Raw genomic sequence first — 60,212 nt, 5'->3', positions numbered from 1 at the left:
CCCGGTTCTCATCCCCAAAACACAACCATGTCTGAGAATATGTTTTGAAACATAACCTTGTCCGAGGATGTACTCTATAATAAAATACCCGCCTTCTTCGAAAGCCATTTACTGTACCTAGTAACTGAATCTAAACGGATAAGCCGTTGCCATCTGTATGACATGACTCACATGATATGACAATAAGTCTAGAGTTTCGTAAGTCAATGGTAAAAGACTAAATCAAGCTGGTATCATGATTTTCCTTATATGCTGGAACAGGCAAAAATCAATTACATTATCCCATAATATTCAAACGGACATTTTGTTTTCTTGGTAGCTTGGGTGTACAGAAATGAAGGTGATTTATATCATTATGTCTAAAATGACACTTATCGATAAATAGTGTAAAATATGTTACAAAATATTACAGGAAGTCATACACCTTTCACTTAGCAACAAAGCAATATCTTAAATCTAGTATTATTTTGTCTGCTGTCCGTGAACTGTGACCTGTACACGCATGTTGCATGAGCGACGAGTGTGTATGTTAAGGCTAAAGGCAGTGAAGGCTGGTTAATCTGCTGTCAGGACATTGTGCCCTGGCAAGGAGTGAGCTGTCCTGTGTTTTGGCTGTGGTCATCAGCTCTATGGGAAGATGGTGGTGTTGTTGGAAGTAGTGTACTTTTTCACCTTGATTCAGGAGTGCAAACGTCTCAGCTTCTGTACCTACCTCCTGATAGATCATGGCAAAACTAACACCAAAATAACACCAAAATAACGTCAAACTTTACAGAAACAAATGAACTGTGTCATTCACTTGGTCACTACACTCATTTCAGAACACAAAGATTTGGAAACACAGTTTAACTGCTTTATTCAATAAATATGGGATGGGTATGACGAAGAAACATTACTTAATGTTCTTTCCACATGCTTGGTGAAGTATTTCAATGCCATGTAGCTCACGTAGACGTTCTAAATGTCTGAAAGAAAAAGACAAATAAAATACATCATCATGACTTATTTATTTCATTAATGTTTTACGCCCTGCTCAAGAATGTTTCACGTGTACGACAGTGGCCAGCATTATGGTGGGAAGAGTGAGTGAGTGCTTTGGGTTTAACGTCATACTTTTTTTCAGTCATCCGACGATAAAGGAGTTTTAAAGTATGAACGTGTAATGTGCCTCCTTGTTAGGGGACGAATTTCCATCACTCTTTTATCTACTGATACAACCTACCAAAGGCTAGTAAGTCGCCCCACCTGAGCCATTATAATGATTAGGTCAACCTGCCGTTGCACTATCCCTCTAATGCTGAACGTCAAGAGAAGAAGCTACAACTGCCTTTTTTAAAGTCTCAGGTGTGAGCTGACCCAGGACTGACCCTGGATCTACCGTCCCCGGACGCGAACGCTCTACCAACTGAGCCATGGTGGGAAGAAACCTGGCAGAGCCTGGGGGAAACCCACAACCCTCCGCAGGTTGCTGACAGACATTTCCACTAATGGCCGGAGAGGAAGCCAACATGAGTTGTACATAAACTAACATCGACCACTTTTGGTGAGATACTCCTGGTTCATTGCGTCGCGCTTGCATGCTAACCACTTAGGACAGGGAGGCCCCATTTTTATTATCGTATATGAGAAAGGGTACAAACCATCAATAGCTGACGTGGACCTGAAGTTACATAGAGATAAACAGTCTAAGCACCAACAATGATCAATGAACTTGGAGCTATAATGTGAGGGCTGTATGGCCACTGAAGGAGAAGCTCTCGGACGGTGCTACTTTCTATGTATAGAATCATTTTGGCGAAAACTTTCAAGCAGTGTACACAATACATGTATATGTAGCAAGTCTTGAGTCCAAGCCAGAGTATATAAAAGTACTGTACGGAGTTTCAGGCCATACTCAAGAATATACAACCATGACCATCATTATAGTGGGAGAAAACAGGGCAGAGCCAGGGGGAATATTGTACTTAATTAAACAGGAGTACAGTTTCATAACCAGGAACAAATATACACCTACCTTTTGTCTCCCTGGGCCAGTTTAGCCAGTAATATGCCACAGTTCTGCTGAACATCTGCAATCTTTCCATCTCTGGCCAGAACCAGCAAGTCCTTCACGATGGTGGTGTCCGCCAAGGAGGCACACATTCCCCTTATCTCTATGCAGTAACCCAGGCATAGTGCAGCATTCCCCACCATACTCTCATCCACAGACTTCAGCAACTTGACCAAGAAGGGTATTCCTGTTAAAACCATACCGTAAAAGCTGGTCTTATTAAGCCTTCATTAAATTTCTTGTACAAGCACAGGGCTCTGATGCGTATAATCATATCTACAGAAATGGTATAGAAAATTGTCCAAAGGACTAGCCCTACACATCTATTGTGGCCAGACCACTCAAATATTATATTCTAATCGTGTAAATCGCAGGCACTGTTGGGTCTGAACAGCCCAGTATATGTGGGTGCGTTTTTGGATATTCCTCATTTTCAAAGTTGGGTCTGGCCCCTTGTGGGCTCTTATATCCTCACACGTGAATCACTCCCTTCTTTTGTTGCTGATCCTCACCTCTGTACCGAATGTTCGGATCTACCAAGTAAGCCCTTTATCAAATGTCCTATAAAAATGAGAATATGCTGAAACTGAAAGCATCTCTGGATGCACTTATTGATGTATCCTAAGCACACAACATCCACTGAATGACTGTTGCCTGTTGCCTTGTGATTAAACCAGTGTAGCCTGGTTAGAAATGCTTTGTGCATTTCCTTCACTATAAACTGCAATTCAATTTATAGAGTAGGCATATATGCATTCTGGTTTTACCTTCTATCAGATACTGACCTTTAGGTATTAATTCTAAAAAATGTGTCAGTGGCCCATCCCACAAAGCTTACCATTATTGTCCACTATGTGCTGGCGAACCTTTGGACTGACTTTTGCACTAACTGTAAGACTTTTCAAAGCTGGTTTCACCAGGCTGGAATTTTCAGACTGAAACACATGAACAAAAAAAAAATGGTACAATCAATTTTTATATTGTGCATGTTCTGCTCAATAAACTGTTTTGAATCAGAACCAAATTAACAAATACCTAATACAAAAATTGACGTTGTAACATTTCCAAGATACTTCATCAACAAGACTCATGTAAACTTCTAACCAGACCCTGATTTCAAAAACTCTGCTCATCTTGTGGAGAAGACAATGTAAAAACCATTATTTAAACCACTTTAGAACTTACATAAGAATTAGATCATGGATAACAACTTCTTCACTTGATGGTGTTGACATTTCAAGTCGGATGAGTGAAACCTGGTCAGGTTGAGCACACAGTATTAGAATCCACAATGAAATGTTATCACCCCAAAAAATGAAAAGGTTATTATCTGCATGCATAAATGGTGAGCTATTTTTTTTAAGGTGATCATATATTTATTTATTTACATATTTGATGGATGTTTTACGCCATACTCCAGACTATTTCACTTACAAAATGGCAGCCAGCATTATGGCGGGAGGTTAGTGCCAGACCTACGTATGTCCAGAGAGGACATAATCATATGCAACAAGTGGAAAACTCTTGGGTATGGCATTAAACAACAGTGAAAAAAATTAACAGTGGTAACATTCTGCATGTGTCTTATGGACCTACAATCAGAACTTTTAACATAATCTGACAAGTGTCATTTTAAGTATACATGTACATACCTGTATAGAGGTGAGCAAGAGGTGAAGATGTGAGTGCTTGGTGAGCCAGTCCACGGCCTCTGGTGAGTGAGGTAGGGCCAGACTGAGCACACATACACACCTCTCTACCACCTGATGTGAGCAGGGTGGTGTGGTAAGGGTCAAGCAGCTCACACAGCAGCTGTAGGCATGGTCACCAAGTTGAGGACTGACCTCAGAACTCATGTTGACCAAAAGGGCCAGAATAGCTTGGAGGATCTCACTAATCAGGGGCTGAGTCTTACGATCTGAAAAATGGTCCTGTACAAAAGAAAAAGCATTCTGGCTGTCTTTTAATCTTGGAGACATTCCTGCCAAAACAATTTTCAGGATGAACCATATGAGAGGTCATGCAAAATCCAACAATTTAGAAAGAATCCTATGATGTTAGAGACATTTCAGCCATACCAACATTTAGTCTTATGTCTTAAAGACATTCCTGGGAAACCTATATTTAGGCTTTCATTCTACAAACCAACATTTTGACTCTTGGGATTTGGTTTATTTATTTATTGGTGTTTTACACCTTACTCCCTCTTGGGATTTGAGACATTCATGAAAAAACAACTCTAAGACATAGCATTCATAACTGTTGAGGTGTTACTGCAAAACCAACAATGGGGTGGAACAAGTGAATGGAAAAAAAACAACAACCATTTTTTCACATATGTATAAAGAGATGTGAGGCTTACCAGAGCAGAAATACAAGTTTTCCAAAGAGAATCTTTTCTCATCAGTTTCTTACGAATGATGCCATCCCCTGCCAAATTGACCACCATGTGAATACTGGAGGGTAACACAGCTAAGGTAGAGCCACAAGTCTTCTCCTAAAATAAGAGATCCAGTATTAATATAAAACAAAAATACATTTCAACAACTAGGCAAGACTTTTTCTTTTGCTTGCACAGATAAAGGTTAGGAAAGTGTGGATTTTTCTCCTTGCCGAGATTAAGGTTAAGAAAGTGTGGATTCTTCTCCTTGCAGAGATAAAGGTTAGAAAAGTGTGGATTCTTCTCCTTGCAGAGATAAAGGTTAGGAAGGTGTGGATTCTTCTCCTTGCAGAGATAAAGGTTAGGAAAGTGTGGATTGTTCTCCTTGCAGAGATAAAAGTTAGGAAAGTGTGGATTCTTCTCCTTGCAGACATAAAGGTTAGGAAAGTGTGGATTGTTCTCCTTGCAGAGATAAAGGTTAGGAAGGTGTGGATTCTTCTCCTTGCAGAGATAAAGGTTAGGAAGGTGTGGATTCTTCTCCTTGACGAGATAAAGGTTAGGAAGGTGTGGATTCTGGAGGGTAACACAGCTAAGGTAGAGCCACAAGTCTTCTCCTAAAATAAGAGATCCAGTATTAATATAAAACAAAAATACATTTCAACAACTAGGCAAGACTTTTTCTTTTGCTTGCACAGATAAAGGTTAGGAAAGTGTGGATTTTTCTCCTTGCCGAGATTAAGGTTAAGAAAGTGTGGATTCTTCTCCTTGCAGAGATAAAGGTTAGAAAAGTGTGGATTCTTCTCCTTGCAGAGATAAAGGTTAGGAAGGTGTGGATTCTTCTCCTTGCAGAGATAAAGATTAGGAAAGTGTGGATTGTTCTCCTTGCAGACATAAAGGTTAGGAAAGTGTGGATTGTTCTCCTTGCAGAGATAAAGGTTAGGAAAGTGTGGATTGTTCTCTTTGCAAAGATAAAGGTTAGGAAAGTGTGGATTCTTCTCCTTGCAGAGATAAAGGTTAGGAAGGTGTGGATTCTTCTCCTTGCAGAGATAAAGCTCAGGAAGGTGTGGATTCTTCTCCTTGCAGAGATAAAGGTTAGGAAAGTGTGGATTCTTCTCCTTGCCGAGATAAAGGTTAGGAAAGTGTGGATTGTTCTGCTTGCAGAGATAAAGGTTAGGAAAGTGTGGATTCTTCTCCTTGCCAAGATAAAGGTTAGGAAAGTGTGGATTGTTCTGCTTGCAGAGATAAAGGTTAGGAAAGTGTGGATTCTTCTCCTTGCAGACATAAAGGTTAGGAAAGTGTGGATTGTTCTCCTTGCAGAAATAAAGGTTTGGAAAGTGTGGATTCTTCTCCTTGCAGAGATAAAGCTTGGGCATAAAAACTGGGAAAGTGTCTGCTTTGTTGCTTTCTGACATAAAGATTAGGAAAATGTTTTGTTGCTTGCTGACATAAAGATTAGGAAAATGTTTTGTTGCTTGCTGAGATAAACATTAGCAAAATGTTTTGTTGCTTGCTGAGATAAAGATTATGATTTTTTTTTTTTTTTTTCTGATTGGTGTTTCATGTCATACTCAACAATATTTCATTTATACGACGGCGGTCAGCATTATGGTGGGTGGAAACCGGGCACAGCCCGGGAAAACCCATGACCATCTGCAGGTTGCTGGCAGACCTTGCCATGTATGGCCAGAGATGGCCAACGCATTGGTGAGAGACTCATTACGCTGGGTCATTACGCTGCGCTAGTGCACTAACCAACTGAGCCACGGAGGACCCTAAAGATTAGGAAAATGTTTTAATGCTTACATAGATAAAGAAGGAAAAGTGTCTGTTTTTTTGGGCCTGTGGGCATGTGGGATCCATCCATTGCTTTTATTAGGGAACAGAGCATGGATCATGTTACCATTAGGCTGAATTTCTCAAACCATGACATGTTTGAGGTTTCTGTCTCAAACTGTTCTGCATTAAGAGGCAGTCCAGCTAAGGTATGTACTTACAATGAGTGCTTCAAATGCCGGAACCACCTGATCCTCAATGACATCTCTCATCTGTTGTCTAAATCTGTCAGTGGAAAACACGGATTAGTCTCACACATGTACTTAAACCTAATTGATAAACTGTCCCTACATGTACATACAGAACGAATGCACTGCCATTCAGAAGTTCTCTCCTACACCCCTCCATACCCCACCCCATCCCAGCCCAACCATGACCATGCCAACCCACATGACCATGCCAACCCACATAGCCATAAACTCTCATAACTGTAAGTGAACCAGTAGAGGGATTTACTTCACAGTATGTTTACACAGTAATGTTTATCTTACCTTTGGTCCAGAGCTAGGTTATTCAGCATTCCTACAGCATTCACAGCCAAAGGCACATTTGACTGGGTACAGGCAAATGCCCAGTTGGTCAATCTGAAGAAAACAAAGCCAATTAAATGATAAAGAACAAATCCAAACTTTATTATAAAGGCATATTTCAGTGTATTTGGCATACTCTATTGATGACAAACGCAATTATTATTTCAAATAAATTGTACAAACACTGTAATATTGCATAAAAAAAATTATATACATACAGTCACGGAAAAAATTATTAGACCACCCTTGCTTTCTCCCATTTCTTGTTCATTTTAAAACCTTGCACAACTGAAGGAACATTTGTTTGGGCAAAGAAAGTGATGAAAACAGAAATAGTTCATAAGGGTTTTATTTAAGAGGTGATATCTATCAGTTCTCTATGACTTTCTTGACAATGACCAAAATCACTTAAGTTCATACATCTGTAGATGTGGCAACTGTATTCTCAAAAACATTTTGGCATTTCATTTTTTCTCCTGTCTCCTAGTCACGTAGTCACATGACTCTCAGTCTCACACGGGAGTTAGTACTTGATTGCATGCCCATTGTTTTTGATGACTGCAGCCATGTGCCTTGGCATGCTCTCCACCAGTTTGTTACATTGCCCTGCGGCCACAGCAGCCCATTCCTGTTGCAAAAATTCGAACAAATTTGCTTTGTTTTTGGGCTTGTGGTTCTCCATTTTGAACTTGATAATATTCCACCGGTTTGCAATTGGATTCAGATCAGGTGACTGAGCAGGCCAATTCATGGTTCGAATGTTCCGGTTCTCTATCCAGGTTTTAACTGACCTTGCCGTGTGGCAAGGGGCATTGTCTTGTTGGAAAATCCAGTCATTCGAGCCAGGAAAGAGTTTAGCAGCTGATGGAAGAGGGCTGTTTTCAAGAGTAGCTCTGTATGTGACTTGGTTCATTCTCCCTTCACACAACTGCATCTGTCCTGTTCCACCCATACTGAAACAACCCCAGATCATCACTGATCCACCCCCATGCTTTACAGTAGGAGCAAGGCAGTCTGGTTTGTAGGCATCCCAGGCTTCCTCCTAACCAGTAAGTTGGCTGGAGTAGGCATCAACTCAAAATTGGATTCATCACTGAAGAGAACTTTAGCCCAATCATCAACAGTCCAATTCTTGTGATCCCTCGCAAAACGCAAGCGGGCCTTCCGCTGCCTCTCGTTGATGAAGGGCTTCTTCCGTGCCCTGTGCGACTTTAGACCAGCTTCAAGAAGTCGGTTTCGAACTGTTCTTGCTGAACAAGTCACATTTGTTGACAATGCCCACTCATTTCTAAGGTCTCTGGAGGTCTGACGACGATTCTTGATACAGGACCGGATGAGTGCTCGGTCATCTCGTGGGGTAGAAAGACGTTTCCTGCCTCGACCAGCTAGCAGTTTTGTAGTACCATGTTCGGCTTGCTTTTTCTTGGTGTAATGAACTGCTGTCTTAGAGATCTTCAGTTTTTTGGCCACTTGTCGCTCGCTCAATCCAGTATCCAGCTGTGCCAAGATGGCTGCCTTTCTAACTCCACATAATTCTTTCATTTTAGGCATTATGAGAGCTGACAACTAACGAGTTGTGCTGCGTCTTAATATATAAACAAGAGACCCCTATTTATGTAAGCCTACATGTAAACAGGAAACCACTCTTTATGTAAGTCTGCATGTAAATTGAAAGCATGAAATTGTCTCGCATACACCCTAGGAATACAAATGACCTTAAAGCATATCAAATACGACAAAGTATTATGGAATCAGCTGGATTTTTGTCGTATTCATTGTAATCTTCGGTTAATACACCTTTAGGGTTGCCAGGTATTAAAATGAACAAGAAACCAAAGAAAATATGAGTGGTCTAATAATTTTTTCCATGACTGTACATGACATGTACATCTTAAAGGAGGCAGTCATCAGTCAGCACCACTAAACCAAGTGCATTTGAGGCTAATGTATTTTCTTCTGCTGGTCCAAGACTGGACAAAAATGGCATTTGTGTTGCTCAGACACACGGGGTTAATTTATTATTCAAGTATTCTAATTTTGAGCTCATTTGTTCCCTGTTCTCACTGTCTATGTGACATGGGTGACAAGGCTCAGTCTGACATACGTGATGTCCACGTCTTCCACCAATATGGTGTGCATATTTGTACATTTCTATCACATGTGGGAAAGGCTATTGGTAACTTGCCAGACATTGTTGTTGTCCTTGTGCACATCGCTTTTATACTCCATGAATAAAACTGATCACCAGCTTAAAGGAAGATTTTATAGCAAGGTGTTGAAAATAATCATATATTCTTCAATGAATCATGTTTTGAGCCTTTCACTAACAAAACTTGTGAATTTTACCTTGACAGCTCAAAGCTTTGGACAATTTTGCATCTGCCCACGTTAGTAAGTGAGAGACAGTGTAAGAATGACACAATGGCCTCCTTCAGATGGTGTCCTTGACCCTTGAGTTTGGCATCTAGGAAGTTTGGTAACTGGGCTGGTAGATTTCCCACCTCCAGGATCTGCTCCTGACTCGTCTCTGTCCAATCAAAACACATTACAGTCATATGTTGCACAGATTTGTGATGTTGTTTATTAGGTACGCCAGATTCCTCTGCTGATTTTGTTGCATTCTCTTGTAAATTTTCAATTTGAAACTTTTGGCTGGATTTGCTGACATGATTTTTTTACACATACTTCTGTCAAGCAACTGTTATCATCTGCATTTACAGATGAATGGAATAAGGACAACTGATAGACCTCACCTTCCACATCAACCCATGAACAATATTCATTAACTTACTTCTTAGAACCAGAAAGCACTATGAGAGCATATAAGTCTGCTGTAGCAAAATATACAAATTCCCACATTACAGACCAAGGGAAAACACTCTGCAATTCTATCCTAAGGTCCATGGTGAAGAATCGCTGAAAATATTTGTGGATATGAATCACAATCAAAATTTAATGACAAACAAATACTGGCTAAAATATAACCTCTTCAATGGGAAGTACAGTGTGGATGTACATGTAATAACAATGCCAAAAACAAACACATACACAACATACCATTGTCAAAACAAGCTTGAGATAAGAGTTCCAGAACTGAGCTCAACAGGTCCAGTTCTTCCTGGGACAGACTTCTGGGGGAGGCAGAGAGACACCTACAAACAAGAAAGAGAGAAACATATCAGTGAACAGATACATAAATTGCTTTAAGCTAAAGGTCCAGGTACAGCAATAAACAATCACAATATAGAGGAATGAGCCACTGCAGAAGTCGCTATGTACCACAGAAATCCAGCTGACTGGTGTTTAATGCTGTTCTGGGAGCTTCCATGGCCAAGTCTAGTGTCTGGCAAAGAACAATGACCTAGGAGTTTCTCGCCAATGCGGCTGCTGTGAGGTCAAGTCCAACTCATGCTGGCTTCCTCTTCGGAAGTATTTGAGAAGGTCTGGCAGTAATTTGTGGTCGGTCATGTGTTTCTCTGAGGCTCTGTCTGGATTCATTCCAACGTTGGTCATCGTGGCATTATTGAAAATTACTGAGTACGGCATAAAACTCCAATTAAATAAATAAATTAACACTGTTCCAAAAACAGCACATATTTCAAAGACACCACATGATCTTGTTTATCTCTGAACTAAATGAAGTCTGAAACACTTTGTGCCCAACAAAAAAAACACAATCTCGCCAACTAAACCCAACCCCGGTGAATCCTTAACAACCATGACTATGTATGTTGTATACAAGTATACAGTGCACTCAGCTAAATGTTACTTATCAAAAAAGCTTCATGAAACTGACCCCTGAACAAACCACCTTTCTGATCCTGAACTACACAAACTACATCAGTCTGCCAGTATACTGATGGAGGTTGGAACAGGCATTAATTGACATTTGCATCATGAACAAATGTAGGCTTAATGCAGGTGTTGTTATTTTCTAGTTTTACCTTTGAACTGTTTGATGGTCTACATGAATGCGGAGGCCACCTTGTGTCCTGAACAGGGTCTTCTCTATCTCTGAAGAGAAATGAAACAGGCAAATGACATTCAGATATGTAGTCTTTGAGCCATTTTGATTTTTCCAGTTAATGTATGTGGAGTAAACATATACCAATCCTAATAAGCATATAGCTTTGATCAAAGCACAGATTTTAGCCTGGAAAAGAAAATAAATAATCAAAAGTATATTTTTGCGCACAACAGCAAATAATGTGCATAAGGGCCAAATCACTTATTACTTTGTTACCAGCTTGCCCACTAACTGCTATCACACAAGTAGGAATGAACAATAGCCTATAGGGTTTTTTGCCCCAACTACTTTACTTGGCAAAGTTCATCACTAGATGTGTGCACATTCATTAAGTGTGAAATATGAGTACCACGTAAAACACCAATCAAATAATTAAATAAATTAATTCAGTGTAAAATATTCACTTGACATCCACCTGATTAAAGTCATCCAAAAATTCTACCACTCCCCAGACACATTTAAGCCAACATTCTTTGCATGTCACAAATACACTATAAAACAGACAACACACATGTAAAGAGATGAATATAAGACATACACTACAATCCCCTAAAGTTATTTTACCTCCAGTCAGTAACTTGGCAATGACACGGAAGCCACCAGCATAGAACAATGGCAGTTGATCTGCTTTCTTTACTTTCTCTAGAAGCTCAACAAGGCCACCTGCTTCTTCTGAGCCTGAATCAAACAGCTCTTGCACTTTTTCCTCTTGATTCTTGGCCCTTTCAACTCTGTCTACTTCTGCCAGGTAATCTGTTGATGAAGTATAAATAATCACCTTTTAACACTGGTTAATAACTCAATAAAACAATACATAGTTTAAGGAACATAGCTGAGACAGGGCCTCCTGTATATGTACACAGATGTTGTCCATTTAGGCCATCATTAAAAATATGTTTGTTGGTGGTAACCTGACCGACCGTTTCAAAACGTTTTTATTGGGACATTCCTGGACTCTATTTTCACTCTTACCCAGAATAAAAACCAAATATTCCCATACTGACCTTCCCTTTCTTTTCTTAAAGGGATGGGTTACCCACAACAAAGTATTTTCTTCACGATGGACTGTTAGGCTAGGGATCAGAAAGACTAATTCCTAAAGAATTGCTGTTTCATGAGTTGCAGAAGCAAATAATATTAGCTTACGATCAACACGGAAACTAAACTAAAGCAAAACATTCTCAATGAGAAGCTTTACAGTGAAGGCTTACCCTCAAACACTTTCTTTTTCTTGGGATCAGTTTGTAGGCCCTGTTTGTAACTATTCCTAGCTTCATCAAAGTTGCCCAAAGCCAAATATGCCTTGCCTTGGTGCACAAAGGCTTTTGTAGCGTTGGGGAATGCCTGGAATGAAAATATTCAGAGTATTACTATCTGAAACAGATCTTAACATGTGGGCTACACATACACACTGAGGCCACTAGGAGATAAGAAGAGATATATGTTACTGAAGATTTATCTTTCTAATAATGCACGTTTATATACTAACATGACTTAATATAAAGGAAGTGAACTTTATTTATATCTAATGTACTGTAATGTCCCAATGGGACTTACTGGTCCTGTACAAATGGAGTCAGAATAATACTGTTTAACTAATGTAACAGTAGTGACCTCTGCCTCCTTGATTAACAATATCAGTTTTGGTTATTCATGATGGCTTAATTGGTAATGGGTAGAGGGCACAACAACGGGGACACGTCAAATGTCTGCCAGCAGAACCTAGATGTCATTTTATTAACGTTAAATATTCCTTTCCAAGCCTATCATCATGATGTAACATTTCAGACAGTACGATGTTACAATTAAACTGATACATTACAACACTGTAGAAGCTGCACTAGTCAGTTTTTGACATAACCATGGCTAAAGGTCTGTACAGCAAATTAAGCTTTTGCATCAGCTGTATAGAGCAGATGAAAAATCTAGAGCCACAGTGTTAAATCTAGAGGTAATGATAACATGACAGTACCCTCAGAGCCCAATCACAGTCAGAGAGCGCCTCCTGGTATTTCTGTAGTTTAATCAAGGCCATGGCTCTGTTAGTGTACAGTACGTGGCTGTCTCTGTGCTTGTTCAAGGCCTGGAATAACAATATTTTATACTGTGAGAGTCAAATAATGCACTCAGTACATTTTAATGGCTTTAATTAGTATAAAATATATGGATATTATTGGTGTTTTTATGTTGTACTCAATAATATTTCACTTATACAACGGCAGCCAGCATTATGGAGGAAGAAAATCAGGAAGATTATGGGAGAAACCCACCACCATCTGCATGTTGCTGACAGACCTTCCCGTGTAAGGCTGGAGAGGAAGCCAGCATGAGTTGGACTTGAATTCACAGCGACTGCATTGGTGAGAGCCTCCTGGGTCATTGCGCCATGCTGGCGCAACAACCCCCTCGGCCATAAAAAAAGTACAGAGTGAGGAATGTAAATCCATACATCTATGGACAGCATTAAAAAACAATTCCACATTTATGTAAAACATTGTAGTAAATGAGTATATGTAATTTAAGGAATTTTCTACAGTACCAACCTTAGAGTATAATTCCACTGCTTTTTCATAATTTCCAGACTTGAATTCTTCATTGCCCTCCTCTTTAAGTTTAGTTGCTGCTTTCTCATTCACTTTTCTCCTCTGTGCTCTTTCCTTTGCATCATCCTCCATGGCTTTCATAAACAATTCTTAACACAGTAAGAAATAAAGCATGTCAAAAACATGCATACAAGTAATGGTACGACGGTATAGTGTGTGATATACAGGTATGTATAACGTTTGACCTACCTTGAGACATTCCAGATTGGATTTTGGGATCACCAAATTCATCCTTCACAGATTTATTTATCACAGTCCTGTTGACACCTGAAAAAAGAAAGTGTTTTTGTTTTCTTTGGCCAGTTAAGGGAAAACATGTGTAGCATGTCACACTAGTGGAAGGCGAGCGATCTCCAACAAATTTCACACAACAACAAGCGAGCGACTGCCAACAACAGTGGAAACATGAGAAGTTTAAAATTCCATGTATGAGAACGCCCACTTTCCTCACTGTGTTAATTCCAGGTTTACAAGTACAATATATGCTACACTTTCCAATATGCAAGAACAAGTTAATACATATACATGTATGTATCTGCCCAGCTAAGGAACATTTTGATGATATTTTGTTCAAAATATGTACATGTACATGTACAAACATAGTAATGAAGATGAGGGTTATTGACCTGTGAAGACTGAATCAGACTAACTGTTAGCCGTTATAGAGAATATTTGAACTCAAACATACATTTTTACCTCTGTGAGATTTACATGTATATGTAGCTTACCTGTCTTGCATTCAGATGAGATATCCTCAGCCTGTGCTTTGATGTGTGCCAGCTTCTCATCAGCTTTTTGTACTGCCACCTTAACTTCTTCATCTTTGCTAGAGTTTAATCCTTTAACTATAGATTCTGCAACAGAAAATATATTGAAAAAAATGAACTTTTAATTTATTTATTTATTTGGCATGATTGGTGTTTTATGCCCTTCTCAAGAATGTTTCGCTTAAAAGACAGTGGCTAACATCGTGAGGGAGGAAACCGGACTGGAGAAGCCCTAGTACATCAAGACAGATTCAGTGTGCTATTTTAGAATTCTAACATTTATCGTAACACTGAGTCCATCCTCAACTCTCAAAAAACTTGCCCCAGATTTCCGAATGCTAACTCGACTGAACAGAGATCAATAAACTAGGTTTGCGCTGATGGTACCTAAACTTACCTGTAGAATTACTATAAAGTTCTTTGTTCCTATCGGATTGGATTCAATGTGAAGATTGAAGTTGTACCAGCAGATAAATTAAGAGGATAGTATATGGGATTCCAATTTTTTGGAATCAGTTTATAGCATCATAATTTTCCACCATCTGAAATAAAGTCAACAGTGAGTCCAGGGATGTGGGTCTCTCCCTGTAGGCTGAGGAGCAATGATTATGGCCTATCCACATATTCCTCAATCAACAGTCAGTGTAGTCCGACTAATTCGCTGCCTGATCTTCATGTAATCGTAAGTTGTACATGGCTGCCTCAGCCATATGCAGAGCCATATATATATATGTAAATATATATATATATATATATATATATATATATATATATATATATATATATATATATATGGCTCTGCATACGGCTGAGGTAATCAAGTATATATATATATATATATACAATCTTCGCTTCAATTTTCTTGGAGCAGTGCCGGAGTTCTGCGACGTGGCACCTCAGGCACTTATCTTATGTCTGCTAAGAAAGTACAGATCTTACCTTTATTTCTCAGGGCCTGCTTAACTTGAAGATCATCGCTTAACATTATAACAAGACCTATCCACCACGATGGCCATGGTGAGAGTAAACAATGTCGCCTCCTGAGTGTAGAGAGTTTCCACTGAAGCTGCACTTTACCCACCCCAACACATAGCCCGAGACTACAAGAGTTATAAAACATGTTAAGAGTGTCAGTACAGCCATTTGCTTTGAGCATCACCAAAGAATCTAAGAAATCGACTTGTGCTTATGAAAAATCAGTCAACAGATACTTTTTGTCTCAAACGTTGTGACAGACTGCCACGGCTACTGCATCAAGTTTTTAAATGCAGCACGCTCCGATGCTGGTTTGGGGCCATCCATTGCCAAATAAAATTTTGCCAAACCTAATGTCAATACAATCTCGGACTACCCAACAGTTCATTTCGAAGCCTACAATTGCTGTAATTTTTCACCCCCACATATATGAACTACCATACTAGTCAAAAACTTTCTCCACCCTTGTGGTCAAAACTCATTATTTTTTCACTTTTGTAAAATATTAAACGGAGCCAAATTCTATGACAGTACCAGAGTCAGTGCTCAAATATGCGATGCGGTCGCCATTACTGGTTTGTTTCGTTTTAACATGGGGGCAATGGTCTTCGAGACCGGCAGGTTGCTCGTGACTAAAGGTGAGGCCACCGACATTGTAGCGCACATATTTGTGGAGGTCTGTACTTCCACAGGAGACACACTACACCTGCCTAAGGTGCGAGTTGACAGAGCTCTGGCACTACTCCAAGAAAAGTAAATATAAGGCTGCATGACGGTACCGTAGTGATTTAAAATAACATCGGAGCGAAGGTGCCGTCATGCAGAACTAGTCACTTACACTGGCTAATTCAATGCAACAACAACTGTCAGTTCTGCCACCCTAGTGTTGGCAACTGTTTGGTGAAAATGAAAAAGTAAATAACAAACAACTATGAGCTATTACGCATTTTCTTTAGGCATGATTGTTTGCATTCCATAATAATGAAAGAAAATATCACCGTTCAATACCTATTTCTTCAACTTTGTTGAGAAAAGATTCGATGTCTGCACCTCCCTCCATGTTGTTTATGGTTGTCAACAGGTCACGGACGACAGTCATGAGCAGCAGCCCTCCATAGGCAGGTTTGCACTAGTATGGTTACGGGCAAATCTCAAACTTGATAATAAGCGGACGTTACATATGAGGGAGAAAAAGCACAATTAGTGTGTATCTGCTTAGGTTGTTATTTTTATTGAACTCGTTACCTTATCAAATTCAATATTTACTACTTTTTGATCGATTTCCGCAGGCTGGTCAAATCGGAATGGTTTAGAATCAAAGGGCGATTTGGACCCCCATCCGCTTAATGGGTGCTGTTGTAGTTTGTGACGTAGAAGCTGGTTACCAGTGGGAGAGGTACAGCCCGAAAGTAATGTCGACTGAACAGAAAGTGAAAGGTAAAAGGTCTGAGCGTGCTCAACCCTGTAAGTGCAGTCTTCGTTGCAATTTCATTTCTTTTTCTGCACTAATGTGTCCTTTACCAATGTAAGTAAGGCCCAGAAGAACTTATAGAGATCTGCACGACAGGGGTGCCGCATTACCGTTGTGGAAGTGTTCTCTACAACAACAACACCGTGATGGTGGATACTAGTGACTCTTTGCCTCTCGATAGGTGTATGGGCTGAATCCGTGAACATGTCAGCCTCACTTAGGCGATCCAGTTCCATGCGTGCTTAGTGTACCGTGATAAAGCCTACTAGGCTCTAGACTAGTAGCAATTAACATGACCTATTAAATTAGACATGTTTTTGCTACCGTGCAAGACACAATTCATAAGACTGAGTTTAATTTAAAACGCTAGCAGCAGCTCTTAATTAATGTCTACTCGTTCTGTAGTATGTGTTGAGAGATGAGATTGGCGCAACAGTAACAGACTAGGTTAGTGGTAGTTACAGGAGTCCACCGGCTGTATTATTACTCTAACACTATGGATGACAGATGTTTGTACATAGACACTGTACATTGATGTCTTATGTCTAATAATATGAAATTCCAAGGTCTGAAAAGACCAAATATTATTGATTTCTCAATTAGGTTTAAAGCTGCTTTGTTTACATCAGACATTTTCCAGGTCAATGATGTTTAACGTTCCAGTTAAAGTAACTTGTTATTGTTCTTCAAATATCCTCATTCTTTCATTAGATATGACCATACATATAGCTTACATATAGGTACAATGATACAGGCTATTTTGTGTGTGTGTGTGTGCAGTGTACATGTTGTATGCAGCTTTCAAAATGTCCTTTATTGACTTTATGTAGATGATAAAGGACATAGAAGGAAACAGCCAGGAAATCAGTCCTCCAGTGCTGCCAAGAAATATGACGACTGTTCGCCGATTGTCCAAGCATTTTACACATATCAGGCTGACCTAGACAAGAAGCATGATCGTTACGAGAGGCTGGTAAAACTGAGCCGTGATGTCACCATCGAAAGCAAGAGAGTCATCTTCCTGCTGCAAAGGGTGTCTGGGTAAGTGTGTTTAGACTATCCTGAAAATATCTGTTGGTCGTAATGTCGCCCTGATTTTAGGAGTGGGTGGGTCATACTATAGTTGCTTTTAAATGACTGAGACTTCAGATACAGACAGTAGCACAAAAATTTTATCAAGAAATAATCCAGACAAAATAACTGTTGAAAATGAATTAGATTAACAGTGTGGTATTGATAATGTTTTCTAAGAAAACAAAAACTGTGCGGAAAGTGGCCAGTAAACGCTTTTGAGGAGGCATGATTTTTGACAATTAGGTCATGCCCTACAGTCTTACTTATAAGAATATCCTTAATGTGTTGTGTATCTCCACGTAAGGCAGGTGAAACCGCTCAAGGTGATGTCCCATTTATACAACATATTGCTTTAGGTGTTGGCTAGACTCATGTTGTGCATACCTCTGATAGAGAGAATGAATGTGTATTAAGTATTGTTAGAAACAAAGATTGAGACAAAGTTTTGTGTTTCATGACATCACCGTGACCCCAGTGACCTTGGTGTTGTTCATGATTTCTGTATAAAATTTGCTAGTGGTGGCAGTGATGTGAAGGGAATGTAGGGAGCAGTCCACATGCTGTAAGGAGTTTAATGGGTAACCATAGTAACTGTTCTGAACTGCATCATGTGCACTGTGAATTCTACTTCCATTTTCACTGAGAATGATGAGAACAAGAAATATCATAATTCCTCAACGTTTTCACATATAGAAGAGCCACTTTCAGTGCAATCTGTGCACATTTGTAAGTTGATTTTGGAGACAAAACTATATTGGTTGGATTGACTGGAGCAAAGTCTTCACAAAAAGTGTCATTTTATCAGCCTACAAAGAGTAATGCCTTCAGAATATGCTTGAATAAACCCCTTGCAAACATGTGAAAAGATAGAGAAATTAAAGTAGTCAAAAAATTCCTGGCACAGGGCTGAAAATTTAACGGCTCAGACCACCTTGTTCCACCCAGCTGGAATTTTATATGTGGTGTATTCTAGGAGGGTTGATGTTGATAAAAGATGTGAGAAGAGCACATGATACTACATGAAGCCTAGTTAGTTCCCTACCTATGTTTAATAATTCTTTGAATGTTTTCAAAAGTGTTGCATAATCCAACACAGTAGCGAGATGTATATGCCAGTAGAAGTAAGGCCATCTGTGTATAAAACTGGACCTATTTTGCCTAGTTTGTTTGTGATGGACATATACTGATATGATATTTTATCATTCATGGTAAGATCTGAAGATGAAGAAGCTGAGAATCTCCTGAAGCAAGCCCGAGAGAAGTTACATGAGCTTCGTCAGTCTAAATGTCGATTAATTGCTCGGGAACTGGCTGGAGAAGACCCCTACCAGTTTCTGCGAGCCTATTCCCCAGGTGGGTGGTCATTTTCTAAGGCATGTTAGGTAGATTAAACCAGATATAAGCTGTCACATGTGTTTGTGGAAATATCTTCACTCTAGCACAGCAACGTGATCCTGTGAAGTGAGTGTGCATCTCATATTTACACATTTCTCTTGCCGCTTGGTTTACATCAAGTTATATAGGATGCTTTACTTGGCATTACAAGTTTTTAGTACTGTACTTACTTATAAAAAGTACATTTTTATAGGCAAACAAAGGTCATAGCATAATACTTGTACCTTAATTGCTGAAATATATCTTTGATGTAAGAACCCTCATCACACTCATTAGTCATGGGTTTCTCTCAGGCTCTGTCCGGTTTCCTCTCACCAGTCTGGCCGCTGTTGGATAATTGAAATATTCCTGAGTACAGCATAAAGCACCAATGAAATAAATCAATCCTAACACGTTAAGATCAAGGCAACTCTTTAATAGAGTAAGGCAAAATGAGAAACTTGGTTGAAATATTAAGTCAATTACAATAGTTCCAGATTTTATTTGCTGTCTGAATGCTTCGGTGGGGTAATGGTTAGTGTCTGTCTCAAGGTTGGGAGATCTGAAATCAAATCCAGGTTCAAAGAGTTAAAAATGGTAAGTGTTGCTGCCATGTTAGAGCCAGGGAACAGACCTGGGAAAAGGACCGAGTTCAGTGTAATGTGACTCACCCTGCCACAAGAAGACAGTATATATGCACACCAAACATGGTGTCATTTGGCTTGAAAAATTGTTAAGGACGACATAACAACTCATGCAAACATATATACATTTATTTGCTGCCAGTATTTTAATCTTTGACATGTCTGAGCCACATTTCAGTCTTATTTGTAATTCAGTGTAATCTTGTCTGCACAAGCTCTTTTTGTGTTTTGTATTTACAGGTATTCAGGAATACATTGAGGCAGTGACCCTATTACACTATCTTCAGGATGAAACTTTGGTTAGTCTGGCTGAAGTCTCCAAAGATCTACATTTTAAGCTGGAACCCGATGACAACTGTGATGACAGTGGAACTGCAGTTGATGACCCAGAGAAGTCAGTCAGTGTGTTTGTATCCCCAGTAGACTACATGCTGGGTATTGCTGATCTCACTGGAGAGCTCATGCGTATTGCCATAAACTGCATTGGATCAGGGGACATAACTTCTCCTTTCAAATTGTGTGTTTTTCTACGCACTGTCCACAGGGCTTTCATGTCATTTGAAAATAGCTCCAGAGAGCTATCCAGGAAGCTGACTGTTTTAAGACAGAGTCTGAAGAAGGTGGAGACAGCATGTTATACTCTCCAGGTGCGGGGATCAGAGATCCCGACCCACATGTTGATAGATGTGCTGAAAACAGACCCTGGACCCTATACAGCGGATCATGGCGAAATGCTGGACAACTGAGAGGGTTCCATCTTATATGATGAATTGAATTGACAATCTGATTAAAATGAATTCAGATGTAAATTGCTGTGCTATTAAATAAACATCCAAGACAAAAGAGCTTCTTCTCTCATCGTAGCTGGTCTGGCCGCCGTTGTACAGGAGAAATATTCTTGAGTATGATGTGAAACATCATTCAAATAAATAAATAAATCCAAGGTGAAAGAAATTTAATTGATTTTTTATCATTATTTAACACCATGCTTAAGAATTTTTTTGCTTATAATATGCCAGAGAGGATATTATGGGTGGAAGAAATTGGATCACTCGATGTAAACCACCGACCCTGGGCTAGTTAACTGGTAAACTTTTCTACATCTGACATATATTGCCCACAAGTTGCCTCAAGCCAAATTCATATACACATTTAAGGCATCGTCTGCTCTTCACGATCACATCTTGTCAATTCGCTGTCCAAGATAGGTAGTAAACCCTTGTCTCGTGTGACAGTGATTGAAAGGCAAACTCACTCCAGAACCTCTTGGCCACTACAGAAAAAAACAAATATTGTGATGGCTGAGTGGTGTAAAAACTGTTGTTAAATGAAGATGAGGCGGTTCTCATACTTTTTTACTAGTTGGCCAGTACAAGGGGATTAGCCAAACACTAATGTAAACCATCCCCAGTGTGGTACATTTGGTTTCTATAGCATGGCAAAGCAGTGAGGTAGCACTACATCAGGATAAATCAGTGTTTTGTGAACTCCAACTAAATGATCTACCACACTATGTTTCACCCTGTTACACGTATAATGGTGGTTTATACATGTAGTTTTGTTGGTAGACCACTGACCTTTGGCAAATTCCTGTTGAACTTTTCCTTATGTGATTTGCATGCCACAGACATGTCCAAGAAAACTCCTAAGCAATTCCAATCAAAGTAAACTGAAATGTTACACCATACTTTTAAATTATTGAGTATGGTGTTGTAAACAATCAAATATCGCAGTTTACATCAGCCAAGTTTGGATGGAGAATGGAGGACAGTCTGTAGCATCATTTAATTTTCTCATCTCATCATCCAAGCGATACAATAAATACATCAGAATCCGTTTGCCACTGTTCTACTTGGATCATGGGAGCCTTTTTTCAAGGGTTCAAAACTGTTCTATCATAAAGATACCTCCCTAATCAATGAACTGGATTTGTACCAATGACTGCAGTGTCCACAGATATGCAATCTTCAGGTAACCACCAAGGAAGCCAGCATAACATCGAATACCTCCTGAAGATATATTGATACATCTGAAACTACAGACATGTTTTTTTTTTAATTATTCTAATTACATGTAATTGTTGACACCATACTGAATTTCTCACTTGTCCCATGGGGGTCAGTTTTATGGGTGGAGGAAACTGGAGAAATGGCATAAAACACTCATCCATGTCAAGTTACTGAAGTACATATGCCACATGAGCATCGATGACTGCTTATTTGCCCCATGCAGTGAATGCAGGAAAAAATCTACAGACTGTCTGTCCGGGGCTGGAGAGCTACAGCATGTAATAAATTTATTGAATACTTCAGTTGAATGACAGATTTCACACAAAACACAACAGGCATGTTGACATGCGTTTTATTTCTTCTATCCCCACCTCCACACATATTACAGTATTCTTCCATACTAATGATGACTTTCGGTTATGATGTGATCATCTTGCATTAGCCATGATAGCAGCTACACCTACAAAATAAGAGAACAAAGAATATGACCTTGTGGAACACATTTTCATTGTAAGCCCTTTACATCATGATTCCTCTAAGCAGAAAACTGCTTATGCTTGAAGAAATGGCGTAAAAAGGATGTAGATATGTGACCACAATATCATTACTTTTACTGGTCTTGGACAAACACGACAAAGGGACAAGAAACTGTTATTACACAGAAAATTATTTTAAGGTAATTCTATCCTTAAAATTTTTCTGCAAAACCTCAAGCAGTGCATTGCACATTTCAAACATCTTCAAGCTCATTAATGTATTTATTTATTTATCTGATTGGTGTTTTACGCCGTACTCAAGATTATTTCGCTTATACGACGGCGCTCAGCATTATGGTGGGTGGAAACCCACGACCATCCGCAGGCTGCTGACAGACCTTCCCACGTACGACCGAGAGGAAGCTGGACTTGAACTCACAGCGACTGCATTGGTGAGAGACTCCTGGGTCATTATGCTGCGCTAGCACGCTAACCAACTGAGCCACAGAGGCCCCCAAGTGCATTAATGAGTGAGTGAGTGAGTGCTTGTGGTTTAACGTCATACTTAACAATTTTTCAGTCGTATGACAACTCATGAATGAGAGATACCATCACATAAATGAATGAATGATTATGGTTTAACGTCACAGCAGCAATATGAGGGCCATTATGTGGGGAGAACAATCAGTATACTGTATATGACAAGAAACTTACTTTCAAATGAGATTTTCTCTGTGATGTTCTTTGTCTTAATGTTTTCTTCCTGATTGGCAATAAAAATCATCTTGTCTGACTCAACTCGCCATCCATATTTTGTTATCCACTGGTTGACCTGGAAATCTGAACAGAATTGAAAAACTTGATATATTTATTTATGAATTTAATTGTTGTATAATGGCCAAATCAAGAATTCTTCATAGATGTGACTGAGTGAAGGAAACCAGAGTGCCTGGGAAAAGGAATCTGACCTGGGCAAGTTACAATGTACCCACAAACTTGCACACAACATTGGAAGAAAACAAGTGAGCTTTAACAAACATAAGCTTCAACAAGAAAAGCATCCACTGCTTTTGTCTCCAATACACCATAAACTTTCAGAAATGGCTGAGAAATCTAAAAACTACTCATCCAAGGCAGGGATTGAACTCACAACTTGTGTGACTTGTCATATTCAATATGAACTTACTACATCTAGGCACAAGCATTAAATTTAGAGTATACTCATATATGCACTTCAGCAATTACACAGTTACAAAAAGGAATCCAAATACATTTTGTGTACTAGTAATTGCTTTCATAATGTACATGTCACTACATATAACAACTGCGCTTGGAACATTTCAGGGGAGATAACCCTGGATTTGACAATAAAGGTCAGATACAAACATGGACTTACCTGGAATGTTGCCCAGATTCTCTCGTAACGATGCAAAGGATATCGTCTGATAGGTAATTCCTACCACGTGGCAAACAACTGTAATTACAAACTGAAGGTCATTATGCCTGTAATAATAACCCAGTCTGTTGCTAATTTATTAACAATAGGCAACCCTGGCGAACTGAACAATCTTTATTTATCTTACAACATATTCAAGAATTTTTCTCTATTAGAATGATAAGACAGTTTTTATATGAACTATCTAACGTGTGATGTCTCGTGTTCCAGAAGTTGGGACTTTGCAATGTTATTATTGTCAAGAATATAATATTGCATTTTCATCATGCATACACATCTTTAATAACACCTTCAACACATGAACAGCATTTATGTATTTATTTATTGATAATCTCATTGATGAAAACCACTATTTTCAGTTAAAATTATTTATTCATTTGTTTTTTTAATTTCTTTAGAATTTCACTGGAGGAATCCAGAGCCCAGGGTAAACCATCAAATATTTTTATTTATTTATTTATTTATAATTTCAATGGAGGAAACTGAAGCCCAGGGTAAAGCATCAAATATTACTGACCAACGATATGCACACTATATTAGTGAAGGACAAGAGGTCTTCAGCAAACATCTGACTGCATGAACGGTCACACGAGCATCATCGACCACTTATTGTCACCAAGGTTACACAAGAAGTGATAGCAGGTAGGATCTACAAATTCTCTGACCAAGGCCGAGTTTGGACCTGCACCTAGTGTGTCTTTGCGATTGAAAGGCATGTACTTTAACCACTAGACCACACGTGGCCTTCTTCCCCCAAAATTACACATGTACTTTCAGTCATAACATTTGGAGCTTTATCAATGTGGATGAAATGAAAAACTACACAGATGAAATGCTTACACTTTCTTATAGAATCCTCAAACCCGATGATGCCCACTGTTAGGTCTGGGTCCTCATTAATAACTCTCTGTTGATGAAAACAAAATACAAGATTATCTGATATGCAGACAAGAAACAGTTCTGTTTTTGAAAGTTTCTCTTATCTAGACCAGAATAATTAACGGAATTGTTAGTGCAGAACAACTATCATTCAGCTTATTAAAACAGATGGTTGCTCCGTGGAGTAAATCTACATGGAAATAGTAATATAGTCAGCACAGGAAAATTCATTTAGCTTAAAATTACCTTGACACCCTGAAGAAAACTAAAGCTTACCCAGAACTCTTTGAACTGGCACATCTCCAAGAGCTCGTGTAAATTCAGGATCCTCAATATAGGCTCCTCTTCTTGCTGATATTAGTTAAGGGTCATGCACTCTTCAGAGTTATTTGATAGGTAGTTCACACTGCGGTTACAACAAACCACCGTTCACACTCACAAAGTTATAACCTATAGTATGATGCATGAAGGTAAAGATAAAAATCTGAGACATCTGAAGAAAAATATGATATAAAACACAAACACCATAACACCTTAAGTACGGTGTACTAAACACAATACTTCAGTTCTTGTCTTGCCAATACCAAGTTGGTAAAACTGATCCAGTATGGTTCCTGTTTCTGTAATCCAGGCAAAGGCAACATTACTACATACCTCCAAATTCCATAACCAACAAACCGAATAAGAATCGTTTAAAAGCAAGTAGCATAAAAACATGATGACAAAAACAAAATCTTAAGGTAAGAGTTCAGGTCACCTGCCAGAGAGGCTGCCCCAGACAAAAATACACACTCTGGCACAAAAGGTTTTTGAGTGACACATATGTAAATAGACAGAACAGTTTAGAGAGAAATATTGATCTCAAAACCAAAATAAAGTAGAATGACTGACACTGTCATTCACACATATTAGATAGCATTAACATCTTGCCATTAGATCATCAAGAAAGGCGAACATTATTATGCTGTCACAACTATGACTGTTTTATCTTATGCATAAGGATTGGAGAGCAGTGACTTCAAATGTTATAAATTTGAAATTTAGTTGTAAATCAATGCGGTAGTAAAAGACACTGTGGGGAGTTCGCACACAAATTTACCACGGAGGTCTTTGACATGTAAATCGAGAATTGCATTTGGCAATCCATGTATTATGGGTGCCACCTGCAACCCTGTGTATGGCTGAGGAAATGTTGAGCTATGAGGTAAAAAAACTTCCTTGGTCTTCAATAAGCAAATTGCTATCAATGATTGGCTATTTGTGTGCTATGGTTCACCACTGCAAACCTATGGTTGGCCAAAAACTTTAACCAAACTGGACACAGCCACTGCCAGCATCTGATCCTCTTCTCACAACACCTCTCCTTACTTCATATTCAGGCTCTAACAAGAAAGGATACATGTATGTGGTCTATTAGACATTTGCACAAGGCAAAGTCTGTGTGAGGGAGGTTGGTGAGAGCCTTTAATAAGATCTGGCCTGTTACTGTGGTCTGGTAGTAGTTAGGGTTGAACTGATACCTGCCAAAAGACCAAGAGTTAAAAGGGTTAACTTAGTGAAAATTTCAAATTGTTAACAATTTATATTTATCGATACTGTTAAGGTGAAAGACAGCACCTGACTAATATTTATGGTCACCAAAAGACTACCATTCAAGGTATCTTAAACTGGCATTAAATATTTTTTAAAAATTTTTTTCAACCCAGTAAAACTTTAGTGAAACTTCATCTCAACACAGCTTTAGCACGTCTCCACTATCGAGGGCAAGGTGACATCACGTTTACTCTAACTCTTTAACATCAAAGGTATTTTCTGTATAACAGTCTAAGTAGAAGCCTGTGGCAGATAAAAGGTGTAGACTTCGGAAAGTGATAAATACATGTAGCTTTCTCTGAAATTGAACATATGGGAAGAATATTTCTTCCACTGCTTGAACTGTTGATACAGTAGGCCTGCTATAGCATTTACAAGGAATTCCAGCCGCCTTGTTTAAATTGCCTGTAAATGCACAACCGGGTACTCTTGGTTCAGGTGGTTGCCTCCGGAGGGGTTGTGCTGGTGATTTTGACCCCTATTAAATGTTTTCAAAATTATGATAGGATTGTTCCACAACTAGATTCATGCTCATTTTTAAAATAAATCTAAGCACCCTTGAAGCTGATCTAGGCATTTGACAGTCGCTGGATTTTATGCTTCAGTTTTGTAGTGGTGGCTTCTAAGATGAGAGCAGTGCTGACCTAGTTATCGCGGATGTCAGAGGAAGCACCTCAGCTTGAATACTGCGTTTTAATAATTTTACAGCATTTTATAAAACAAAACAGAAAAAAACATCCTTTATATGCGAGAAATGCAAAGGAACAAAATTTAAATACTTCAGTTGTAATAAATTCAGAGAAAAAAATTGATACTATTTTTAATTTAATTAAATTTATTAGATTTAATTTATTTTATCACACAATTTAGTTCATTTTAAGTGTTGTCTGGTGAGATGGCATCTTCTCACAGTGAAACTGTTTACTAATTGCTAAAACAAAAGACAAAAATGTATTTGTATAATATGAACAGCGTAACTAAGTAAGCCTATAGGATCTATTGGGGAGATGAATGCAGTTTGGGTGGAGACAATTTACTGGTATGTGACATTATTTGGTGTTGCTGAATATTATACAGCTTGTAAATCAACTTATTTTATGCCTGTGGTGGTCCATGAATGATACAGGCCTGTCCCACAACACTGAGCAAAATGGCCCTTCAGCTACATGTAACTAAATCATTGTGAAAGATCTAAATGCAGTAGTTCTGTGTTATAATGTCACTGCATGGAGTAAATGGGTAATGGCCACGTCACAGCTTAGGCAGTGTATTCTGACATATCTGATAGTAATGTGTTTGATTGGATAATATTCTCAAGATGGATACCTAGAATCACACCAGCCATTTGTGCAGTCTTGTCATTCTGTTCTAAAAATAATGAAGTACAATACTTTTTAGACAGCTTGAGTATCCAGCTTTTGACTGAAATATAATTTTAGCCAAGTGCTGTCTCGCCCTTGAAAATAAGTTATAGTTATCATAAACGTAACCTAAATCTAATATTCACGCTACATAAAATAACTGTTGTTATTAAGTTGAAAGCAAGTACATGTATCTAATACCAATGTCACAATAAGTCTACCCATAAACTGTCAATAAATTTAACCACAGACAAGGGCATGTCATGTTTTGGTGTATCAGAGGAATGTTGTCAGATCTGGACAGGTTATGATTTCTGGTAAGCTAATATGTTTTTTTTGGGGGGGGTGGGGAGGTGACTTGAATATAAATGCTTTTCTAGCTTACAAAAATAATGTATTCCCACTCACACCCAATGTTTTTTTTATGATTGTTGGCATGTACATACAGTTTAAGGACAGCTAAATTGGCCTCCAGATCATATGTGTTCTCTTTGGCTTGAAGATCCACATATCTCTCCAAGGTGGCAAGATTCTCTGGGTTGTATCTGAAACACATGACAACAAATTATAATAAGGTAATGATTACATCCTTCGACACTTGCAAGTCTCCATGAGAGACAATTTAGATGTCATACTAAGCTTACAAACAGTACAATTCTCCTCCCCAAGAGACTAAAATTGACTTATTTATTTGATTGGTGTTTTACACCATAGTCTCACTCATATGATGGCATTCAGCATTGTTGGAGGAAACTCAGCAGAGCCTGGGGTACACCCACATCCATCCACACATTGCTACATGGAAAACAAAGACAAACACATACCAATAGTGCCAGTCTTTGCAACACTAGTCTTTTGTCAATCCACTGATTGTAGGGTGTTGTAAAGCTTAGGCTATTGCTTTGAAGTTAACCCGCTTCTCAGATGTTCATTGTGAAATGCAGATATCCTCTACGGTATAACCAAAACTGCACACAACAGTTTACAAATGTTAAATTATTCCAGTCTAGAAAAAAACATTCCTTCAGCAATATAGTGGTAAAATCTGTTTTTGCATGGAGAAAAACACCATGATATATTGTATCCCAGGTGTCACACACAATATAGCCTAATCTACGGGAGGGTCAGAACGAAATCTGGACCATTTATGGTACTATCTTTAATCTTCAATCAAACATATGCAGGCAGCTGAAATATGAAAACACCACATGAAATACGACGAAATTGACATTAACCAAATACTGGCTGATGAAATCTTCCCTATAGCCAGTCTAATGACCAATCTAACCTATCAATTCCTTTCAAAAGCGCCCCAACATGAGACCTCATTGCTTCCGCCATTTTGCCGTTGATGCCGTAAACTGAAATTAAATGCCTACACAGATGTCGGTACTGGTGGATTGATAAAGTTTTTAGAAAATAGCAAAAGTCGCATCTTAGATAGCAAAATGCATTTAGAGAATGTGATGGTGACATACGTTGAAGACGAAAGAATTTGCATCAGATTCTTTCATTCAGTTATGTAGTCGCTTTACGACATTATGTTGTGTTAAAAATGCAAAACAAACATTTAGTCCGAAAAAACGGACGACAGTCTATATACGTGGCAAATGGTCACCCATAACCGGTGAAATACGGCCTCTTTTCAGTTCACCTCAGTTTTCGTTATATTCTAGATGTTCACGCGAATGCTTAAACAGTAACAAACTGCACGCCCCTTAGCACCTTAGCTTAAGCAGAATAGGTAAAAAGAAATGCGGTGATGTTAACTGCAATTTCTTATACATCACTGGTCTATAATTACTCAAACTGCACTGTTGTCATTTAACATACAATAACAGTAAAACAAGGACCATCTGCCATGATGACCCATTGGCTTCTCACCAATGCGATCACAGTGAGGTCAAATCCACCTTATGCTGGCTTCCTGTCTGGGCGTACGCGGGAAGGTCTGTCAGCAACCTGTGTGGCTTTCCACCAGACTCTGTCCGCTTTCCTCTAGCCATATAATGCTGGCCTCCGCCGTAAAAGTGAAATGTTCTTCATTGTGGGGTAAAACACATATCAAATAAATAAATAAATAAATATTTCACTATAAGACCCAAGCCATGGTCCAATTTCGGATAAAATACCTTATTCTATAGGAAAGAATCTATCCATCGAAACAGACATTCGTATTCCAGCGGTCAACGAAAATAAACGTTCCGGGTCAAAAACGGTATTTGCCACAAATCACCAAAGAACTAAGAGAGTGCAAAATTAGGATGGAACCATGCAAAGAGGAGCAATCCACAGCTTTCAATGATGCTGGAAAGACGCAAGGAATGTTCAGGCGCATTGAGTGAAATCAGTATTGAAATCATATACCATAAGGAAAATAATTTACAATGTCAAAATCGAAACTATCCCTCTTGTCGTAAAGTCCGAGAGACAGGAAACCGTTTTGGAACATACATGCACGTACATAGGCCTATGCATGAACGCAATTAAAAAGCTATAATTAATTTTGTCTCAAGCTGTCCTGTTGTAAGGCCAACATCTACAAAGTGGCCTCTTTCATCATGGGATAGGTGGATGGTGACGGTTTGTGTATGTGTTGATTTTTGTATTTTATTAATATTCAAAACACGTTCGATTCTAACGCTTATAAATGCCGAAAACTTAGTGATTAGTGTCCAGATTAGTTATTTATTCATAATTATCTGCTCCTGTATATATTGTTAAAATACTGGAAAAAATACAGTACTCTGAGTAATATGGCATTACAATCACTAGATAATGAGGCTCGGTTTATGCATTTTTTTCCCGCCAGTAGTCTCCGCCGAATGACGTCATACAGGTCCAACCTTTACGGACTGTCAGAACTTCGTCATTTGGTTCAGTGTTAAAAGGCCTCACAAGTGACAGCAAAGGTAGCGGATTTCTCCGCGCAAGAGCTTTCTGTTCTGCATACAGTTGTAAAAACAAGTCGTCGAAAAACCCTAGAGTTAGTTTTTTCAAGTTTTCAGACGATTTGATCCTCAGGAAAGCGTGGATTTACGGCACAAGACGGAAGGGTTTTATACCCACCAAACACAGCCAAATTTGGTGTTTTTAAGATTTTAACAGCAGGGAGGTAAAATCAGGCTTTAAATATGTGTGTATAAACTCTGGTGATAAGGCTTGATGGGTGTAAAACAAAGTGGAAATGCATTTGTCATTAGTTTGATCAATCATTGATATGCCGGTAAAGTGAAAGAAAAGTAGATACAACCACGTGATGGCTTCCAATGAATGTTGCTTTGATACACGCTATCCCACTGGCTGTCTCTCCTGTGGACCAATTGTGAACTGCGTACAACAAGGCACTGGCTGTTTGACAGCTACGGCAGTGCTAGCTAGCCAGGGAGCTAACAGAGATTTATCGGTCTGGTCGCGTACGATAGGTTTAACACATTGAGCATACAGAATCATGTGTGAAAACGCCAAAATGGTGATTCTTAAGTGCGGCAGAATTATATAATAACCATGTCCTGATGCATCTTGTTGCACAAGTTCACCTGCGTAACCGACATTGCCAGCATATGTCAGAAAAACGTTGATTATGTGATTCTTCGGTAGCTTGTCTAATTGTATTAAAGAGTTGACTCGTGTTCCAATCAAGGTCGCCCTGTTCAGGCTGCGGCTTTAAGTCCTACGGTTTGCCAGGCACCTGCATGGCGAGAGTCGGCACTCCTCCGGAGCACGAAGAGCTCAAATTACATTGTATTATTAAATACAAGTCGGTTAAATGCATGAATTTAAAAATCTAGTCCATTAGCTGCAAACTTAAGAACGACAGTCCTGCAGTCTTGGTCAGTAGATCCGTTTTTAAGTGTATACGTACATGTTGGAACTTCATTAGCATTTTAAAATCGGCATATCTCAAAGTAACTTTTCACCAAAAATCATTCTCATGCGCGACATAGCAAAAATCACATTTGACTTTAATTAGCGGTTTATTACATAAGATGAACACTTAAGAATTGGTTTTTAGTGATCAGGCTGCCTTGACTCGTACTCAGTTGAGACTGATACCCTTGTTTTAAGGGAATTGGCTAATATTGACCTTTGACCCGTTCTTAAATGGTTTTTAGCACACATGCAGAGTTGGAACTTAACAATTACCATTTTGTAATTAGCACATATCAAGGTATCTTTGTTAAAAAAAAAATTCCTCGTATGCGACATGACCGATAAAAGTCATAATTAGCGTTAATTAGGTCATTCTTACGTGGTTTAGAGAACTTAAGAAATATTAGTGACCAGGCTGTCATTAGGAATGTATGAAATGAGTTTCATCCTCGTACGCGATCGTGCTCGATAAATTTGGTTTAGGGGTACTTTCTATGCCACCCAAAGAATCCCCATTTTGGCACATGGATCAATGTGTCAAAGCTTTCGTATGTGACCTGCTAGCTTCCGGACTCAGGGGTTTCTGACCGGCTACAGAGGACGATTAAAACCGAAAACAATCCAAAAATAATCGCTTTGTTTGACTGCGTTAATCAAGAATTAATAACTGGGGTTGAAATACTGGTCGAGTAAATCCGTCGAAAATATAACTAAGAAAATTAAACAGTTATAAGATTTTATATTTTTTCAGTATTGCCTTGATTTAATGCACGAAAAGTAATTCCCGTGAACCCATTTTTTAAGTAAATCCACTCGGGGAATACTCGGGGAATTTATTGGGAAGCGGACTATAGGGAAGAATAGTAAATATTGAATCTGATATACACACAAAATGTAGTTCTGCACACAAATCATAGCTTACCAGTCCGTATTGCCAGTGCGGTTGGAAACGCCTGGACAAAGATCAAATTCATCACCTGGAAATACTGAAATCTGAAATCTAACCAGAGATGTCAGTGTCATAAATCGGAACTTCAGCGTCGTCCGCTTTGGGTTCAAGTTGATACAGCAGTAGATTTGCTTCTGTGCAGCTAGAAATGACATCGTTTTGATACGAATTCCCAGGCTATGCAGGTCAGCTAGGCTCAGGTTGGACATCTATGACGTCACCCGTTAAGCTTCACAGGGCGGTCGGCTGCAGATCGACTACGGTAGTGGATTTAAAGTCATGATTACGTTTCTCAGAGCCCTCCTGGTAACATACTGTTGAACAGGTTATAATCTTTACACTTGGGACAAGTAGCTAAATCTGGACAATAATCCTTAATACATTTGTTAGGCCTACTTTTTTGGCCCTCATTTCAATGGGTCTTAAATGTCTTTTGCATTTGTCTTTTGTCGTTGGGTCTTGCCATTAGATCGTAAAGTGACGTCATCGTAATGAGCTGGGAAAGAAACATTTGACGTCCAGAAAATGACAGTACAACGTTCCAACAGAAATGATACATTGTCACATTGTAGACATTGTGATACAATGGCTATAGGTTATGCTTCTCAGTAGCACCACCTCATGGATCACAAAATATGTCGCCTTGATTGTAGCATAAATGTTACACTATTTACACTGTTACCATCCTGGTTCCCGGGCGTAGATATTACAAACGTGGGGTGTGAGTCTCGGGAACTAGGATGCAATGTTACAGTGTATCAGTTTACTGTAGTGTGGTACTGTGTTTAATGTGACGTCGTTATGGTTGACATTATTCTGTTATGACCTGATAAATGTAAAACCATTTCGGCGTGACGTCACCTATTATAACCTGAACAAAGGTCTTGTAGCATTGTTTCTCACAAGGTTTCCCATGCGATTGCTTGCAGAAAACGTACTCTGGTGACAGAACAAAATGCTTGATTTCCCCGAAACGTTTGAAAGTGTATAGGCTGTTAAGTCAAATATGTGTGCTTAAACAGAAATTTGTTAAATGATGCCTAAAATTGTGAGATTATAGGCCTAAGACTTAGCGATTATGGACAGTCTATACAGGCCTACATGTGAGCTTTTTCACTGATCCTGACTTGTAAGTCGGTATATATAGTTTCATGCACGAGGACTGGTATCCACAAAAAGTGCCTAGAACAAAAGGCTGTAGGCCTATAAAGTCTTTCTTATTCGCATTATGCTGTGTTCAGAGAGAGATTATTTTATTATTTACTTTCATATTCTTGAGTACTGCATAAAACACCAACGAAATAAATAAATAAATAAATAATTTTTACTTTCAGGTTAATGGTCTACTTTAATAGGCACAAGGAATGTCTGAATATGTAATTAAAACTACTACATTAGGGAGCCACAGTACGGGCTCATATGAAGAATGTATATTTCAAACGGCTGCGGCTGAAGTAAACATTTGTGTACCAAAATAAAGTGCTTTTAAAACGTTAATTTGACTGAACCTGCGGCGCATTAAGCTGGTCCTGCGAAGCCTGTAATTTCAACAATGACGTCATTTGAGGCCATTGACGGGAAATATGCATAAATAAGCGAGTTAGTGATAGATATAAAATATGACTCAAAAATAAAATTTAAAAAAAAAAGGATACAACTTTTTTGTTTTCTCTTAAAACTGCAATCTTCATTTTAGAGTTTCTTTTCATGTTTCCTTCAACTACAACACTATACATATAGTCATATAGGTATCCTGTATCAACATCGCCACGTTATGGCTGAAATATTGCAGCATTGACACGTTAATCCATAATCATTCATTATTCATTCTTGCTTCAACGCACCTTGGTGATAATTTCGATCACACATGATTGGTTAACATGGTTGGGTACCATTTTAATAACACGTGCAGTTTTCCAAATGGCTGTATTTGTGAGAGTTCCACACACGTGTATTTGGCTACATGACCTGACCAGGCTAAATATGTATTAACTGTTTATCATCAGTTTGTGTATTGTATGGCGTGGGTGGCCCACTTGCAAATTCCATGGGAAGCGTATGACGATTAATTTATTTTTCATGTGTAGGGTTTGCCCAATTTATGCATCTTTGGACATCTGTGGAAGGCGACGAGAGGGAAACAATGAAGTTGGGAACAACATCAGAGGTCAACGCCGATCGAGGTATTACTACTCTTCACATAACATATAATTCATTGTTTCTGTATAGATGTTCAGTACTCACACTTACACATCTTAAAATTTCGTGAGGCCTACTATTGCAAGATTGAGTTACCAACATAATTTATTTTCACTGACACTTTTATGAAAAAGAATAGCGTTTTCTCTCAACACGATGTAATTTTCCACTATAATTTATTTTCACTGATACTAGTACTTTATTGTTTTTGTGTCTCGATGATGATGCGTTCCGTTGGCTGTAGGGCATACTGGTTTAGCGATTATATATGAACTTTTGTATATACAGAAATAAGTTTATGCTTTTCGAATGACGGCTAATCATTCCTGTATCAACAGTTAACTATAATAAACGTTTGAAGTCAATACTCCAGTTTCCAAAAAAAAAAAAACCCCCAAAAACACCGTTCAACTCAAGACCCTATAGAATTAAGAAAGTATGCAAAGTAAGAAATTATAGGACATATTTATTTAAAGACAAGCAGTCAAGAGTTTTCAGAGATGACGGAAATACATTCCTTCTCAGCTAAATGCCCTTTCAATCATGTTTTTTTTCTTGTTAGAGGCAATGAGCTGTCAGTAAATGAGGAACTTGCAAGACGCCTTCTAGCCTTCAGCCCAGCGGCCAAAAACTGTGTACTATGTTGTTCTTCCTTGTAGTATCTGAGTTGTGGTTTTCCCTGCATATGTGTTCAGAACAACTGCTAGGTTTGTTTCTAACAATTACTGCAGCTTGAGCCTCTCTTTGGCTAGCAAAACTCACACTAATCTCGTCAGAATCTCTTAACGTCGATGTACCGTTACTCTTGCAATTGGACAAGAAATAATAGCATGGCCACGTTCGGCTTCCATAATTTTCATATACCTGACGTGTGTTTATATCTCTATACAGACTACTTTCATGTAGTGACAAAAACGGCATAATGAATAACATGAGCTGGACTGTAAAGAGCGGGAAGCCTCTGTCGGAACTGACAGGTCAGTCTTTACAACAAATCAGTCAGTCAGTCAGTCAGTCAATCAACCAATCAATAAATCAATTCAAAATCAATCAATGAACCAACCAATCAATCAACGAGTACATTACCAATCAGATGGTGTGATATTTTTGGCCTGAACTAGTGGCCCACACTATGTTCACAGTTCAGCTAAAGGAGTTTTTAGAAAACGTTACAAGTAAGATGAGCAAGCTTAACGATGGCAGAAGGGAGTGTGGAAGAAGTAAGTTTTCGTGACGTTTAATTCCGATATGATATTCCCCCTTTTGATTCCTAGTTGTGATCATATTAATCTCTTATTTTTTACATGTTTATGTTTATGCTGGTATTGTTATGAAGTATATCCGTGATTTGTTTTGTGGTTATGTTTTTTTTATACAATTGTAAATTCCGTCAGCTTCATTCGTGCCGATGACATCTCCTTTTAATTCATCAGCCTCCCAAAAGCAAAATACACCGCAGTAGCATTATAACATTTATTATCGCAACACATTAAACTGCAGTGGTTATATGCATATTTCAATCAGGAATCAAATATTCTTTAACTTCATTAATTTGTCGATTTCAGCTTGTGACAACCTCTTCAGTGAATATATATATACAGTGAATATGCAGATGTACTATGCACCCAGTTTTGATTTCATTCAAATTTATATTTTGTATTTTCATTGATAACAATCTGAAGTACGACAACAAACACCCAATCAATCAATCAATTAGTCATTCAATCATTCAACCAGTCAATCATTCAACCAATCACAGTCAGTCAGTCACTCATTCAGTTAATCTTTTACATAATTATATGTTGTGGTGCTAACAGAGCGAAGCACTCAATGGAGCATTTAACAAATTATCTAACGAATTCTCCTACCAAAAACTGATGGATGTCCTCAGTTGTGGGAGCACGTGCGGGATGCTCGAGCGGGAATAAACAGAATACGCGCTGAAAGAAAATGTTAGAATCTATCTTGAAACCAGTCTTGTGTATTTCCTTGTATTATTTCACTAATACAATTAAGTATTATTACAGTATAAATAATATTTCACATTATTATTATATGAAATATTAAATCGCATTTTGTCTAAGTTTTGAAAAGTTTTAGGACAATACACATTTCTTCAAAAGAAACGCTCTCATTCATCACTGTGGTCATTATTGTCGTCTCGATATGGACGTTACATAACGCAATTATCTTTAATAAAATTATATTTAAATTTCAAAATGATTGAGTTATCGACTTTTTGTAACACATCTGTTTGTTTATACACTTGAAACTTAATATAGTAGACCTAGATTAAAATGTAGGTCGTCAGAAATTCAGCTGACAGATAGGCGGACAGAAAACGGACTTTCAGAAGCTAAAAACATGGGGTGAATTCAAAGGGGAAGTCGTCTTGGTATAGCTTTTAGGATTTAGAACTACGACATATAGTGAAACAGTAGGCCTATACTTAGTGAAGTGCACATCAGTTGCGAGAATACTTTATACGAGTCCTCCATTCCAGGAGCCTCTCACCAATGCAGTCGCTGTGAGTTCAAGTCAAGCTAATGCTGGCCTCCTCTCTGGTCGTAGGTGGGGAGGTCTGCCAGCAGCCTGTAGGTGGTCGTGGGTTTTCTCCAGGCTGAGCCTGGTTTCTTCCCACCATAATGTTAGCCCCCATCGTATAAGTAAAATATTTTTGAGTCAGGCGTGAAGCACCAATCACAAAATAAAAATAAAACCTGTTTTGGCATTGGTTGACATTGGTTTAGTTGTTAGAGCTGCGTGTCTTTCACTCGGAATCAATGGACATGGAATCTGTAGATCGACACTAGCCTGTTCGCGAGGCGTTGATGACAACAGGAGGTCAAGAACACTCGCGAGACCGTTTGCCGATTCTAACGTTCGTTGAAGACCATGTACTTGCCTTCCACCAATATGGTGTTCATATCCGTACGTCACATGTGAGAAAGTACATCAGTAACTTGCCAAAGGACTGTAGTTTACCCCAGGCACTCCGGTTTCCTCGACCCATGAAAATGACGGCCATCGTATAAGTAAAAATTCTTGAGTATGGCGTTAAGCAAAAAATAAATAAATAAATAAAAAAATATATATGGAAGCAATGAAACTATACTCCTGTGTAGAAACAAGCAATGGAACAATAAATTGGGTACGCAAGCAGTACCACTGTAAACCATTCTAAAAGCAGTGTAACTCTAAACATGTATATAAGCATTATAACCGTAAACATGCACTTTATTACACCTGTGAATTCAGTATCGAGTTTAGAAGTGCAGGTATAACCTGAACACAAAAAGTGCAACTGTACACGTGTAGAGAATTCTGATGTTACAATCCTCTAATCCTGAAGAAAGTGTTCATGTAAAACAAAAGAGTGAAAAGATACAATCGTACAATGGACTTTTTGCCTTGGTCACACTACTATAAAACAACAATAAAGACAATCATACAGTTCCATTGTCTAAAAACAGTGGTATACATTCAAATCGAATCTATTCGTTAATGAACCATAAGCTTTGAATTGGTGAGGGAACAACATATCCAACATTCTCTGCTTGGAATTCTTAAATATGAAGTAGCACTTAACGTCTTTATGCAAGTCTTCAAAGAAGACGTTCATAACAAGGATGCTGAAAAACACTCCTTTGAAAAGAGTTTGTCTTCGTTGTCAGTTATTCCGCTCAAAACAACTCACCGGGAAGAGATTGTGCTTTCTTGTCCTGCAATAATTCTCCTTTCACTCAGTATGCGGGAAGAGATATTTCACACACTGTATTTTTAGACACTTATCACAGTCCTCACACTTATTTGCCAGTTTGCAAAATAAGAAGAAATGATATGCATCGGCAATGGGTTCTTCAGCACAATGGTTCCATATAGAGTTGTCCATGTCTACCACTTGCTTTGTCAACGGTAATCAGAAAAGAACCCTACATCACGAGGTGATATGACGGCTTTCTTGACACCAGGCACCAATAAACCAGATAGAAGTTTCTAATCAGTGCGCATGCCCAGAGTGGATTAAACGACAGACTAATAAAAACACACATATGCATATATGCCATTGTAGCGTTGTAGACTTTAGCGACGGGATTCAACTCAGTCTTAGTTCCTTTGGGTTTATTTTTCCAAGTTCTCAGCTTGAAAATAAAGTAAAGTTATACGTGTCACAAAGATTCAGCAAAAATGCAAGAAATTAAATTATATCATATATTATGCACGTGCCGCATTATATGTGACTGTTAAAGTTCACAATGTTTAAACATTGGGAGACATGCGGTTATATTTCGTTCCAGGCATATAGGACTAACGATGTTACATGTATAAGAAAGCATGGGTGTAAATTTCGTGATATCTTTACGGACACAAGTCGATACATGCACCATCTATCGTATTTCTCTGTATTACTGCCTTTTGTTACTTCCCTGTATCAATCTTCAACGAATACTGCCTTCGACAGCCTGTAGTGACAGAAATCAGTTTGTGCCAAAAAGCCAAGCATGCCCCAGATCTCCAAAGGGCTTAGTAACAGAAATTAGTTCTTCACACATATTGTCAACGGGCCTTAGAGGGCATGTAAATTGCTACTATTTATGCATCTGCATGAACAGTTAGAGTAAAACCTTGACTGAGGTAAACTGAAAAAGAGGCCGTATTTCACCGGTTACGTGTGACCATTTGCTAGTTATCACACTGTCGTTGCTGCTCCGGTTTTACTCTTTATGCTGTATGTCTTTAATCATGCTGTATTCCTGCATAAACCAGGATTCTGCTGGTGGCCTAAGCATTCACCAGGTCTGGTCACTTTGTATTGTTTTAATGTGACTGTATGTTAAATGTAATGACAACACTGCGTTTTAAGTAATTCTAGACCTGTGACGTATAATAAATTGGAATTTACATCACTGCAATCTTTTTGACCTAATTCTGCTTAAGCTATGGTATTAGGAGGCGTCAAAATTGCTGATATTTACGCATTTACATGAACAGTTAGAATAAAACCCTGACTGAGGCCGTATTTCACTGGTTACGGGTGACCATTTACCAGCTATCACACTGTCGTCGGTGCTCTGCTTTTACTCTCCGTGTTGTACATTTTTAATTACATTTGCACTAGTTTAATAATCTAAGCAGACATGTGACTTACTAAATCAGATTGTTTCGGATGACTGCTTACCAAGCAGAGACTGAACGTTTTTCTTGAGATTTGAAAGGTCTCGGCCGAGCGTACTTAAATCAAGGAGAATAATCCCACCAAATGCCACAGTCAGGAGAATTACCCCTACAACACCAACATTCTGTGCAGACGGCCGTTCGTCCATAACGCTGATATATCGTCGTCTTGTGGAGGAAAAATTAGCTTTATCTTTCGTTAGCTCTTTCAAAATCTTAGCGATAAACTCAGACTTTTCAGTTTCGGTCATTCCGTCTGAAGAACATCCACACACACAAAACTCATCTGAGACATTTGATGAAATATTTGGCAGAGTGACGATAGTTTCTCCCCAGCTATCGGAGCTAGTGCTTGTAAACAGAGAATCAGGTGTCGCGGAATGTTGGGCTGGTGTAGTGACATCACTGTGTACGTCTAACGGTGACGTATGCCCTGACGTGGAGGATGTCGTGTACGATGACATAGAAGGTGACGTAGACTGTGACAAAAGGTGAGTGTAACTTAAAGAGGGAGTAGTGGTTTCTTCAGTTATCCCTTGTAAGGTGTTGGTAGAAGATACAAGCCCTTCCGCACCAACAGTACTGCTGCTTTCCGGTGTTGTGGTGGTCGAAGCTATTCGTGTGCGGACAGTTGTTCTTACTTTATCACCTCTTTCAGCTGTTTTCTCTAAAGTTGTCGTTTTTTCTGTCGTGCTTTTTTCCTCCAGAAGAGTGCTTTCTGAAACAGTGCTTGTTTCTGAAATTACTGTGGTCTCGTCAGCACTTGTTGTTTCTTCCGTCAAAGTTGTGTTTGCCTGTGCTGTTGTTTCTTGGTATGGGGAACATGGCACATCTGGGTGAAAGTAATCCAAAACACTGGAGTCACTAAACACAGTAGTGTTGACAAACGCTGCAACAAGAAAACACTTCATCATTCAAACTAATGATTTTAATGACTTCGAATTTAGTTTCTAAAAAAATTGTTTATTTATTATTTGATTGCTGTTACTCCAGAATATTTCACATATACGACAGAAGCCACCATTATGGTGAGAGGAAATCGGGCAGAATCCGGGGAAAACCCACGACCATCCGCAGTTTTCTGACAGACCTTCCCACGTACGGCTGGCAGGAGCTGGATTCGAAATCACAGCGAAAGGTACATGTTTCGACACTACACATATAACAGGTGTTCTTCAAATTACAGTGGTTAGCCTTGCCGTCATCCTATCACTCCCCCCTACCACCCCACCACCTTTTCCCGACAGGGTAAATAAAACAGTATAAATGCAGAGGTGACATTGTAAACAAACATAAATGCTGTATAACGTCTGCCATTACATTCAACAGGCCAAAGCTGGGTTAAGCCATAATCATTCATTTATTAAGTTTCACAGGTAGGTTATTTGGCATAGTTTGGAATATACAACAAAAGGAAGATTTATAGCAAGTGCTTGCTAACTGAGTTTTTTTCTGAAATATATCAGTACATACAAGCCATTAACTTTCATGAAACGTAAATGACTTACCATGATGACATTTTAACAATGTAAGTCTGCTTGTCGTTGAGTGGTCATAATTGTCTGGGTCTAGAAGACCTGACATGTTGGTGGTACTGTAGCGGAAGCAGTCGTTATTGTCATTGTGGACAAATGCCCAACAAGTAGGGTCAGACTGACAAAAGTCTGAACAAACGTCATACTTAGACCCAAAATATGTCAGCTGAGTAACTTGTCCCGTTGTTAATAGTGCCTCCTTTAATGTAGACCGAAGACGTGTATCTGTGTCACAATTCGGCACTGAAACATTGTGAAAACGAAAACCGTACGCTCAAAACGTTAATCTGTCTTACTCAACATATCCGCTAGTCTAATAGAATCTTTATGCTGAATTAATAGAATGTGTGTGGCATATTTAAAATGAACATATCTGCCAGTCTGCCACTATGTATACTTAGAAGAAAAGTATGTATAACAGAAAAATGTGTAAAAAAAATTCTATAGTTTTGAAAGCCGAGAAGATGAACTTCAGCATTGGGGATATGGGACTGGCGGACAAGTCACTCCGAGTAGCCATGTTGTAGATGTCCTTATGAACTTGGCCAATCACTAGCGCTGAAAACGTCACATGATAATTGGATGTCACGTCAAGAAACCTATTGGCTCTCGTTTGTCAGTCTGGTGTCTTATAGTGAATAGACACATACTGATGCAATAAATTGAATTTTGTGGTTAGTTTAAGTGTTAAACTGATGCATTTTGTACGACACATTTATGAGCAGGGAACTGAGAACGGCTGACGGTGTCACAATGTGTACATGTTTTGCAGGAGACTGCAGTAACTTGTCAGAGTTAGTTGGCAAGAAAACCGCTTGGAGAGAGTCATTGCTTGAAGAAAAATATTACGACTGCATGATTTTTCCTTAGCAAGTTCAGCTTTATTATGAAAATATCTCCCCACAACCCGAATGAAAGAGTCTGTTATCAATCAGACCGTCCTGCTATGTTCGGTAAATTCCTTGATGTTGGCACAACAGGTTAGGCCAAATGTTTATACCCGTGCAGGACGAGGACGAGCAGGACCCCTAAAGCATGGCCCTTGTGTCCACGAACATCGCCCTCACCAAACGCCAAACTGAATGAAACATCGGCCCTTTGAACAAGGAACAGAGCTGATACTCTTTGGTTGAGTATCGGGCGTTTTTGTTTGTATTTTCTCATTGTCACATTGTTTAATACCGATGGTATGGGGGAGCTCCTAGGTTTTGTGACGTCACTCTAGATAGCTATAAAATGGCAAAATGGCGTCACCAAATGATTAGCGAGGAACAGAGGATTGTTTGCTATTCATTTTGTTGATGAGCGCTGAAGAATTTTAAAAATATTTTTAGAGCATTTCTGGAATACTACTTTATTTGTTAATGTTATATAACTTGGGATGAAGTTACCTCCAGGCGTCACTTGTATAAAGTTATTGTAGCCTAATTTGATTGCAACTACCAAATCGACACGTGTTCAAAGTGACAGGTTCGGTGGCCTAAGTCGGGAGACCAGGAAATAAACCCAGGTCACCAAAGATTTTAAAAATGGCGCTTGTTGCTGCCTCGCTTGGCGCTCAACACTTGGAGTTTAGAGCAAGGCAACAGGACTCGTTGGTCCGTTGTCAGTATAATGCGACCGGGTGGGTTGGGTGTCACGTCTGGTGACTTCCGACATGATATACCTCAGTGGTGGGAGGACTTTAGTAGCATGGACTGGCCCTACCACAAGAAAACAGTATACATACACTTAATGACTGTCGTCACACGTCTGAAGAACTGTACGCCGTAAAACTTCAAGCAAACATATCAACATTATATATATATATATATATATATATATATATATATATATATATATATATATATATATATATATATATATATGTTACCAACATGTGTCGCAATGGTAGTTACAATCAACTTAGCCATCTATCGCTTTGTGCAAGACGCTCCAGAAGAATAAGTACTGGCCTTGTAATGGCCTTGTAAAAGCCAAGGTTACGGGGATTGCAAGGGGCCAACCATCTTTTTCTTTTGTTGGTTTTACTCGTAGTTATTTAGCTTCTAGCCTTGGGCTTTCTGGCCAGTTGCTTTGGGGCTTCAATTTTAAATCCAAGTGCTTTAATTATTGCTGCTTGCTGTTTATTCCGGGCATAAGACAAGACATAGTTTTATAATACTAACTGATTTACTTATTTATTTATTTCATTGGTGTTTTACGCCGTCCTCAAGACTAGTTCCTTATACGACGACGGCCAGCATTATGGTGGGAGGAAACCGGACACAGAGCGGGGTAAACACACGATCATAATACTAATTGATTGATTTAATTATTTGATTGGTGTTTTACGACGTACTCAAGAATATTTCACTTATACGAAGGCGGCCAGCATTATGGTGGCAGGAAACCGGGCAGCGCCCGGGGGAAACCCACGACCATCCGCAATCTGCTGACTGACCTTCCCACGCACGAATACTAACTGAGTTACAGGAGCTATCATGTTTAATAACACTAATAGCGTATATGAGCCTTAACCTCTTTGAACAGTGAATACAATTTCGCACATCAGGGCCCAGTTTCACGCAGCGGCGTGCGACACTTTTTTATTGTACATTTGTCGTACGATATTTTGTACTATACTATTGTTGTATATGTGTTATTATCGTGTATACTTGCGACATCTGCGTGAAACTGTGCCCCGATATCTACATGTGCCGCGACTTAGATATCACTCCATTTTTGGCAAGATACCAGTATACATATAGCGACGTGTCAGACTGTGCCCATCTGACCTGTGCTGTGTAAGTTAAAAAATCAACAGGCGTGTTACAGTATACTGATGGTAATTTTCAGGTGACAAATTATTACCCACAATTCCTCAGTATCGCGTTGTCTGTTTTCAATAACATCGCTCCCGTGGCCAGCAATAATGAACGAAGAACAAACCTGCAAATCTATCGTATTACTCACTAGTACATTTCTCTTCATGCATTTCTGGTTGCACTTCACCCTCTCAATATATACGAGTTATGTCCTTACTTAACCTGTATGCCTCCACAATATTGCTGAAATATTGTTAATATTCCTACATGTATGTTTTGTCAATCCATTTGCGTTATATTGTTGTATTATGCTAACATAGAATAAAAGTTAACTCACCGTTATAATAAAAATAAAAGCACGGCGTTAGCTCTAAATAATGGTATTCAGTTCTAACCCATACACATGGGGGCTATACATAGGCTTAAATGACGACATACTTGTTTCCTTTAAGCAGACAAAGGGCTTTGGATCTCCGCATAAACCTGACGTCCAAGATCCAGGGCTGTTCATGTCCTCAGCAACGCACTTAAACACCCCATTCTTTTCCAGTATTTGAGTGTCCGCTGGTACCAGCTCACAGTTACTCGACCAGCGGGAAAAGATATCATCCGGTATGTGAAAAGGAGTCCAGGTATCGTAATCGTAATCGTTGAAAACTCCGATCCAGAAAGATGTGATGTTCCTAGCATGTCAAAATACAACAGATAGCAACAGGGAGATATCCACATGTAATGTCGGGCAACTTTGTCTGTCACATCCTGCCTCACCTCCTAGCTGCATTATGCTGACACCTATAGTCTACTTCTTTTAGAGAGTCGCCTATATTCATCTGTCTGTAAAATCAGTCATACTCAGCACCAAAATTGCCTTCAGTCAGTTACACGTAACAACACGAGCTTTACACATGGATATGTTTTAAGTTCATATTCTTGCTAGGAAAATGAACACCATTTCTAACTTATAATGTTGAAGTCCATAAGCTCGGTTTCGACGGCTAGAGCCAATTGCCCCGGGTGTTGTCATAATTATTTTTAAAAAAACAGTGGCATGCTGGGTATTAGGCGGAGTTCAACATGTTTTGAAGGAGGGAAACACCAGTTCCGGTTTCCAAAGGCGAGTCAGTCCACATAAATATAGAATCCACAATCAAGATGAATTCCTCGATCTACGGATGATAGTCCGATAAGTGGTTTATTCCCCAACTGCCTGTGAATGTGTAACCTCTCAGGGCAAGAAAATGTACAAATGACGAATGTCGAATGGCGTGAAAGCCGATATCTCCAAACCCATCAAAATCCTACACAGTGAATGACAGTAAATATGACTGCTCTCAGATGGACTTGAGTACATGACGGCTCACAAATGGACGAATGAATAACTGCGAGTTTCACAACTCCAACACAACTTATGCTGAATTATGTATTCAAGAATATTTCACTTATAGTACTACCCGATCTTAACGATATACTCTAAGCGTATTATCCACCATCTACGCGCATCTTGATCGGATTTGGGGCGGATCCTACGCGGATCCCACGGCCATGATGTTCCGCCCACGCGCGGATGTTGGCACCATCCTGATCACATCTTTCGCGGATAATGATCGGCCGGTACATATTATCTCGTTTAGACCGCGTTACGGCACTTTAACCTTTGCCTACACGCTAGCTATTAACAAGGCACGATGTATCTTCAAATTGTTTATCTGGTAAGGCTGACGTGGTGACGACAAAAATATTAGTGAATGGTCTATCACTCGCCTAACTCACTCATTCAAGGGAATGAAAAGGCGAGTCAACCCAATGTATGACTTCCGAGGTTTGCTCTTCCGTTTCTCGACGAAGCTTGTAAGTTTCAGTGAAAATGTAAAATCGTAAACGCCAAGTTTCGCCAAAAGCTGCACTAACATTATAAATTAGCCATTCGTAGTGCCTGAATTATCACGTATAAGTTCTGTTATAACTATATTTAGCACTTAAATTGACGTCCTCAGAAAATTTTCCACTGAATAAAATCGTGTATTGTGTGGGTTATGGTTTTGCATTCACCGAATAACTGTGGAAACACTGAAAACTTGATCTGCATATTATCATGACTATGTGCCAATTAGTAATCACGCCGGGAACTAGACCGTTTGTGGATGTATTTTTTTTATTCCGAGAGAGCAAACAAACTGGTGTCGAACAACACGGCATTTATGAATGTTAGTGTATGTCGTAAAACACCACGCGGATGATGATCGGATCCTACGCTTGTCATATACGGATCCTACGCCCATTATAGGCGGATGGTACACCCATCTTGGCTGTATGATGGGCATATGATGTGAGCATCTTTCTGTGATAATACGCCCTTCCTACACGGATGTTCCGTGCCAGATATATTGTTAGAATAGAGCAGTACTGTATACGGAGGTCAGCATCATGGTGGAAGGAAAACCGGACAGAGCCCGTGGAAAGCCCACGGCCTCACTGCTCAGTCACGTTATGCTGACATCTAGCCGACCAGTGCTTACCTAATCACACTCTGCTTGATAAATTTCGTGCACTGTAGTGCAAGCTAAAATGCAATCACACATGCTCTGATACAACGTTATTTGCTTCCAGTTCTGGATGACTATGTTCACTTTTTATATTTGTACTAGCGCTCACATGGGCACGGCCTGCTGCCATCCACCCCTGCTGAATACTTGATAAAATTTCGGAAAACAGTCGGGGTTGCTAATCTCCACGGCCTGTCCTGCTACTCATTTACAATGCCTAAGGCCCTAGATCGCCAGACTTATAAAATTCCGAGCTGTCGACCATCCGAAAGGTAAATATCTATTCATACTTCATCAAATTCAACCCCTCGGCTCAGTCATTAGGTGTGTGTTTTTGTGGCAGGGTGAGTCCATGACACCAAAGCTTTGCCACCACTGAATTATTAAGCCGAAGACTCCACACTTGAAACCCCACCCAGTCACAAGTACTATTTTTAAAGTCTTTGGTATGACTCGACCCAGATTGGACCCCGGGGTCTCCCTACTTGGAGGCGGATTCTCTAAGTATTAGGCCACCGAAGCGGTCCTTCTCCACCAGTCTAAATGTAAAAAGCAAAGATGTTCATCCAGGACAATTTGTTTCCAGTTATGCGAGTTATTGACAAAAGTTTCCAAGATATTACAAAAATATCAACATTGTTGCTATGCAGCTAATGGCGGCCTGTCACAATATATGTCAATGCCAAAGACAAAAGACAACAATGCACTTACTATTATCGTGGTTCAGGAAATCCACTCTAACTAATGAAGACATAATACATTTAACAACTCCGCCGAATTGGCCATTCACAATGACAGGTGTAGCACTAACCTATAGTCCTCCCACGGATCACTGGTTTTAAACTCCTGCACAAAATCGTAGAGATGGTCGTGCTGTGTCTCAAGGAGGGTTCCGCCATTTTCTTCACAAACTCGCCGAGCTTCGTTCCATGGTAACGGATGTGTGTAGAGTGTAATGTCCGCAGTGAACCTGACACATGACACCAACTGTAAGCTGTAGATTATAACTGTGAAACAACAAAAGCGAAATGTGGCCGACAAAGGGCAAAGATCACTCTAAAATGAAGTATATATCAGACGAAAGATCATTAAAACAAGGAAACTAGTTGGATTTTTTGGGGGATCATATTCTACGATGGTCATCTATGCTTTTTGCTTGAAACAATTTGTTTCAAGATCAACTGAAGGATGAAATGTAATTAATTAGCAAAAATTTCATGACGTCACTGGTAGCATTTTGGACAGAAAAGGCCACCATAGAATTAAATATTCAAATATATTTTACTAGGTTAAAAAAATTGTAAAAAAAAAAACACAACTATTCATTTTGGTGTTTTTCCCCCCTTTAAACCAGGAAGTAAGAGTCTGTGCATCATCCAGGATCTTCTCGCAAGCATTTGGCTATCACATGACCGTCCAGAATGAGTCGTATAATTCGTCAGCTTTCACATGAAATACAATAACCACCCAAAAGAAATTTTAACTATGACAAACAGCTCTAATCCCCATTTTTGTAATGCGTAGGTTACTTCCCTTGACGGACGATATCAGGGCAATTATTCAATGATGTTAGCATTTGGAACTACCGGTGTGATGGAATTCAATCAACCACAATCATTACCGGTGACCAGTCGACCTTTGTAATTTCTTGTAAGGTTAACTGCTTTTGAATCATTGCAATTTGCTTCCGTGCATTGAGAAAGTGACAAAGTAAACTGCAATATTTTCCATAACCCATATGCTTTAATAATGAAATAAAGAACAGATACCTGCCCTAAGTGAGATAAATCCTTGAAAAGGCGAGTAAACTATGTATTACGAAAATTTCGATTCGGCCCTTGATGAAATTCCATCACACTGGTACTCCCGAATGCTAACATCGTTGGATAATTGCCGTGATACCTTCCGTCAAGGTAAGTAATATATGCTTTACGAAAATAATTATAATTACAGACGCACAGCATAGAGAATAAACCACGTGACACCACCCTCAAGATTAAAATTCCCCCTCGTTGGGTATATCGTTCAGTCGGTTTTGATTTAATAAGTGGCCTGGGTATAAGACGACATAAAATTCTGTACGAAATCCTGTCCTGGCTTGAAACAGGACCTCCAACAGTGTGAAATAGGACCTCGAACCATTATTAGGTTAAAAATGATTACAGCGCAACAATGTTACTTTGTACTAGTTTCTACTCTAATAACGTTATTCTGTCTTTGATGGGACGCATTGATAATCAGCTTGGAAGTTTGACGTTAATAAAATGGCGTCAGATTCCTACTGCCGGGCATTTGACGGATCCTCATTGAACAAGCACTCAACCCAGTCATAGTTTTGATTTTCCTTAATTTTCGACCAGCCCATTTTTCCCTCACTGACACAGCGTAAATCTGGAACAAATTTGTGCCTGAAACTCATTTTGTTGGAAGCCTCCAACAATCAGGCTTAGTTGGAGGCATTTGGAAATTTATCACTTTCCAGTTATTATTCTCTTTGGTACAAATCAAACATTTCCACCAATCAAGACATAAAACATAACTTAACAGTTTCAAAAAGCAAATTTGTACTCGTTAGTACAGGTATTTGAATGAATCAAGCTCTCTTAAAAAAGATTTGAAAAACCCGAAAAACAGGATAAATCAAAGCATTTTTATTTATTTATTTATTTGATTGTGTTTTACTCCGTACTCAGGAATATTTCACTTATACGACGGCAGCCAGCATTATGGTTGGAGGCAAATCATTTTAACGCCATATTACCTCACCTCAACTAATACTTAGGAAAGCCAATGTGATTTTTCCACCAGTTTTTTGCATTAAACTATCAATGCTGGTAGTTTGTTCCCCTAATCCGTATATATTCGGATATCCCTATATCCAAATTTTATTTATTTCCCACTGTTAAAACGCAAGATTTGTGAGTTTGTGGTTGATACATTACGTACAACAGTTCTGATTCTACCGCAACAATCGCAAGGTGCTTGTTCACAAGCGTACATAATGTTCTGGTCACATACTTGTGGATAAAAATGCACATCATAACAGTGGATAAAAATGCACATCAAATATTCAGAAAAGCTTAAAACTGGCCATTTATACCATTTCAGTTGTATTAAAATGAAACAATGGCATCATATGTTAGAATCCATATTTCGGTTACTCGTGTGCAGTAGTTAGGCCTTTCTGGTGAGGTGTCATTTGCACGGTCTCCTTCAGAAATAAACATTACCGCCTTTGTCTGTTTGAAATATTGCTTGATACACCAATGAAATGAAGGAAAACAACTATTGTTCATATACGTTTTATGTCGTCGGTGGAAATGCTATAAATGTTTATTTGCAGAGTTAAATTCTTCAAAATCAGGTGTTTCATGACTATGCCCAGTATGTGATAAACACGTCCTACTTCCTGTACAGAACTGAAAATTGATAAGTATGTGCATTATTTGTAGACTTCTTAAAAAACTTCAGCCTGAGGCACAATGTCATTTCAGACATTCACAAATGCCAGGATGGCGCATAAGACATCACTAATTTTATAGCAAATCGACAAGACTAATGCGAGTAAGGGACTGATTTAGTCCATTTTTGTTACGGTGTGACGGTAGTTTTTAACATTATATCAACGTCTGGGCCCAGTATTTAAAATTTCAGCAACTCGTGGGCTCAGTATTTAACATTTTAGGACGAAGTGTGGAAATGTTTGTCGATATACATCGTCGATCCGCACTAGAAAACAATGAACAACCAAAATGCCAGAGAAGCATTCAAATCCGCGATTTGTCTTTTTCAGTCAGCAAATGAGAAGCCCTTATCAAACATCCTCCATTTCTGAGCCAGTTTAGTTCTTGTTAAATGAAATAAAATTCGGTTTCACAAAAGCTGACATGATTTAAGGGAGAAATGGTCAATAAATGTAGAATGTTAATTGATACTTACAGGACACGTACCACCACGATATTACGGAATACATTGATACCATATGTCTGAAAGAAAATAGAATGGAGATCAATAATTTTGATTTCTTGATCTGGTATCATACTGACTTTCTGTCATTGATTTAATACAGACGGTAATTCTTTTTTAACACAACATAAATTTACGCTCCGAAAGTAAGTGCCACAGACGTCAATCTGGATGTACCCAATGGTGACACCATTGCATAAAGTAACGGTATACATGGGTGGCTATGCTGCCAAAATGCTGCCAAACTGAAGTATCATGCCGACGACACCAGACATAACACCCACCCGGTGACATTATACTGGCCAATCAGTCCTGTTTCCTTGCTGTAGCCTCTAAGTGCTGAGTGCTGATCTAATAGCCTAATATTTTACGTATTTCTTGTGCCTCGGTTAATTCTGTACTTCTGCAGACCTCCCTGTCATCGGATAACGAATTGAATGCAAATGTGGGATTTTACGTACTTATTTTATCGTTGTTTAACGCCATGCACAATTTAAAAATAACGCACAGAGTTGCCCAGCAAGTGGTCATCATGGAACGTCATACTGCCCCAGTAACAACGAAAGTTTGGGGGAATCCCGACATTCTGGTTCCATGATTGGAACTGAACCCACTTCTTATGTACAAGCGGTAAAGGGTCGAGCGTATTACCACGAGTAGATCTTAGATCTATTTCATTCTTCCCAGCGTAACTTTCAGATATACAGATCTGCACTCTTCCATTTACTAACCTGGAACTCGGTCCATCCTTCTTACTTCATATCACGTAGCTATTGGTGAATAATAAACACCCCAACTTCACAGTTAACACAAATGCATCCGTTACATCGGCAGCAAGCCAAACTTCCCTAACCGACATTTTTTTATTTCAGTCGGCTGCACTCGGCATCATCCGGAAAAAGATAAACTCATGGAATGATTTGATTGAAACCAATGAGATGTACATTATCTAAAGGGCGATAAACAGATTATTTGTGAGACTTAACTTAGTTTGTGTGTTAATAAGGAACAGAAATGAACTATAATCAATTATATTGTGAAAAAAAGATGATCTTCATTTGGTGAAGAGCAGCCGAGTCCAGCCTAGCAACAGAGTCACGTGATTTAAAATTGGCGGCTTGCGAACTCCTGAGGCTGTCCACGTGGATGCATCGGTTACATTTGTGCTATTGGCGATGTTATAGTCTTTATTACTCGCACATAATGAGTCGATATGAATTCAGAATTATTTTAAAATTCCCGTAACACCTATTTTTGTGGCGTACGGCGTTGGCGCTTTGAAGGCAGCACAGATGACATGACCGAGTTCCAGGTTAGTAAATGCAACGGTTCAGAGCCGTTAATGTGGAAGCTTAGCTGGGAACATGGCCAACCGATGTCAGAGATAACCACTGGGCTAAACAAAATAAATGCTGACAAAACATAACCTCCTTTGCGGAGGTGACAACACCGAAGAAAATGAATATTACTTACCGGTAATGGCTGTTACTTAGAACCGTCGTTTGTATATCAAACCTTTACGTGTCGCTTTGTTGATCAAACTGTTACGTGTCGTGTTTTAGATTTGCCGGTTGGGTTTAGTGTTGTAGATCAAACGGTTACATGTAGTTTAGTAGATCAAGCCATTACATGTCGTTTTGTTGATCAAACTGTTACGTGTCGTTTCATAGATCAAACCGTTACGTGTGGTTTTGAAGATAAACCGCTGTATGTCGTTCTGTAGATCAAGCCCTTACGTGTCGTTTGGTAGATCAAGCCCCTAAGTGTCGTTTTGAACTTTAAACCGCTACGCACTGTGCCTCGATACAACGGGCGGTCTGAAATGATAACAAGGCAGATTTGTTCCACGATATCTTCTGAACTCAAACTGAACCATCGATCTCTTCAAACGGATAAGCAAATATTCATAGTTTGAGAGACATTCGCTAATGACGGCGGCACTTAATATCAAGGCATAGACCGTCTAATTATTTTTAGTCAGACCTGCATGCGCTGAACTGACTGTCGCTGGGACTGCAGGCATATAATAAAGCCAAGATCCTAAACAAACCTTATATTCATCTGAAAAACCAGCGGGCCTTAAACATCAGTTGCTGCGAGAAGAACCTGCACTACGGCATTAAGTAAATATACTTCACTCTACTCCGGATGAACGCTAAACCACCAAGTGCACCGAAAGGTTGCTCTTTAGAGCTAAATGCGTGACGTTTGGGTCTTTTTAATGATTAATAAATATCATATAGACGAATGACAAGAAAAAAAATAGTACCCGTATGAGTTCTGACAACACAGTAGGTAAAATGCTCAATATTCTTATTTGTATATGGCAAACAACTAACAGAGCAGAGCCATTATTATTATATTTCTCTTTGCAGATATGGGGGTTGGGGTGAAGGGATGGGGTGCGTGCCCCAGCTTGTTTGTCGCAGCCAATCAAAATTAGAATAGGATCTGCTTGTACAGTAAGTATTCGTGTATAAAACATGACAACATACCAAAACCGTTTATGCTTTCCGGACAGAACTTTCTGGAGAACTTCTTTACACTGACCGAACCACTTAATTCTTAACATTGATCGATGTTTAAGGTTCCTGCACACTGATCCAGTCACTAAACTCTGGCTGATACACTGTTAGTTTTGTACACTGGCTGACACCCTGATAGTTGGGTACACTGGCTGATACACTGATAGTTGGGTACACTGGCTGACACACTGTTAGTTCGGTACACTTACCAGAAAACAATAAACTCTGTGTACTGACTGATACACAGTTCTATGTGCTGACTGATACACAGTTCTGTACACTGGCTGATACACTGTTATTTCTGTACACTGGCTGATTCCCTGATAGTCCTGTACACTGGCTGATACACTGTCAGTTTTGTATACTAACCAGAAGGCTAGAAGTTTTGTACAATGGTCGAACAACTTAGTTCTGTTTACTTATTAAAAGTTCTGTACACTGACCAAACAATTTAATGACAGTTCTTTACAATGGCCGAGCGACTTAGTTCTGTAGTCTGACTTACGTGTTAAATTCTATACACAGACCAAACCACTAAATCTCCTACACGCACTGAACCACAATCTTATCTGCGCTTACCCAACCAGAAAGCCCTATACACTCACTGCGAACCGCGAAGTTTTTCTACATTTACCTAATCACTAGGTTCAATAAACTGACGGAAAAGCGACGAGGATACACGTGCGATGTAGATTAAATGTATAAGTTCTTGAAGAGTATATTCTAAGACGACAGTTAAAATGCATTTTTAGCGAGCTTAACGACAAATGTATGAATTTATTTATTTATTTTTTGATTGGTGTTTTACGGCGTACTCAAGAATATTTCACTTATACGACGGCGGCCAGCATTATGGTGGGTGGAAACCGGGCACAGTCCGGGGAAAACCCACGACCATCCGTAGGTTGCTGACAGACCTCACTTACGGCCGGAGAGGAAGCCAGCATGAGCTGGACTTGAACTCACAGCGACCGCATTGGTGAGAGGCTCCTGGGTCATTACGCTGCGCTAGCGCGCTGACCGACTAAGCCACGGAGGCCCCAATGTATGAATTAGTAAAGCGCTTATTAGCATTGCTCTTCCCATAACGAATCTAAACTCCACATTTATCCATGGTGTTTCCGCTTCGATGACCACTTTCTGTGATCCATAGGATTTATTAGAAAAAAAAATAAATTAGAAAGAAAACAAACCCACAAGACTTACCTTGTAATTCTTGTATAGAAATCACCCTGAGCCGTGACACTTACAAATGCTCACATGAGGACAACAGGCAGCGTTATGGTGTGAAGGAGGGACGTATTCCTCTTCAAGAGCTGTCAACCACAAACATCGATATTCGTGGTCAGCACACACAACAGAGCTTGTCAACACTCCTCAGGGGTGTCAGATTGCGGCCCGTGGGGTCGATATCGGTGTGTGAGGGAGTCGATCCCGACTGGAATCACGAATCTCATCCCGGACGTTCCCGCATATCTCACTCTAAACCATGCGCTCAGTTGGGACTTTCCTGCGAGCTTCAAGCCAATGTTTGCATATTTCATAACGTCTTAGACTTGTTACGTCACTATCACCAAGACACATAACCATGTTTTTTCCCCTTATTTTTGTATCTATTATGTAATTCCACTGTAGGTATTATGGCCATTGGTAATCACCATGGTAATCTCCTGGAAATTTACAACTTTACCTAGATTGCTGTCCTCAAACGCCATCAAACCTTACCGTCAATCTGCCTCGACTATTACACAATATCTTACAACATAGGAGTTAAAATCAATCATGACAACAGAAATAACAGTAATATGCAATAATCGTATCCATGTTTTCAAAGCAAAAAACCCTATTTTATGCAGACATCTAGTTATCTGACCTTAGCTTGTTTACAACTTATAAATGAACACAATTCTTAAATGACATAGAAATACACGAGATAGTCTTGTGACTGGGAATTTTTATATATTACCTACTGTATTCTTCACTCTAAGTAGCATCAAGCATAATTCATATTCGTATTTGGAATATCCCCCTTTGATTCTATGGATATAGTCGGCAAAATCTTATGGTTACGACTCTGCTAAATTGCCCACACATGCTCTCACGCTCTGATTTATCCCGATAATTACTAATTAGAAAGAAAGCATGGAATTTAAGGGGTATAACCGGCATACATTAACATTTAGTCTTTCAACTGAATAAAAAAACGACAGGTATGAAAATCACCGATTGGTAATTTGTAAAATGATAATTAAACCTCAACATGTAAAAAAAGTTGACGTGATCTTTCTTGTTGCGATAATATTGTTAAAATTAATTATTAACGTCTGCTTGTCTAAGAAATTAAATATACACAAATTCTTCTGTATTTATTTGTGGTTCTTTCACCACACATTCAATGAAATCTTGTTTACATTTCCTCGTATGTACATACACGTGATTTGAATAGATTGTCGTCAGACGTCCAAGTTAATCAATAAAGCATTACATTAGTCTTTATTTATTCGAAGACTTCTGCGTCTGTGTGAAGTGTCAGAGATATTGACGGTTAAATGGTGGAAACACAGTGCACATATATCTTCCTGGAAAGCGGACGCTGGATCATTCTAACGATTGGTCGCTAAAACACCGAATAGCACGAGGTGATTGTCTTTCACAGGTCTCCGAGAATGTTTAAATTATCAAGAGAAAAAACATAATGCAGTCTGCAAGAAATCGGTAAATGGCACTGTTCACGTGACTGAATAATAGTTCCCATGTGTCAAATTTCATTTAGTTTTTCTGTCCATATATCGTTATGAATTGAATAAATTGTCTATTAAATAAAGCATAATAACAGCTCGGTGTTCTCCAAAGTAAAGTTTGTAGATATTTAACCTTACAAATATACTCAACAAATTAAAAAAAAAAACAAAAATCTTGACACTTGTTTTAGTGAATCAGGCGATGTGTATACTTATGAAAATAAATGTTTATCTTGTCGCTATGACCGTGATGACTGTACAGGAGAAAACAGGTGGATAACTCCATCAATTATTGGGAAATATTTAACACTGATAAAACTGTTAAAACAGAAGAAATGAGTAACGGCAGCTCTAATAGCACCACATCGTCTCCTCACACACTAGAGAACCCTTCGGAACATTGACCGGAACTGGTCGCCAATGGTCTGTGAGCGCGTGCCCAGTATCTTGCAAGGTCTTGGGTCAGAACATCTGCTTTTGCATTTCTAGCTCATTCCAGATTGGTAAAATCAAGTGTATGGAACGCTGAGAGTTGTCCATGATATCAGCCCCTGCATTAGGTGATTTAGGCCACGCGGCAAGGCCCAACTTTCAAATACTGACATCACTCAGGGTGGTCCATTCTAATTGGTAGTTTTAACATGGTACATATCTTTAGATCATGTTTCAATATGAATATCCTCAAAGAAGGGTATTTTTTATACAGGTTATGTCTCTTATACAGGTTATGTCTCTTATACAGGTTATGTCTCTTATACAGGTTATGTTTCTTAAACACAATTCTTTGTTTAATGTTCTATTTAGAACAGATATAGGTTTTAAAACTTATATATTAGACGCCACAGGTCTAGAATTTCTCCGTGCTATGTTATCATCACACTTAACAAAGAAACACATCAAAAATAATGCGAAAGGGCCAGGGTCCAGTTTCACGAAGCTCTCATAATGTTACGAGCTCGCAACTGCCATGACGACGTTATGCCTACAGCACTGACTACCATGGTAGTTAAGTGAACGCAACATTAAGAGACTGTGACGCTTACTTCAACAGCAGAATCCTGGTTTGTGCAGAAATACAATATAAAATACTACAATGTAGAAAGTGAAACCGGTGTTTTGCTCACTAAAGACTTTTGATTCTGTCAGAAGGGGTTTCTACACTCACGTTCGCCAGTACACGTACATGAGTACGTATGAGGCGGAATGACACTGTTCTTTATTAGGCGCCCATGATTTATTAACATCTTGCTCCTTAATTTGATGTCTCAGGGACCGCACCGAATTACTTCCCTTGAGGCCACTCTCCCGTTTAAAAGATTTGTTTCTTTCAGTAAACAGTGCCTCAAACCCATATTAATTTTCTATAAGCGACAATGTTAAGGTTTACCGCTATAGTTCAGTCCCAAACATTCCGCGGTCAATAAGCTTTGGCACATACCTGGCCCAGTCTGAGAGACAGAAGCCAAAAAATCTTGACATAGGTTGACCGTCAAAATCTGCACCTCTCCATACAGACAGCTGAGTGGGTGCCTAGTTACGTCAAGGGGAGGCCACTCGCAGCCTAATCATCACCTGTCTCCTTGTGTCCTCTCGCCCAGAATTTCCCTCATACCTGCTTAAAGCTTATACAATTTCCATCATTTTGATACCAAGCATGCACCTGTACACCAAAAATGGCAGGCTGGCAGCGAAAAAATAATTTACACCCTAAAATGCACAGAATTACACTTTGCGGGTATACCGTTCAAAATATCTCAACCAAGGCAAATGTTTTGGAAAGCCTGCATGTTTATCTGCACGAAAAATAAAAAAAATCCAGTGACAAAGTATTTTAATTTTTCCACTGACAAACATTTAGAAAATTATCGTTTTTAAGAAGATTTTCATGTTAACAGCACTGCTAAGAAAAAAAATTTAAAGGCCAAAAATGTTACAGTATATATATCAAAAGATAGTTAATTTATTTCACAACTGACTTCCAAAACATAGGACATGCTGTTTAGAAACTTTGTGAAAATTTTGACTTACAGTGAAGCAGGGGGTTATAAAAGCGGATTTTCAAAATTCCAGTAAAGTCCAATTTGATCAACACTAAAGTAAACCTATGTATCCATACTAATACAGAAACCCTCCTAGGTACTGTTTCCATGGATAGAGCTTAAGAAAAGACTAATTTCCCTTTTACATAGTGATTTACACGATAAAACAATTTAAAAGAACTCTCGCCCCACCTTCTCCGCCTTCCCCACGGCTGCCATTGGTTGGCTGGCTTACCTCATTTCACAGTGCTAAAAGAGTCCCATCATCTGTGTTATTGCCTCAGACCAAATTAGTACTTTCCACACAACAAACATCAAAGTGACATTGGCATCTACAACAGATAAGTGGAGGGGAGAAATATGAATTTGCCACTTGCAAAAAGAAAGCCACACAGTACATGCACAGTGGTCATTCAGACAGTCAGCAAGGCGACCTATTCAAGACATGTTGAAGTCAGTCAAAAAGAGGGAAAAATCATACTTTTTAACCTTTAACGACACAGAAATTCTCAAATAATGAGTGAGAAACTACATCCGTAATCAGGCTACACACTGTGTGTTCCTGGCTGATCATGAGGAATGGAAACCGCCCGTACATATATGAGAAATCTGTAAAGTAGGACTGGCGGGGGGTGGGGAGGACTGCATCCAATTGGTCATGCCTTTGGGGAGGTTGAACGGCTAGCAAACCCACTCATCTAGGTAGATCCCAGTTCAATATATGCATAAACCAGGCAAAGTTCACTGAAGCCATCTTTGAGGGACAAGGTCGGAAGAGAGAAATCAAGAAGAAAGCTCAAAAGATGTTGAACTAGGATGGGAAAGCCATATGTAGGTGTATACTTTCTCAACTTATGTGTGAGCACATTGGAAGAATAAAAAAAAAATTACAGCTGCTCAGGGAGGAGGATGCGACACTGGGCCAGATACTACAGATACTACAGTGCTTGAGGTGTCGCAGGAACAGCGTACTATTTTTTGGTGGAGAAACAGACTGCTGGTCGGGGAGGGTCTCATTTTCACATGGGCAATATTCCAACAGATCACACTTATATGTAGGCTAGATATTTGAAATTGATATTTTTTCTCATCTCATCAATTCTGTGGACCTTGTGAAATATATGGATTATCTGTCCCTCCAATCCTGTATGTTCTATCTGTAAAGGTATTGTGATTGTTATAGCTGCACGACTTTCGGTGCATGCCTCACTATGTTTGTAAAGTACACAAACGCTCAGTGCGCTGTTTGTTGTCAGTTCTGTAAATACCACTCGCCTAAAGTCAAACAATGATGTATGCATCCGGAATTAGTTTCCGTTAAGTACTGAACTGTTTTTGGTAGATAGCTTGTGGGCGATGGATTGGTATTACGTGGATCCAATACATTGTGTGATTTGTTTTCGTACATAGAAGGCAAGATTGTTCGCATCAGGAACATTCCAAAATTCCTGTCATAGCAGATGGGATAGATATAAGCTGGGGAGTCCCCGAAGGAAGGGTTGGTCTACGAGGCCCGGCTTAGAACACGAAAATGAATGTGTTCATGCAGAAGTACGCTTTAATATGTAGTTGAAAGCATCTTTTCGGTCTGGCCCGCCGCCTACCCCTGGTGGAGGCTTGCATGTACATTGGGAGTTCCCGGTGCGGACCAACAGCCAGCCATCAATAAAGGAACAATTGCCGGAAATATCGGAGTCTGTTCATCCTTCCCACCTTTGCAGGCGACAGGGATAAACCCCGGATAATCACGCCGGGTCGAACCTGTACATCGGTTCTGTAGATATAACAGCCCGTTCTAGGTTGGCGCCATAAGACCAACAAGACCAGCGCACAAGCCCGCTGGCGTCATCTGAAATAAAAACTTTACAATGTGTCAGTGCACATGTAGCTTATAAGAGATGAATACAAACATGCAATGGCAACTACATGCCTAAAGTGATTTATTTTTACGTTTAAAGAGGAAAATTAACCTTGTCAGCTTCAAGCATATCCCCACGACGCCTGTGTTGCAGCAGAGATGCCTGTTTTTGATGTTTTGTGACTGCAGGTTGATTTGATGCACATTTACCCAGTGTGTGGTGGCACACATGGGAGCAACCTGGCTTGGTTTGTAAATTAAATACACGCTGGCCCTCTCTACTACTCTAGCTAAGTAAATTAATCTGCCGATGTGTTTTTGTCAAACTGTGTGAAGTTGGGCCCATATATGTGATGCAAGGCCTTATTGACCATCCTTAATCACACACCCTATCTAACAGACTCCAATTTCACTCACAACACTCAAATTTTACATTATTTATCCAGTGTCAGCCCCGAGAGAGCCATTTTAAAAACCAGTAATAATGAAACGTTGACTCT

At 39.2% G+C, this 60,212-nt stretch overlaps 3 protein-coding genes across 5 annotated transcripts; 1 reads left to right on the top strand and 2 right to left on the bottom strand.

Annotated features, from left to right (window-relative positions):
• Positions 1-851: 851 nt before the first annotated feature.
• LOC135467844 (tetratricopeptide repeat protein 12-like) lies at positions 852-16,234 on the bottom strand. 2 transcript variants are annotated; one of them, XM_064745735.1, is made up of 17 exons: positions 16,174-16,234; positions 14,152-14,277; positions 13,613-13,690; positions 13,364-13,512; positions 12,793-12,903; positions 12,032-12,164; positions 11,385-11,573; positions 10,738-10,807; positions 9,851-9,945; positions 9,140-9,320; positions 6,755-6,847; positions 6,425-6,488; positions 4,413-4,547; positions 3,703-3,981; positions 2,889-2,985; positions 2,015-2,237; positions 852-965 (listed from the first exon to the last, which is right to left on the bottom strand). In XM_064745735.1, the coding sequence occupies exons 1-17, from the start codon at positions 16,223-16,225 to the stop codon at positions 893-895; spliced, it is 2,148 nt and encodes a 715-aa protein (XP_064601805.1). In that variant the 5' UTR covers positions 16,226-16,234; the 3' UTR covers positions 852-892. The 2 variants fall into 2 exon arrangements, with proteins under 2 accessions (XP_064601805.1, XP_064601806.1); XM_064745736.1 differs by lacking the exons at positions 852-965; positions 2,015-2,237; positions 2,889-2,985; positions 3,703-3,981 and having other exon boundaries at positions 4,471-5,044.
• A 321-nt stretch (positions 16,235-16,555) lies between these two features.
• Positions 16,556-20,682, top strand: LOC135468903 (translin-associated protein X-like). 2 transcript variants are annotated; one of them, XM_064747370.1, is made up of 4 exons: positions 16,556-16,602; positions 17,467-17,677; positions 18,924-19,063; positions 19,969-20,682. In XM_064747370.1, exons 1-4 carry the CDS (start codon positions 16,578-16,580, stop codon positions 20,472-20,474), a joined length of 882 nt encoding a protein of 293 aa, XP_064603440.1. In that variant the 5' UTR covers positions 16,556-16,577; the 3' UTR covers positions 20,475-20,682. The 2 variants fall into 2 exon arrangements, with proteins under 2 accessions (XP_064603440.1, XP_064603439.1); XM_064747369.1 differs by having other exon boundaries at positions 16,567-16,629.
• Positions 20,683-22,073: 1,391 nt separating this feature from the next.
• LOC135468201 (eukaryotic translation initiation factor 3 subunit K-like) lies at positions 22,074-28,850 on the bottom strand. Its single transcript, XM_064746323.1, has 8 exons — positions 28,791-28,850; positions 27,949-28,047; positions 25,948-26,068; positions 24,825-24,899; positions 24,510-24,576; positions 23,610-23,687; positions 22,928-23,053; positions 22,074-22,197 (listed from the first exon to the last, which is right to left on the bottom strand). The coding sequence occupies exons 1-8, from the start codon at positions 28,841-28,843 to the stop codon at positions 22,166-22,168; spliced, it is 651 nt and encodes a 216-aa protein (XP_064602393.1). The 5' UTR covers positions 28,844-28,850; the 3' UTR covers positions 22,074-22,165.
• Between the last annotated feature and the right edge of the window lie 31,362 nt (positions 28,851-60,212).

Source organism: Liolophura sinensis, chromosome 6, assembly GCF_032854445.1.
Source record: "Liolophura sinensis isolate JHLJ2023 chromosome 6, CUHK_Ljap_v2, whole genome shotgun sequence".
In the NCBI taxonomy this organism is placed as follows: domain Eukaryota; kingdom Metazoa; phylum Mollusca; class Polyplacophora; order Chitonida; family Chitonidae; genus Liolophura; species Liolophura sinensis.
The sequence above is the reverse complement of the archived record's forward strand: the minus strand, read 5'-3'. Positions and strand labels throughout refer to the sequence as shown.

Coding starts and splice junctions, on each gene's coding strand:
- LOC135467844 (XM_064745735.1), bottom strand. CDS start 16,225: ATGGAGGGAGGTGCAGACATCGAATCTTTTCTCAACAAAGTTGAAGAA. Junction 12,904..13,363: donor CAGTGGAATTATACTCTAAG/GTTGGTACTGTA, acceptor TTGTTATTCCAG/GCCTTGAACAAGCACAGAGA. Junction 2,238..2,888: donor GCACATAGTGGACAATAATG/GTAAGCTTTGTG, acceptor TGGTTTTAACAG/GAATACCCTTCTTGGTCAAG.
- LOC135468903 (XM_064747369.1), top strand. CDS start 16,578: ATGTCGACTGAACAGAAAGTGAAAGGTAAAAGGTCTGAGCGTGCTCAA. Junction 17,678..18,923: donor CTGCTGCAAAGGGTGTCTGG/GTAAGTGTGTTT, acceptor ATTCATGGTAAG/ATCTGAAGATGAAGAAGCTG. Junction 19,064..19,968: donor TCTGCGAGCCTATTCCCCAG/GTGGGTGGTCAT, acceptor TTGTATTTACAG/GTATTCAGGAATACATTGAG.
- LOC135468201 (XM_064746323.1), bottom strand. CDS start 28,843: ATGGCGGAAGCAATGAGGTCTCATGTTGGGGCGCTTTTGAAAGGAATT. Junction 28,048..28,790: donor CTTTTGAAAGGAATTGATAG/GTTAGATTGGTC, acceptor CATGTGTTTCAG/ATACAACCCAGAGAATCTTG. Junction 22,198..22,927: donor AGAGAAAATCTCATTTGAAA/GTAAGTTTCTTG, acceptor CTTATTTTGTAG/GTGTAGCTGCTATCATGGCT.